This window comes from Lontra canadensis, unplaced genomic scaffold, assembly GCF_010015895.1.
Source record: "Lontra canadensis isolate GAN:19392208 unplaced genomic scaffold, GSC_riverotter_1.0 scaffold1, whole genome shotgun sequence".
Taxonomy (NCBI): Eukaryota; Metazoa; Chordata; class Mammalia; order Carnivora; family Mustelidae; genus Lontra; species Lontra canadensis.
This window is the reverse complement of record NW_022630995.1, coordinates 76,744,540-76,816,628: the sequence shown is the minus strand read 5'-3', so window position 1 is coordinate 76,816,628 and position 72,089 is coordinate 76,744,540. Positions and strand designations below refer to the sequence as shown.

General features: G+C 34.0%; 1 pseudogene; it reads right to left on the bottom strand.

Moving 5' to 3' along the window:
• Positions 1 to 42,192: 42,192 nt before the first annotated feature.
• On the bottom strand, positions 42,193 to 49,479 carry LOC116866160 (annotated as a pseudogene).
• Between the last annotated feature and the right edge of the window lie 22,610 nt (positions 49,480 to 72,089).

Below are 72,089 nucleotides of genomic sequence, written 5' to 3'. Positions count from 1 at the left end.
AGGCATTCAAGTCCAAGAGGTACTGAGAATTCCACTCAAAATCAACAAAAACAGATCAATACCAAGATATATCATAGTGAAATTCGCAAAATAAAAAGATAAAGAGAAAATTCTGAAAGCAGCTAAGGACAAAAGGTTGTTAATGTACAAGGGCAGACACATAAGTTTGGCAGTGGACCTGTCCATAGGAACTTGGTAGGCCAGAAGAAAGTGGCAGGGTATATTCAATGTGCTGAATGAGAAAAAATATGCAGCCAAGAATACTTTATCCAGCAAAGCTACCATTCAGTATAAAAGGAGAGATTAAAGAGTTTCCAAGACAAAAACTGAAGGAGTTGGTGAACACTAAACCAGCTCTACAAGAAATATTAAAGGGGACCTTTGAGCAGAAAGAGAAACCAAATGTAACAAAGACTAGGAAGGAACAGACACAAAATACAGGAACAGCTACTTTACGGATAATAAAATGGCACTAAATTTATACTTATAAAGAATTACCATGAAAGTCAATGTACTAAATGCTCCAATCAAAAGACAAAGAGTATCAGAATGGATAAACAAAACAAAATAAAACAAAATCCAATGATATGGTGCTTACAAGAGACTCATTTTAGACACAAAGACATTTCCAGATTGAAAGTTAGGGGATGGAGAATTATTTATCATGCTAATGGACATCAAAAAAAGCTGGAGTTGCCATACTTATATCAGAAAAACTAGATTTTAAACAAGATTACAAACATCTGTAACAAGAGATGAAGAAGGGCACCATATCATAATAAAGGGGTCTAGCCAACAAAAAGATCTAACAATTGTAAATATATTTGTCTCTAAATTAGGAGCAGCCAAATATATAAATCAATTAATAACAAATTTAAACTCATTGATAATAATACAATGAAAGTAGAAGACGTTAACAACCCACTCACAGATCAGAAAATGCTTTTCAAGGGCACATGGAATATTCTCCAGAATAGATCACATACAGGGTCACAAATCAGGCCTTGACCAGTACAAAAAGATTGAGATATACAATTTTTATTTTCAGACCACAGAATTAGGAAACTTGAAGTCAACCACAAGAAAAAAATTTGGAAAGACCCCAAACACATGGGGTTAAAGAAACTTTTACTGAAGAATGAATAGGTCAACAAGGAAATTAAAGAAGAAATTTAAAAGAATACATGGAACTGGGACACCTCGGTGGGTCAGTTGGTTAAGTGTCTGCCTTTGACTCAGGGCAAGATCACCGGGTCCTGGGATTGAGCCCCATGTTGAGCTCCCTACTCAGCAGGAAGTCTGCTTCTCCCTCTGCCTCTTCCCCTCACCCTGCTCATTCTCCCTCTTCCTCTCTCTCAAATAAATAAATAACATGGAAGCAAATGACAATGAAACAAGACAGTCCAAAACCTTTGAGATACAGCATAGGCAGTCCTAAGTACATAGCAATACAGGCCTTCCTCAAGAAGCAAGAAAAGATTAATATAAAAAACCTAACCTTACACTTAAAGGAGTTAGGCAAAAGAACTGCAAATAAAGTTTAAAACCAGCAGAAGAAAGGAAATAAGTAAGATTAGAGCAGAAATAAATGATACAGAAATTAAAACAAAACAAAACAAAACAAAACACAAAATCAAAAATAAAAAACAGTAGAACAGATGAATGAAACTAGGAGCTGGTTCTTTGGAAGAATTAGCAAAATCGATAAACCCCTAGCCAGACTTATCAAAAAAGAAAAGAGAAATGACCCAAATAAATAATATCATGAATGAAAGAGGAGTGATCACAACCAATACCGCAGAAACACAAATAGTTATAGGAGAGTATTATAAGCAATTATATACCAACAAATTGGGTATTGTGGAAGAAATGGATAAATTCCTAGAAACATACAAACTACTAAACTAAAATAGGAAGAAATAGAAAATTTGAACAGATGCATAGCCAGCAAAGAAACTGAATCAGTAATCAAAAATCTCACAACAAACAAAAGTCCAGAGCCAGAATGCTTCCCAGGGGAATTCTACCGAAGAGTTAATACCTTTTCTTCTGAAACCGTTCCAAAACCAAACAAACAACAAACAAACAAACAAAAAACCAGAAATGGAAGGCAAACTTCCAAAATCATTCTATAAAGCTAGCATTGATTCGAAAACCAGAGACCACACTAAAAAGGAGAATTACATGCCAAATTCTCTGATGAACATGGATGCAAAAATACTCAACAAAATACTAGCAAATCAAATCCAACAGTACATTAAAAGAATTATTCACCATGATCAATTGGGATTTATTCCTGGGATGTAGAGGTGGTACAATGTCCACAACTCAATCAACATGATATGCCATATTAATTAAAAGAAAGGATAAGAACCATATGAGCCATTCAATGGATGACATAAAATCTTTTGACAAAATACAGCATTCTTTCTTGATAATAACCCTCAAGAAAGTAGGGTTGGAAAGAACATACCTCAACATCAGAAAGGCCATATATGGAAGACCTATAGCTAATATCATCCCCAAAGGGGAAAAATTCAGAGCTTTTCCCCTAAAGTCAAGAATATGACAGGGTTGTCCACTCTGACTGCTGTGGTTCAATGTAGTATGGAAGTACTCGAATCAGCAATCAGACATCAAAAATAAATTAAAAAAAAATAAAAAATAAAAAAAATAAATAAAAATAGTCAAGGGAAAAGTCAAACTTCCACTCTGCAGAGGACATAATACTCTATGTAGAAAACTCTTAAGACACCAACCAAAAATTGCTATAACTGATACAGAAATTCAGCTAAGTCGAAGGATATAAAATCAATGTACAGAAAGCTGTTGGCTTTCTATACACCAATAATGAAGCAGCAGAAAGAGAAATCAAAGAATTTATCCCATTTACAACTGCACCAAAATCCATAAGATACCTAGGAATAAGCCTAACCACAGCAGCAGAAAATCTGTACTCTGAAAACTGTAGAACAGTTGAAGAAATTGAGTAAAACACAAAGAAATGGAAAAACATTCCATGCTCATGGATCAGAAGGATAAATACTATTAAAATATACTTCCCAAAGCACTCTACACATTTAATGAAATCCCCATCAAAATATCACCAGCATTTTTCACAGAGCTAGAACAAACAATTCTAAAATTTATTTATAACCAGAAAGACCCTGAATAGCCAAAGTGATACTGAAAAAGCAAAGCAAAGTGGGAGACATCATAATCCCCAACTTCATGGTGCATTATAAAGCTGTAATCATCAAGACAGTATGGTATTGGCACAAACACAGACACACAGATCAAGGGAGCAGGATAGAGAACTTAGAAATAGACCCACAACTGTATGGTCAACTAATCTTCAACAGAGTAGGAAAGAATATCAGTGGAGAAAAGACAAGTCTCTTCAACAAATGGTGTTGGGAAAACTGGACAGCAACATGCAAAATAATGAATCTGAACCACTTTCTTATATCATACACAAAAATAATTTCAAAATGGATAAAAGACCTAAATGTGAGACAAGAAACCATCAAAATCCTAGAAAACTTCCAAAATCTGAAAACTCAGGCAGTAACCTCTTTGACATTAGCCACAGCATCTTCTTATTAGACACATCGCTGGAGGAAGGAAAACAAAAGCAAAAATGAACTACTGGGACTTCATCAAGATAAAAAGCTTTTGCACAGTAAAGGAAACTTTAGTATCTTTATCCCATTCATCTACTGATGAATGGAATATATATATATATATAGTCAAATATTACTTGACTGTTAAAAAGAACTAAATCTTGCGATTTGCAATGACACAGATGGAGAGTACACTTGTGATGAGTACAGGGTGTTAATATCACAACTGTGTGTGAACTAACTGGAATTTAAATAAAGCATTTAAAAAAAGGAAAAAATGTAGAAGTAGTTTGTAAATAAAATGCTACATAAGTTTTAAAAAATTAACTAAAATAAATAAAACAAATTTGACAAATCTATGACAATATCAATAGAGATCTTAAACACAAAAATATGTTAATAAAATAACTATAGTACACATGCTGTAAATATTTTTTTAAAAACATAAAAACCTTTGAAGAAATTTTAAGCAGAAAAAATATTCATTATAACTTTCCAAAAGTGACTCAAGAAAAAATAAAAACTTGAATAGCACTAAACAATAAAATATGGAATCAATAACTTTAATTCTTTTCACATACTAAGAAAATGGCCTAAAAAGTTTTTAAAGTGAGTAAATTCAGAGAATCTATCATTTTAATCTGATAATAACATTTAAAAGTAAACCTGACTGAAACTGCAACTTGAGGTTTTGAAACTTAGTGGTTGGGCCTGTTGCTTACTCCCCTCTGAGACACACTCAGGACCAAGTTCTTGAGTAGACGAGGTGGTCAATGGCATCTCTGCATTTATGAAGTATGAAACCACTGAATGGCGGTCCTGCCTGAAGGCATTAAAAGAACACAGTCTGAAAAGCACGATTTGGTCTAACCATTTCAATCTGTATTAAAGGGCATTGAGAACAAAATAAGTGTTTGTCTTTTTTTTTTTTTTTTCCGGGGGAAAGAGGGCAGAACTGGTTCTTCAATATCGATAATGTCAACTTATTCTGAGTCCAGTGCCTTTTCAAAATTCTGCACTTAGAGTCTTCTGAATTAAGATACCTCAACCCTATGTAATCTGATTTTCTTTCTGCTAAAAGAAAACTGAAATAGCATCTTTATCCCAATAGAGAAAGAAATATGTGATTGACAAATTATAACTCCAGACTCATCCTCAACATCCAACACTGAGAGAGTCATCTCCATTTTTCAGCAAATAAATTGGGAAATTGGATGCTCTGATACCACCTACAAACTTCAGACATCAAAAAAAATACATTATTAGAAAAAAAAACAACTATAAACGTTTACTACTAGAAAAATGGTGTAAAATGATTTTAAAACTAAGTAAATAAGTATTTGTGGGGTATCTTACTCTTATATATTTTTTAATTTAAATTCAATTAACGAACATAGAGTACATCACCAGTTTCAGTTGTACTGATGAATTACTGAACACTACATCTTACTCTTTTAAAATAGTTGATAAGGAGGAACTTTTAGTTAACTCGCATAGCAGAACCCAAGTGGCCTGGAGGATTATGTGACTAAAATGACAGATAATAAAATACATGAAATTATACCTGTTCATAGCTAAATTTGGAACATATCTAAAAAATAATTTTAAGAAGAATTCCTTAACATTTTTTCAGTGCAATTAGTATACCTATAGCTTAGAGTCAATGATACATTTCTAACTTATATTAAAAACACTTCAATTATGCTCTTTATGCTATAAATAATCCAAATGCAGATCACCCATGTGCTCTTTTCAGCACTGCTTAAATGTAAAAGAAGGATTTTCATTTATTCCTACTTAAATATTCATTTCTATCTCCTGTAGAACAAGTAGATGTTAAAACAAACTACAAATATTATTAAAATTTTATTGTGCATTGTTATTGATGGCTCATATTGTGGAAAACATTTTTATATAAACGTAAACCACTGAAGCATTTAATAAAGAGAAATCACCTTATTTAAAATAGTTGGCATGTTGAAGATGTTTAACATATTTTTACAGGAACCCAATGAGTAAGATTTCTCATTCAGATAATTAAAACACATGATACTTACCTTCCAATTGTAATTTGATAGCTATATTTTAACTTGAAACTATTCTTTCTAAACAGATAAAAATGGTTTTTTTTAAATATTTTATTTATTTGTCAGAGAGAGAGAGAGAGAGCGAGAGCGAGCACAGGCAGGCAGAGGCAGAAGCAGGCTCCCTGTCGAGAGAGGAGCCCTATGTGGGACTCGATCCCAGGACACTAGGATCATGACCTGAGCTGAAGGCAGCCACTTAACCGACTGAGCCACCCAGGCATCCCAATAAAAATGTTTTTAAATAGTTAATATAATGACTTAAAAAGCTAATTATTATATAATGCATTTGTTATGATCTGCTACTTAAATGGCAAACACACACACACACGCATGCACGCACACACACTGCTACAAAAGAATAGCCAAAGTTTTAGATTTCCATTCATTTCAAAGTTTGGTATTCTATTATAACAATAATCAGTATCACAACAAAAACAGCAGCATTTAATGGCACTATTAACTCGAAAACCTAAAACAGCAACTACATTAATTATATTCATTATACTTAATTGAACATAATCATCTAACCTAACAATTCTTTTTACACTAATTAATAAAACAGCATGTCTCCTAGATCAGAAACATATAAAAATAGTCTTTCTTTTTGAGTAGATCATTTTTGGTAAAATGTGTTGAGCCACAATTTAGTATATACAAAAGATACTAAAAAATATTTATTTTTAATATAATTTCATATTTTTGCTGAAAATGACAGAAGAATATAGTGCCAGATTTTTTTTAACATAAGCAAATGTTTTCCAATAATCCTGGGATTTTTACTGCTCTTGTCAGTAAGTAATTTTGGAGAAGTAATCTTGATCGTTTAATTCCAACTGTCATCTTTCATCAAATGCCCTACCCAAATCTTTTCACCCTCATTCCACTTAACATGATTTTGTGTCTTACCTAAGAAATATTGATTGCAACTTCATTTCCACAAATAAGAAACTATAATGTTCATATTATAATATTTTTACACCCCTCTGAATGGAAAAGGTGTTCTTCTCCAAGATTTCTGTCCACAGTGATACAACCCTTGACCAGGTTAATAATCACTGCCATTATTATTTTATCTCACTGAGACTTTTCTATTCCTTTTGTATCTTCTCTGCAGTCACAAACTGCAGTTTCCCTCTCAAACTCCCTCTCCCTCTTTCTCCTCCCTCCAACTTCCCAACTTCTCCTTTATGAAATCTCTTTCATATTCAGCATCAACTTCACCCACCACCATTTACTTACCCCCTTGATATCTGTCTTCCTTCCCATATCATTTTTCTCTTAGTTTTTATATTATATTTCATCCAAATTCATAAAAAAGCTGTATTCCCAAATCTTCCAAATGTTACCTATAATTTTTCTCTCACTATACAAGCCACATATGCTAATGAAAATGATAAAGTAGTTTCCACATGCCAACTAACACTAAAACACTATGTAATCCATAATTTTCAAATCCACACAATATTTTGTATTAATAATTCTCTTTCATGGAAAAGAATGTTGAGGATCAGAGAATTTAAGTTGTTTAAGCCTTCACAGCTTATAAACAGCAAAGCCATGATGAAAATCTTACTTTGATTACATATACATGTTTTTTCTACCAAGACATGTTGTTTCTCCACAGCCAAATGTCAGGTGTTCAATATATGACTCACACCCAATTACAAAAATTATTCCATCATCTCTATTCCTGTACCTCCATGCTTCCTCTCTCAAGTGAATGGTACTGCATTTCAAATCAATCATTCAAGCCAAAAATCAGTGAATTATATAAACTTCTTAAAGTATAATCTGTACAGAATTCCTATGGATTCTATTTGTTTAATATTTTTATGAAACCTAATTGTTCTGTTGAAAAGACAACCACTGATACTGCTTCATATTAAGCTCTTAACCTTTTTGGCCAGAAGCAGCCCAAAGACTAGTGTCTTTCTTCCTTAGAATTCACCTTCTACTAAGAGTGAAAGCAATTTTTTTAAAGATTTTATTTATTTATTTGAGAGAGAGTGAGCAGGGGGATGAGCAGAGGGAGAAAGACAAGCAAACTCCATACTGATCTCACAATCCTGAGATCATCATCTGAGCCAAAACCAAAAGTCAGAGGCTTAACAGATAGAGCCTTCATGCTCCCCTGAAAGCTTTTTGTTTGTTGTTTTGTTTAGTTTTGTTTTGTTTTGTTTTTAAAATCCTAAACCAAATCTGGTTACCTAAATGCTTGAAACAATCCATTGTAGTTGGAAACAAAATGAAATTTTTTAAGATAGTCTACAAAGGGCTAAATGAAGTGGTCCTTAAACACTGCTCATCTTGAACTCTCTCCCTAGCTTATGCACTCCTGGCTGCTTATTGCTTTCTTTCTAATTCTCTAGTACAACCAGCAGCTTCAAGGCTTTCTACTTGATTGAAGGTATCCACTTCTTTAGCTTCTCTTTGGTCATTTAGCTCACAAATTACATATTTGCCCCCTCTAAACTAGGTTCTTCCTCTAGTCAGTTTCTATTAAAATGCCCTAATTTTCCTCTAAGCATTTTTTTTTAAATAGTGGTTACATATTTGTTTACTTGTTTATTATCTCCTCCCAGTAGAAGGTGAATGAAGTTTATGAGAGCTGGAATCTTATTGATCAATACTTTGATTTCCTTAAACAGTACTGGTAGCAATTAAAATATGTATTGAGCATATGAAAATACTTCATTGCCACTCTAAATCTGAATTTAAAAAAGAATACCCATTTATGATTAAATAATTTAAGGAATTAATTATTTCTAATTTCCACATGACATTTTATTGAAATATGCCTTTGACTTTAAAGATACTAGTCCCGGGGCACCTGAGTGGCTCAGTGGGTTAAAGCCTTCGGCTCAGGTCATGATCCCAGGGTTCAGGGATCAAGCCCCACATGGGTTCTCTGCTCAGCAGGGAGCCTGCTTTCCCCACCCTCTCTGCCTACTTGTGATCTCTGTCTGTCAAATAAATAAATAAAATCTTTAAAAAATAAAAAAATAAAGATACTAGTCCCTCTGCAATTTTCTACTCATTTGCCTATATGATTCATGGTCTTCATTCTAGGCATATATGTCCGGACAGATTACCTGACATAGCTTTTAACCTAATATGGCACAGATATTTTATACTATAAAATGGGGGGAGGGCGCCTGGGTGGTGCAGTCAGGTCGTGATCCTGGGGTCCTGAGATCCCGCCCCACACAGGGCTCCCTGCTCACCAGGAGGTATGCTTCTTCCTCTCCCATTCCCCCTGGTTGTGTTCCTTCTCTCTCCTTCTCTCTCTCTCTCTGTTAAATAAATAAATAAAATCTTAAAAAAAATAATAATAAAATGGGGGGAGGGTAATGTAGAGCCCTCAAAGCACTTGTTACTTTTGGAATTTAAAAAAAAAAAAAAAACTAAGACATACACAGAGCTTTCCATTTCCAGGAATATGACCAGATGGTTGTTCTGTTTATTACATTCAAGAGAACAGAATCGGTATTAGGGTCACCTCTTCCATTGAAAGATTAATTGAGGAGATGATGAAATAAGATTTTCTGCCCCAAGTACAGGAGAAAGCAAAACCCAAAGAATTAAATTACTCTTGAAGTTACTTTTGCCATGGGAGCATTTCTTAACCCCAGGAACTTGAACATCAGATTTTTTGCTTAGGCAGCACAACACTGGCTACCAAATGCAGGATATGTTCCACATGGGCTGTGGAGTGGAGATATATTCACCACAAATGTGGGATCCCAAAGTCTACTCCTCAGTATGACAATAAACCCCATTAAGCTGCTCCACCATGCATTGCCAGAAGCTTGCCAGGAATTGCTTTACATTCAGCAGATCTGTTGCTGGGAGGAGGAAGTTCCATAGGAGCTATAACCAATAGATCTAAACAGCTTATAATTCATTACCTTAGCATATTCTACTGCATATTAACTTATCTTTGTAACAAACTAGTAGCTCAGGTTCATCAAGCAATTGTGGTTATCCCTCATTTTATAGATGGAAAATAGATAGCAAGACAGGATAAAGTACTTTACTCAGTGTCACCGAGTTACCAAAGACCACAGTTAAAACTACCCAAGGCAGAAATCTTCCTAAGCTATTAAAGTGCCTCCCTGTTTCATGTTGCTACATGATATTTCAAATATCACTTGAAATTTTGACTGCAAATTCATAACTCAAAACTATGTGTTCCTACACTCAACTAAAATTTTTGATGGCCAAATTCATAACTCAAAAGGTTGTATTCCTATACTAACTTCAGATTTTATGGAATTAAAATGTCATGATGTGTATGGTGTATGAGCTGTGTGTGAGCACTGACTTCCTTTCAGACTCCTGTGGTGATTTTCTGCTGTTAAATTAAAATGTTTAGGCGTGCCTGGGTGGCTCAGTGGGTTAAAGCCTCTGCCTTCGGCTCAGGTCATGATCCCAGGGTCCTGGGATCAAGGCCCGCATCGGGCTCTCTGCTCCGTGGGGAGCCTGCTTCCTCCTCTCTCTCTGCCTGCCTCTCTGCCTACTTGTGATCTCTGTCAAATAAATAAATAAAATCTTTAAAAAAAAATTAAAATGTTTATACATTTCATAGGCAATATTTACAAGATAAATGTTTCAATTAACATAGTTGAATAAATAACAAGTTAAAAGAGGACACAATAAATTCCTTATAGATCTTCTATTTTATAGATGGTATACAATAACATTTGTCATAGATGTATACGTGTGTGTGTGTGTGTGTGTATAATTTGCTGAGTTTCCTTAAAATAGTAATTTCAACTATCTCATTCTCTTTGTCCATTTATTTTTAAGATAAAAATCTTGGGGCGCCTGGGTGGCTCTATCAGTTAAGCATCTGCCTTCAGCTCAGGTCATGATCCCAGAGTCCTGGGATCAAGTCCCACATCACGCTCCCCACTCATCAAGGAATCTGCTTCTACCTCTTCCCCATCCCTCTCCCTGACCCCTGCTTGTGCTCTCTCTCTTGCTTTCTCTCTTCTCAAATAGTCTCTAAAAAATTAATAAAATTAAATAAAAATATTAAATATATTTTAAAAGAATCTAGACTATCATGAGAACATTACAGTATGAATACATTCTTAAAAAAGGAGACAAGATGTTCTCTTACATACAAATGCTAAATAATGATACCACTCTTACTAACTAAAGGTATGTCCAAAACGGAAGTTAAGTAAAGATAATTTGGAGTATAATGAAATTAGCAGTAAGAAATAAAATGAGTTAAGAGAGCTTGCTGTTGATAAATTAATAATAACAATTCTGGTCCATAGTAATGGATTAGTTTAGACCCAATATGAAGTAAAACATAGGGGTAATGGAAGAGGGGAAATCCCTAACTCCTCTGATTGTAACCCAACAGCATAACCTTACCTGTCTACAAAACCCAAATCAAATCTCCCCCCTTACAACATGTTTTATTTGATCTGTTAGTAGTCCTTTGATCATCAGAAGTTAAGGAAGGGTCTCATGTTCCAAAACTTTCCTCCTTCTGTAACAGACATTTAGGAGCAGGGTAGGTAGAACCATAATGTCTGAGAATATGTCAACTCGGTTGCTGAGTATCTCTCTCCTACAATGACCCCTTTCTACATGGTGATTGTCCCTGTAATATCTCTTAAAAAAAAAAAAAAAACCCATGTAGTAGAAGGCTAGTGATTCTGAAAACACCTCTAACTTCTTACATATATAAATGTTTTCCTATAAGACCACGTGTATTCCTTTGTCATGGGTTTGCCTTTTAGGAAAAATTCACATACACATGACTTGTTTTTCCTCATGGCTGCAAACCACTCTCCATGTTCACAAACTATCTGATAATATATTTTTGAATAATAAATACAGCCAGATATCAAAAATGACTTTGTAAAATTAAGTTCAACGATTTACTTTATTTGTAAATGCATACTGCTCATTTACTATGTCCCAAGCACTGTGTTTGTCACCTTAGAAACAACTGTAAAAAGGAGAGACAAGTTTGCTTGGGTAATTCATAGTCAAGTAGGGAAGACAGACATTAAAACTGTGGGAGGTGCTTTGATGGGGGAAGTACATGAGACTAAATAAAAGAAGTTCCTTACCAGTCTAAGACTCCAAAAATGATTCCTAAAAGGCAATGTGTAAGTTAAAATCTGAAGAATGAGTTCTGAAGAAGGACTGCTGAAAAGAACAGTGTATGGAAAATCTCTAATATCAACATACTTGTTACAGAAAATACAAGAAAAGTTTAGTATGTGTGGAGCACAGATTAAAAGGGAAAGAAGTCAAACAGACAGATGGTCTTAGGCTAGATGATACAGGACTTTGCAGACCATATTATCATTCTGAAGTTTTATATTAAACATAATGAAAAGTCTTTGAATCATTTTGACTCAAGAATATGATCAGTTTCCATTTTCAAAGATCACCTTAATATACTAAGTCAACTGTCAATAGGTATATTACAGACACATGACTAGTTATGAAATTACCATAATGGTTAAGATATGGATTCATAAAACTGGAATGTCTTCAGAGCTATTCTAGAGCAAGCATAAATCTGATTTGGTGGCCAGTTGGAGGTACAATTGAGAAGGACGGGATGAAACCAACTCAGACTAAATATCATGGGATTAGCTTTGAAGAAAAATTATTCCTCTTCTAAATAAAAGGTGATAAAAGTGTTGCAGATGTATATTTAAGTCTGTTTGCAGTCAGTTTAATGAATTTATTAGACAATTTTTTTTCAGCAAAGTAGGGGAAGGGCAATGTGACAGTGTGAATATATAAAGAGACAATAATGAAGAAAGTTAATTATTTATTATAGAAAACCAAGAAATGTGTTGTTGACACAAATAATATTGGAATCTCAAGTAGTGTTAAAGACAAACTATGAGGTTATAGTGGTGCTAGTCTAAGCAACTGAAAGATTTGTGTTTTTGTTTCTGTTTTTGTTTTTCCCAGTGGATTAGGTTGTGGTTTTACCAGGCTGGTAGAACAGGAGCAAGGGGCTGTAGTTACAGAGCAATATGACCATCTGCCCTGGTTTTGCTGGGATTGTCTTAGTGTTGGCAATGAAAGTCCTGTGTCCACAAAAACCTCTCAGTCCAAAGTAAGCTGTGATGCTTGGTCACCCTCAGTGTTAAAAAAAAAAAATCTATCATAGCAAGGTTGAGACTGCTGGATAAAATTAGAGACAAGAGGTACTTGAGGAACCAATGTGGAAGAGGAAAAAAAAAAAAATAGAGGATCAAAATAAGAGAGGAAGTTGCTAAAAAAAAGTTTTGTTTAAAGAGAAATGTTTGAATTTGTTAATACACCAGTCCTACATTTGCAGGTGCTAAATTCTAGAGTTAGGGAAAGGAATTATGGATGATAAGCTGTTATTGGTGAAAAAGTCAAGAAACTGAGAAGTCATACTGTTAGATGGGTTGACAAGATCAATATTTTAATGCTGCAACTACGGGGCAACATATTCAGTAAAATAGTAGATACTATTGGTACATTAGGGTAAAGGTATTTTATTCCCATGGCAGGGGCCTTGAGTGGGCAAGGGTTTTTTGTTTTGTTTTGTTTTGTTTTTCAGTTATATCAAATTAAAACAGCATGAAGATGCTGAGGAACCGAAGAGAACATTGACCAGATCTTCTGGACAGTTCCTAGTACAAAAGAACAAACAAACTCTACCTGGAAGAGAGGCAAAGAAGTAATTTCCTAAGGAGAGTGTTAGGTTTTTGTTAAATCAGAAATATGAGAAATGTTGGTTGAAGGGAATGAGCAGATAAGAGGCTTCAATAATCCTGAAAAGTGTCTTCTAGAGGCCAATAATAATGTTATCCAACTTGGTAAGCAGACCATGAATTTTTCCTTAACATTTTACCACAATTACCAATGAGCACTAAATTTTATCAGGAGGTATATAACCTTCAGACCTCATTTTCAATTTTTCAGTTTTTCAGTGGCTATCCCAGTGAAAATTTTGACCAAGTAAATAGAATGATCTGCAGGTGTTATATAAACCATTTAATTATACCCTTGTAAATACAACCTACACTTAGGGTATACACATTTTTTGTTCTGTTCCATCTTTAGTAAATTAAATTAAATTTAAAATTAATAAATAATTTAATAAATTAATTTATTTAATTAATTTAGTCATTATTTTATTACCCTCTTAAAATTTCTCTTCTAATATTCTAATAGGCTTCTACTGATGAGGGTGTTTTTCCATCTGCTTTTTTTAAGATTTTATTTATTTATTTGACAGACGGAGATCACAAATAGGCAGAGAAGCAAGCAGAGAGAGAGGAAAAAGCAGGCTGCTGCTGAGCAGAGAGCCCGATGTGGGGCTCAATCCCAGGACTCTGGGATCATGACCTGAGGCGAAGGCAGAAGCTTTAACCCACTGAGCCACCCAGATGCCCTGTGTTTTTCCATCTTAAACTGCAATAATATGAAAACACAGCTGCTAATATCTACCTAATACCACTATAATTACTACTGTGATTAAACACACACACAAACACACACACACACACCCCACAACTGATTTCACCTAAGAAAGAAAAAAAGTACATGATTACTATAAAAGCTTTTGTGCTTTTTTAAAAAAAAATGTAGTGAATGAGGTGATTATATACATCCATCTTTAGCTGTTGATATTTTACACATAGAAAACCTACCCAGAACAAACTTTTTTCTGAAGGTGTCACATGAGATGAGTGTTAACAGTGAAGACAGCTTAAGGTAACAATCATGGGATGGTGATACTAACTTCATTTAACTTGTTTTTATGCAGCACCTACTGATTACCTCCTATCCCCAAGCAAATCCCTTTTCCTTCCCCATTTCTCTTATTTGGGCTTATTTTTCTTATTGAACACTTTTTTAATAACAAAAGAACTGTACATGTTGTTTAGCTTTTCAAATAAAAATTAAATTCCATGTCAAACTGTATATGAAATAATATGTGAGAAAGTCTGTCTCTATGATAAAGTACCACAAATTATAAAATGTAGGACTGTCACAAGTCAGAGGATGGGATAAATGACAAAACAATGCTAAGGGATACTGAAGTATCCCTTAGGGATACTAATGTTAAGGTAAAGCAGAAAATTTAGCTTGATGAGCCACAAACATAGCAGCCTTCTGCCCAGAGATGCAAGCTTCCCTGGCTTTCAAACCTTCACAAATTCTGTCAACTGCGATAATCCCAGCTCTCATGATGTAACTTCAGCACATTCCTGCGTGTTTACTATAAGGTTGAATGCCTCAGAGATGATTTTTCCCTATGCCACCCATGTTTTAGTCCTGCCTGAGGTATCATATTGCTGAAATTAAAAAATATAGTATTTATTAATAAAGAATGAGGATATATTGACCTAATGAACTTTAGTGAAATAGGGCTAGATATACAATATGCTTTAGATCCTATTCTTAAACAACAAGAAATGCTAAAAAGCTTTGACCTTTTTTGAGGTTTTTATTTAGTCACTGAGTGTAAGAATAAAACATGGTAAATTTTGGTGGTGACATTCCAATTTTAAATGCGTTTTCAAGTTTCTACCAATTTCACAATTTTTAAATTTGCTATATAAAATGTTGAACTTGATAAAAATCTAACTTTTAAATAATGTGTTCCTTTAAAAAAGAAATCTTTAGGCATTTCACATTTTTTTAATCAGCAAACAAATATTCTGACCAAAAAAAAAAAAAAAGTGAATGTTAAGTTTAAGTTTAATGATGCCATGTATCTAGTTTATAGCTTTATTATAAATTACAGATTATAAAATTCACTTACAACACTTGTCCAATATACTCTTATAAGTTTTCAATATTTTTATAAGTATTAGAATTAGCATTACAAAGAAGTTTTAGAAACAATATCCTGTCATGGTCACATTTGCTAAAGCAATTCTTATTCAAAAACTTTTCATGATCTATGTGTAAAACTCCATGAAAGATAGAGGACAAACCAAGAAGCAAAATCAGATTAATTCTAGTTTCTGAATATTTGAAGTTTATATTCCAGCAAAAGGAAATATACATAAATAAACAATAAAATCATAATTAAGGACTGTAATAAAAGTATATATGAGTTAATAGCTAAGAGTAGGGATGCATGCAGAAATGCAGACATTAGAGAACTGAACATATGTCATAAATAGGAATTAAGTGCTGAAAAGCACAACCAGTAAAGCGAGAGCAAAGGAATAGAATAAAGAAAAGAGAATATAATTTAAAAATTTGAAATAATAAAATGCATTAGCTTCCTAGAGTTGCCATACAAAGTACCACAAACAGGTTGTCTTAAAACAGCTCTGGAGTCTGAAAGTCTAAAATCAAGGTCCTGACACTGCTGGTTCTTTCTGAGCACTCAGAGAAAAACTATTCCATGGTCCTGGTAACAGCTGGCAGCCTTTGGCATTCCTCAGGTTGTAGATGCATCACTCCAATCTCTGTCTCAATCTTTACATGACATTAACTCTGTATCACTGTATCTTTACATGGCCATCTTCTTAGAAGGGCATCCACCCTACTTCAGTATATCCTCGTCTTAAGTCATTACATCTGCAACAACTCTATTTCCAAATAAGGTCAAATTCCGGGGTGTTGAGTAAGGGTTAGGACTTCAACACACCTTTTTGGGAGACACAATTGAAGCTACATTCTAAGAACTAGTACATATTAAGCAGTAAGAAAACATTTTATATACTTTAAGCATTTTACTCTCACAATATTACTTTGTAATAGTTAATATTCTAATTTTGATTTTACCAAAGTAATTTCACCAAAGTCAGAGAAAGTTAAATGACAGAGTAAGCCCTCAAACACCAAAGCTAATTTAAGCCATTATTTAACAGCTATGTTATCCTGCCTCCCAAAGAGTCTGATTTAATTGGATCTATGTATGGCATATAACTAAAAAAGAGATGGGAAAGTAAAAAAAATGACATACCTGAAATGGGCAGAATTCATACTTCACTTGGAGACAATTACAAATAGTGTTTATTTATTAAAGAGGCATTCATGGTCAGATCCCTGTTTTGCCACAAAGATGATGAAAATGAATCATAGCAATTCAGGGAGATGTTGGAAGAAAGAAATAGTTTAGAGGCTAATGTAATAACATATGAATGCCTGCCTGGACTTTGGGGCTGGAAGTATTAGCTTAAAAATGAAGAGAAAAAAATTCAAGAAAAATGGAATTTGAAGATAATTACATATGAGGCTAACAAAGATGAATGGTTCGAAGATGACACTATCATCTCTCACTTGTGTAATTCAAACAATCTACTATACCACTAACTAAGACCAAGGGGGAGAAGATAATCACTTTACTCATTTAATCTAATAAATAGAGATTATATTTTGAGTTAATTTTCCTCATTGTTCTCTGTTGTTTGCTTTGTGTCTATTATTTCAGTTTGATAGGAGACTATGTCACATTTTAGACAAAAGCTAGGCTCTAGGGTCTCAAAGCTGTGGATCTCAGGAAATCTGCCTCTCATCAGTGAACCTCACAGCAAAAACACACAGCAGGAAAGGCAAAACACAGATGATATTAGATATGTTAACATATCAGATTGGAATATATATCATAGCCTAATTTGGAAATGGCCTTTAAATTTCTGTATTATTTTATTAGAGGTCTTATTCTTAGCATATGCCAATGGAATTAAGATTCTTAGTCCTCTTTGTAGGGTTTACAGGTTTCCACATTCCATCTTTCTTCTTTTTAATTAGTTATCTCTTATCTACTCTTTTCTTTATATATGCCATGTTTGTTTGTTACTGGTTTTGCAAAAGTCTGCTCAGTAGACAAGTTTCTAAAATGAGGGACACAGCAGACATTTGGCCAGTGATTCAGACTCTTGTAGGTGGATTTTTATCTTCTGTCAGTACATATTGACAACCAATACACGGTTAGGAGATGAAGTCTATTTTCTTTATCATTGCTGGTTGGTAATAAATTTTGTTTTAGGGTTTTGCTGTCATCCCTTGAGAAGGATAGTTTTTGTGATTGCTCATGTAATGAAATAATTGGGATATTTTTTCAATAATGCTGCAATTGTATGGGAAGACAGCACATCGTTATCTTTTCATATTTTGAAAGATGAGCCTTCAAGATACATGGTAGCAATTTGATATTTTTATACATTGCAAAATTATCCCCATGATAAGTCTAGTTACCATCTGTCACCATACAAATATCAAATCACTATGATGTACATCTGAAAGTTACAGAGCATTGTACGTCAATTATGCTTCAATCAAATAAAATATGCTAAAAGAAAAAAAAGACACACGGTAGCTTGAAATAATAAAGATTTGCATTTTGAAAATACCTATCTTTCATGGAATTCTTGGTTTCACCATGTAGTTGGTATGCATCTCCAACTGACCATTAGACGTTGATTAAGAATAGATTTACCAAGTGGCTTATAATAAAGAAAATATTGATAATATTTTGCTGACGACACAACCTCAACTATCTCTATTAGATTATTTTAAGAAAGAAGAGGGTATTCTAGTCTATTAGTTGTCAACCCAGATGCATATAAGAATCATTTAGGGGTATTTTTGAAAAATAATGAAGTGAGAGATCTACCTGCAAAGATTCTCATTTAATTAAATGTTGATGGACTGGGGACTTGGATTTTAAAACTTATTTTCATATACAACCATTATTGCAAACTGCTGGGTTGAATCGAATCTCTGTGTACTAAGTATGTCCTTTTAGATTGATTCCTTTTGCCCTGAGTTAAAAATTAAAGGATCCCCTGCTTCCAGCGGCATGTTTTAGTTTGGGTAAACAACAGTAATGATGCACAACATTGAAATAGCTTATTAACATATCACTGCTGAACTTTTTTTTTTCTCTTGATGAACATAACTGAGTTTCTGAAGCTGAAAAAAGCCTGCAATTAACCCCATTATTTACAGCCACTGTGATTTGCCTGCAGAGTCTAACACTTGCTGGGTCAAATGGCGTCTGAAGAAATTATCTGTCATTTATTTTCTCTGCTTGATCTCTTTATGTTGAACAAAAGTGCCCAATAGAAATAAAATATGATGTGTCATGATTGATGAATCATGTTACTATGCATTCCATGTGGCTCATCTATTTGATAAAGTGGTAAAATATTTTTCTCGATTTTAGAGCTTTAGAAATTAAAGCTCAAAAGATTTTCTCTGAACATTAATGTATAAAAGCAGTTAACATATATACCTATAGTCCTGGAAATTATGTATTTGTTTTTAAATAAAGCATGCTGTTTACTTCAATTTATTTCTAATTTAAGTTTAATTCCTGGAGTTGTATAAGTGCTATATCAAGGATATTTACCAGAGAATCTTCAATTCCCTGATAGTAATCATGTAAATCAACTGTGACATATCTGACTCAATGACTATTTTCTTTAGGATGAGTTGATGCTAGTTAAAGCTATACTCATTAGGCAATTGTATACCATTCTAAACTGTAGTTTAAGAAATTAGTAGAAGTAAAGCTACTTCCAATGACTTCAGTTTTATTTCAAAAAAAGTTAAAAGTATCAGAATTATGAAAACTGTGACTTGTTTTTGAATATTTATTTGAAAATTTATACTTTGAAATTAAAATGCTGTGCAACTTAATTGTGTCATCCATAGAGTGATTATGAAATTTATAAGTTTATGTTATAATATACTAAAGACCTAAATTTAAATTAGAATAATCAGTATCTTCTTTTCAGTACTTTTAATGGTTGGCTACTAAAACTTGTTTAGAGATAACATTAAAACTTGAAGTCCTAGAAAAATATTAAATGTAAAACATGTAACTCCTTTATAATACAACTTCAAACCCAGAATATATTTTGCATATAAACCTCAGAATTTTAAATTTCAGTGATCAGATATGATCAGACCAGTTGTTCACATTACAGTAAATGAAGTGGTTGTATGCCGGGCTTCTCTGGGCTGTATACTGTCAATTGTAATATTTTTCAGTTCCTCTAGAAATGTCAAACAAGATAATTCAATCAAGTCCTATCTTTTACAATTGTAAAAAAAAATGCTAAAAAAGTTAAAGATGTACAAATGTGATCAGTACCTACAGCCACATGTTTCACTTTAAGTTCAAAGTTTTTCCACCTTGCCAACTACCCCATTTGCAAAGGTCTTCTCACTTGAACTGTACATCTAGTCCATTGTTTTGTAATGCCTGTTTCATTTATCTAATATATTTTAATATATACACCCTTTATATTCTGATCTAGTTTTAAGTTACTACTACTGAGAGATCTTGTCTTATAATAATTCTATGCTCTGTAGGGTACAGTAATAAAAAAACAATTAATAACATATTTTGGATTTTTAATTTCATATCCCCCAATTGACCTTTTCTTTCTACTCAGTAATATAAATAAGTAACAAATACATATAAATATGTTCCATTTTATATATGTATATATAAAAATACAAATAATATGAAATGATTTTGGTAAAATTGTCTAGAATGTGAGGTTGATAAAAAATCAATTATCCCTATTTTAGATATTGTGTTGAAGCTCAGATTAAAATTTAGACATGGCCTGGGGATTGCTTTTACTGTTGAAACTACCTACAAACATTTTTATATCATTGAGCAACAATAGTTTTTAGACTGTATTATCATGCTGTAGCCCTGTTCAGCCATTTAAAATGTGAGCAGTCTGACTTGAGATATGCTTTAAGTTTAAAATGCACAGTGGTTTTAGAAGACCTAGTTTGAAAAAAGAACATAAATGTCTCATTAATTTTTATCTGGATTTTGTTCTGAAATTGTAATATATGTGATATACTGGTTTAAATAGGATACATTCTTTAAATTATTTTCAAGTGTTTCTATATTCTTAACATGGCTGATAAAAAATTACATTTGTTGTTCACACTACATTCTGCTGGACAGCACTACTGTAGAGCAGCAGTCAAAGTACCTGATAAGCATAATAACATTAATAGATATCTTTTTTTTTAACGTTAATAGATATCTTATAAAGGAAATCCTTATAGAATTTTATGTATTTGTGTTCAACTTTTGGTTCAGTAATAATTACATATATTCTGTAATCTGGCTGGGTTTTAGGTGTTAAGTGTAGTCAGTAACTCCTACTTAATTTAGTATGTGCATAAAATTTATCAGAGAAGATGTCAGTCTTAATTTTCTGCCACTGTGGAATGGTAAGGAGGTTAGATTCAATTCAATGATAACACAGGATTGTTAGGGTCTTTATTAATTCTATAGGATATAATTAGTACATCATATTTAAGATCTCACTTAAAAATTTTAAAGCCGTAAGTACCTAATCTTTAGAATTTAGTTTGTTTCTGTATTTGGTTTGCTCTGTTAATTCAACTAAAAATGAAAGCAAGTCCATTTATTGAGATTCTATTGTTTCAGGCATTACATATTAGAGAAATGTTACTTCATTTAAACTTTGAAAGAATCCTATGATACCAATATGATTATATGTTGAGTGTTCTCTCACAAATGGTTTTCACTATTAATTCAGCAGTTTCCAGTCTATCCTAGAAAGAGTTAAAATTTGGGTCCCTCTAGTAAAAAAACACTATGGGAATATGGCTTATATTTTGGTTGCTGAATACTGTAATTGCTACTTCAAATAGAAAATAAAGATTTTGTTATACTTCCAAAGTAAGACGTAGATTTAAAAAAAAAAAAAAAGATCACTGTGTGGAGGGAGAAAGGACTGCACCAGAAAACTGATGAATTTTGTTTTCATGCAGTGATTCCCAACATTGGTTTTGACATATCCCCAAATAATATTGCTTCATTGCAGTTTTTTTTTTCATTTTTGTTTTTGTTGGTTTTGGTTTTTTAACAGTTCAAAACAATTCTCTTCTATGGAACTCTTTGTTGATAAACTATGATGTGAATTTGATAGTATGTTTTGTGAATTATTACATCAAAACTTTCATATTAGCAAACACATATGTATGGACCATGTTCACAGTATTCTAGAGACTTGACATATTAATTCAACTCTTATAGAAACTAAAAGAAATATAGTATCTCAGTTTTAAAACGACATAGAATGTTAACTAATTTATTCAAAATCACATAGCTAATAGTCAGGATTCAAAGTCAGGCATTTCAAATCATGAATATGGCAGAGCAAGTATACAAATACTTTGTACCTCTACATCCCTTTTCTATTTGCTGTTGTTGTTTCTGTGAAAGTCAAATTCAATGAAAAAACAGTAAAGACAAACTTCTTTCTGACATTGTTAAGGACCACTTCCACATTCAGAGGATATAGTCAAGAGATTTGGAAATGCAGAGAAAGAAATCACTGTCAATTTCCTTGCCTACTTGCCTCTTCCGATTCTAAAACCTGATAGTTAGATATGTTAGATAATTAGATCTCTAATTTTCAAAAGGGGTTTCACAGAATTCTAAAATAACAGTAATTTGAATTTTAAATACTTAAAATAATTATGTGTCATATAGCTTTGGGGACAGAAAGGGGTTTCACACTATTAACTGTAAAGTTGGAGGTTTCAGCCATACAAAATGCCAGAAATAATTATTACAGAATTTCAAGCTGAAATTAACCAGGAACAGCGCATCTTCTTTTAGGTTTGATGGAACACTTTGAGAGAGCCAAATATAGTTTTTTTCTTAATTCAGTGTATGAATCTCTTTTTTAAAAAATTAGCACAAGAAGTATTTATAACTGAATCGAAGTCCCCCCCCCGATACTTAAATAGAGTACACTGTTCAAGTCAGTGTTCATTCACAGTGATAGAATCTTTAATTGATACATACTTTGCCAATCACTTTGAAATGGCAAATATCAAAACGGAGAATTTTCCATGCATGACACTATTCAACCAAAGAACATTTATTGCTTTCTTCTAATAGCAACATATCTTGAAAGGATAGAAACAAACTTCACTCAAATGTCTTCATTATAAAATGCAGGATTAATATAGTGTTAACTCTTTTATGGTTATACTATAGTGTGTAGACTCAAATATTTAAATGTATGATTATCTCTTCTAGCTTTATTTCTTTCTTCAATCATAAATGTCTGTAAAATATAGAGGAAAACATAACTTGTACACTGAAATAAGCAAAGTAAGCTAAAGGCTGAAATAATCATACCATAGAATTTCTGGCTTCTTTGCTGACAATTAATCAGCTTGGATATTGTCATTCCTCCCTTCATAACAACAACAACATGAAGAAACTAAAACCAATGGCTATTCTTAGATCCATCATAATCAATGATGGAAAATAAAAATACCGCCCCCCCAAGATCTCGAGGAGGCAAGGATATCCTCTCTCATCACTTCCACTCAGTATCAAATTCTAAAATGTAGCTTTCCAATATGTAAGCAATGAACATGTGGGAAAAGTAAATAAATAAATAAATAATAACAAAACAATGCATTGACAACAGCACCAACAATTGAAATATTTAGGTAGAAACCTAAGAGAATATGCATAGCATTTATATGCAAAATACTAGAAAACCCTGATGAAAAAGTCAAAGATCTAAATAAATAATGTTTTTGGCCAGGAAGACTATTGTTAAGATGTCAGATTATCCCAACTTAATTTATAAATAAAAGGGGAAGAAGAGACAAATCTTCTGTGCAGAAGAATTGCAAATAATTTATGTAGATACTCCATCCTCAAGGAAGGGGGAGCATAACTCTATATACTCTTTATGGATGAACTAGGCATAGCAACTTCCTTCCAAAGAGTACAGTATGGAACGGTTGCAGGGATCTTACAGTGGAGAAACACTATAAACCCTACCTCAGCCAGGGAATCAGGCCAGCATACATGTTCTTAAATCATGTTGATAGTATGTACCTTTGATATGATGTGATGAAAATGGGACTTTGCCTCTATGGTCATCCTTCCCAAAACCCGTAACTTCAGCCTCATTATGAGAAAAACATCAAATTCTGATATCTAGGCATTCTAGAAAATACCTGACCAGTTTTCCTCAAAACTAATAAGGTCGTCAAAAACAAAACAAAATGAAACAAAACGCAAGATCAAAAAATAAACCAAAAAAAAAAAAGTGTAAGAAAATGTCATTGCTAAGAGAAACCTAAGGAGAAATGATAACTAAATGTAATGTGGTGTCTAGACTAGATCCTCCAAAAGAAACATGACATCAGGTAAAGATCAAGAAAACATGAGTAAGGTATGGATTTCAGTTAATAACTGAAAACCTTATAATTAATGTAGCATACTAATATGTTAATAATAGCAGGAACTAGATGTGGGATACAGGAGAAGCCTACTATCTTCATAATTTTTCTATAAATCTAGACTTATTTAAAAATAAGTGATATTTTTAAAACTCTTATAGTAATTTATGCTTGGAACAATTTAATTTTAAATACAACTATTTTGTATATACTCTGGAATATTTTAAGCCTAAGTCCTGCTAGAATCTCATATAGTTTGTTTCATTTCCTTACAGGTATACTATATTTACACTATGTTATCAAAATCTTCAAAACATTTTAAGGATAATTTGATAAGAGGAAATAAATTAGCAATGGAAAACTATTAATAAAAATTAAATTAAAATATCATAAAAAGACCAAGCAAAAGTGGTTATCATTTCCCCTATACATCCATAATAATTTAGTTTTATACATTGTTTGCTTTCAAGTAATGTCATTTTACCTGAATAATCCTATAAATTTATTATTGTTTACTAACAATTATAATTGTGTGATAATCTATGTATGTTTAATCCTGAAATTAAATAAATAAATGAATAAAAGTTGAGCAAAAAATCAGACTAGAAACAAATACATTTTTTGGGGGGGGGAAGAGGAGAAATAAAAGGATAAAGAGATTTTTCTCATAAAGTAAAATGCGTTTATATATTTAAATGAAATATTATTTAAGCATATAACTGTTCCCCAAATGTTAACAAATAGCTCACTTAAGATATTTAGTTTCTGTCCATAAAGCCCACCTTATCATAAACAAAAGAAAATGTATAATCGTTTGATTTATACATTGCAGAGCCTACAAAAATGAAAATTTAAAATCCAAATAAACATATCAACTTATCTATAACTTATAACAAATGATAAAACATGACTATTATCATTTAAGCTTATAAAACTTCTAGAGGTGCCAAAAAGCCTACACCATATCATAAAATTTCAAGCCTGAAAAAAAAAGGAACTGTTTTTGAATAGTATGGTTCAACATTTTAAATGTGGGGTAAATATATTTTTTTTAATAAAACCAACATTTTTTAAATGGTCATTTTAGAAATTACAGCATTCCTTAAATATTGGCATATAATTAATATATTGCCATTAAGTAAAAGCAGTGAGATTATTTTCTGCTTGTTTCTAGGAAAAGGATTGCCTACAACAGAGGAATCAAAACAAGGTATTTAACTTGATGTCATAATAGAGAGATAAACTCATTGATGGATCAAAATTTCCTCAAAACCATTAAAAAAATAAGATGTTCTGAAATAAGGAATATACATGTATCTCAGGTACAATTAGTGGTCTAGGAATACATTAACATTATGGCAAAAAAAGATAACTTTAAATATTAAATGCTGACAAATTTACATTACGTCAATAAGGACAAATACATTGAATTAAATGGCAGTAATGGAAACAAAACAATCAAGGACAGATTTATAGCCAAGAACAGGAAACGTTTGAAGTAAATGAGACTGCAAAAGATATAGAAAATATTTTATATTACACAGAATGATAGGACTTAATTCTTAGAATTAAAGTTAGAGAATCTGATGAAATCAGTTAGTATTTTAAAGGTACGGATGAGTGATCATATGGGAGAACAGAACATTAATGATAATTTCAGAAGAAGTCCCATTTGTTTCTGGTGGTAGCAAAATAAGGTAAGATAACTCATACTTTATAGCAATCTCAAAAAGTATGAGTTTCTTCAAAAACACTGACATTGAGAAATCAAGAATAATTGGTTTAGATAATAATGAAATAATATTTTGTAGAAGATAGAAAATCAGACAGAGGTAACAAAGATTATACTGATAGTAACATTCTAAAAGTATAAGCTTGAAAATTGGTAAAGAAGGTAACAGAAAAAAAAATTTTTAAGTGCAAATGTGAAAAAAGTCTAACCTCACTCTAATCCAAAGATTAGTAATTTTTAAATGTTTACAAACAGATGATTGAACAAAGTTTCAATTGATACATAAGCTAAAAAACTGACTACTAATCATTTTTAAACCATAAGATTATTTACTCATTAAATTGGTTCACTCATTATAATCCTTATCTTCACACTTCAAATATTTTACCACTAAAATATTAAAATATTTGAATTCCTATTACATATAGAACACTAAAAACTATGTGATAATTTTTCTTCCATTATTATTTTAACTTTAAGGTAAAATAATCCTAGAATTCACTTTAACCAAATCTGGCAATCAAAATTGTAATTGTTATCATTGCCAACATACACACTTCACCTCAGCAGACATTATAACTCCAGAATTTCTGAATAAAACATTTATGTTTAAGATTGTCTACATTTGCATATTATTTTCTTCCTGAAAATGCCCTTCCTCTCCTTAACTATCATTTTCACCCTGTTTAATCTATTTCTTCTCCCTGATCCCTTATTACCCAAATTTCCTTCCTAAATTCACTATAAAATAATGCACTTAATCTTCTTCATGGAAATAATATTTGTTTGTACATATAATTTTTGTTTATAACAGCTATATTTTATCCTCCCCTAGAGTAGACAGAATTCCTAGAAAATAATGATATTTTGTTCATTTCATAAACCAAATCAAGAATGATTCATATACTGTTGGTAGTCAATATAACTTTGTAGAATCTGAAAATAATAAATGAATACAGGTTCCAATACAAATTTATCTTACATTATCAGGAAGCAACAGAGAGTAATGAGAACCTACAAGTGTCTATACACACAATAAAAAAGCAATTATCCCTCAGTTATTTTTGCTTGATTCCAGTGGTCTAATTTTCAAAAGAAGTTTTTTTGTACAGGATATATGTAAAGAATTTCCAGAAGAGAAACATACAACTAGTAATAATAAAAAAGGAATACTATTTTATTTTTCTTTCTTCATAAAAACGGTAATTCATAATTAGCAATCCACAATTAACAACCGACATTTCCTCCATAACCTTATACATATATATGTGTATGTGTATATATGTGTGTATGTGTATGTGTACAATAAAAATGTAGAATAAGAATGTGGCAGACCAGTGGCTGCTTGATAATTATCTCCAGATGATTCCATATCTCATTACATATAATTTTATGAAGACAACTTACTTAACTTCAATTTTGAACATAAATGGAATAAAATGAGACAAATATTTGAAGAATGACTATGTAGAAAGCATCCTACTAGATGTTTACATATTTACTCAATTTTATCTCCAAAACAAACCTACAATGCTTGTCCTACTTTCCACTATTTGAAGAAAAGAAAACTAAGATTTAAAGTAAATCATTTAGGGATGCCTGGGTGGTACAGTCGGTTAAGCATTTGCCTTCAGCTCAGGTCATGATCTTGGGGTCCTGGAATCAAGTCCCACATAGGGCTCCTTGCTCAGCAGGGAGCCTGCTGTTCCCCGTTTGTGTTCTCTCTCTCTTTCTCTCTAACAAATAAATACAATCTTTAAGTAAATAAATTAAGTAATTAATTAAGTAAGTCATTTAACTTGTCCAAGATAACACATCCAGGATTATAAATTTTAGGGCACTTGATTTTTGAAAAAGTTGTAACAGCAATTCAAAGGAAAATATTAATATTTTCACATTTTACTTGAAAAGCTTCAAATCACACTGAAAATAATATACAAAATTGAATTAAAATGGATCTTATACCTAAATATAAGGCCTAAAATTCTAAAATTTCCAGAAGAAAACATTGGAAAAAATATTTATGAACTGGGGTTAGGTCAACATTTATTTAACATGACATCAAAAGTATGATCCACCAAAAAAAATAAATAAATAAATAAAATCCTAATTCACACTTTACCAAAATGAAAAATGTCTACTCTTCCTAAGATACTGCTAAGGGAAGGAAAAGGCAAGTTCTCATATGGGAAAACCTATTTGCACTTACATATCTAATAAAGGACATGTGTCTAAAATACATAAAGAACTCACACTAAGAAAGCAAACAATTCAAAAACCAAATGGGTAAAGTACTTGAATGGGCACATTGCCAAAGACAATATAAGGATTTCAAATAAGCTGGGCGCCTGTGTGGCTCAGTGGGTTAAGCCGCTGCCTTCGGCTCAGGTCATGATCTCAGGGTCCTGGGATCGAGTCCCGCATCGGGCTCTCTGCTCAGCAGGGAGCCTGCTTCCCTCTCTCTCTCTCTGCCTGCCTCTCTGTCTACTTGTGATCTCTGTCTGTCAAATAAATAAATTAAAAAAATCTTTAAAAAAAAAAAGGATTTCAAATAAGCATAATAAAAGATATTTAACATAATAGGAAAATAAAAATTTGAACTACAATGAGATATCACTGTGCCTTTATTAGGAAGGCTCTCCGTTCCAAGTATTGATAAGGATGTAGAGCACCTAAACCTCCCAGACACTGGTAATGAGAATGGAAAATGGTACAGCCACTTAGGAAAGTTTGGCAGTTTCTTAAGAAATTAAAATATCTATCATATAACCCAGACATTACTACACCCAGTTTCCCTCCCATGACAAATGAAAGCTTGCATCTATACAAAGATTATTACATGGATATTAATAGCATATTTGTAATAGCCCCAAACTGGAAATGGCCCAAATGTACACGAATAAGTGAATGGAAAAATAAATTGTGGTATATCCACATAATGAATGAACTCTTGATATACCCAAAAACAGATTGTTCAGAAAAATTATGTGAAATGAAACAGGCCAAATAAACGAGAGGCCAGATAAGCAATAGAAACATATTGTAGGCTTCCATTTATATAAAATTTTAGAATATGGGGCACCTGGGTGGCTCAGTGGGTTAAAGTCTCTGCCTTCGGCTAAAGTCATGATCCCAGCCAGGGTCCTGGGATCCGGCCCCACACTGGGCTCTCTGCTCAGCGGGAGCTTGTTTCCTCCTCTCTCTCTCTCTGACTGCCTCTCTGCCTACTTGTGATCTCTATCTGTCAAATAAATAAATAAAATCCTTAAAAAATTTTAAAATATGAGAAACCTAATTGACATTAACAGGTAAGCTGTTGTTTTGAAATAGGGTGAAGGGTTAGGGAGGGGCAGAAGGAAGGTATTACAGAAGGGCATAAGGAAATGTGAAGGCTAACGGTTGTTATTTATTGAGTATGATGATTTCACAAAAGGATACATATTTCAAAATTTGTCAAACACATTTTAAACATGAGGAGCTTACTGTGAGTCAATTATACCTCCAAAGAGCTTTAAAAATATTTTCAGGGAAACCCCTATTAAAATTCTTCTATAAATTTAATTTTCTTATCCCCTTTGTAAAATTTATGTCTTGAAAAAGTTGGTCTTTTCTCCCTGCATGAACATTTTGTGTTCACCCCACAACCTATACCAATCTGGCTCTTGTCCCAAGCTCCTCTCAAAGTTGTTCCCACTAAAGTAAACAATGGTCTCTAATTACTCAAACCGAGTTACTTTTTCCTTTCCTGTCTCACTTGACTCTTTAACAACATCCAATATTATTAACTACTTCCTTTTTCCTTCAAACAGTGTTTCAGTACTAAAAAAAATCATTGAATCACGTTTTCATCATATTTTAGCCAATCTCATTCTTCAATGTTGACTCAGTTCTTATGAATAGATGTAGCTCCCCATTTTCTTTCTGTTATAAAATCTTCACTCCTCTTTATTTCGAGTAGCATCTCTATACTTTGAGTTACTTCAAAATACTTTTTTTCATAGCTTGTATCTCTTCTCTGAATTATAATGTTTTTATTAATCTCTACTTGGATATATAAAAATACCTCAAATTTTTAATCATCTGTTTTTTATCCCTATTTTTCTCTACAAACGTAGCTGTGAATCATTTTAAAAGCACAAATTTCATGCGTCATCCACTCTGAAAAAACATCAATGATCTTGGGTTAAAATTTAAATATTTATCATGATTTAAAATATAATCTTGCCCTTACCTACTTGTGGATCATCTTATATACCCTGTTTCTAATTTTTCTTTTAATTTTTTAATTCCAGATATATGGACATTGTTTGAATTACTTGTCTCTTTCAGAGAGAGCTCTATATGTTTTTCTCACTGGCTGGCACTCATCCCAAGCTCTCCGGGATTTTCATCTTTTTAAACTGTCTTTCTCAGATCTCAGTTCAAATGAATTTTCATTAGGAAAGTCTTTCAATTTCCTGTTATCTGATCTATTTTTTCTCTCTTGGCACTGTAACACTTTTTCTTTTTTTATAAACTGATGTATTTGCTTAGTGGCCATATACTGCACGCCTAAAAGCCCATAAGTCCACAATCATATCTGTTTTGCTCATTACTGTTTCCTCATTGCCATGAACAGTATGTGACTCAAAGAAGACAAATAAACTAATATTGTATGTGCTGTAGAAAGAATAATCACAGTTAGCTCTTTTAATAACTTATAAAGGACATAATATTATAGTCTACAAACACAGGCGTGGAGACAGAAAGACCATTGAATTCAGCCTCTTGGCTCCTTAGATATATGACATTAGATAATTTATTCAACTTTCTAAGCCTAAATTTCCTCATCTCTATAATGGACATAATTAATAAACAGTTTTCCTTTAAGGTTTTAAGTATATAAAAATCAATGATCAATACAAATTCCCAATAGAGAGCCTCTAAAACTATATTCCCAATACTTCTTAATATTATACACATATATTTATTATTACTATATATACATATATATATTTAAAGGAATATATACATATATATTTTTTTAAGATTTTATTCATTTATTTGACAAACAGAGATCACAAGAAGGCAGAGAGGCAGGCAGAGAGAGAGGAAGGGAAGCTGGCTCCCTGCTGAGCAGAGAGCCCAATGCAGGGATAGATCCCAGGACCCTGAGACCATGACCCAAGCTGAAGGCATAGGCTTTAACCCACTGAGCCACCCAGGTGCCCCTATACATACAGATTTTAAAGTAAAGTTGTAGGCAATCAGTTCTTACATAAATTCAGGAAAGAATTAAATAAAACTAGGTTATGTCTCAATATGATAGGCTTACAAATATTTAGCTTAAGAATTTGAATGCAGTAAGCCCAGTTTAGAAAATGACCAGTCCGTGTTATGGCAGCATACTTGCATAACACCCAGATCAAGGGTGTGATAGTATATGTAACAGTAATAACTATGAAAACAATCTATTTAAATCGTATATCACATTATCCACCATCTTATAATTTTATCAGCTCCCAACTTTATTGATATATTATGAAATAATAAAGTCATAAATAATCTCTAATATTTAGATATTTAAAGTCATAAAGAAATGTGGAATAAAATCCTATCATTAATTTTGCAGCTATTAAATAATCATTTTCAGTCATTATTCTTGGTGTTTTGATGGAATTTCATCAGGCAAATGGATGAAACAAAATGTGGTCAATTTTTTTTTTCCTCTTTCATGGAAGAGTAACAGGACTGTATTTCCTTCACCATGGAGAGAAAACTGTGAAATGTCAATTGTCAAAAGCCTCCAAAAATATAACAGAAAAATCACCAGTAAGGAAAAAAAAAAAAAACTACAAATAAGTGATTTAATAAAGGTAATAGATCAGAAAAACATACTAAAATTTATAAAATTGATGACAAAAAATATTTACTATCTCTATTTTTTCCAACAACAAAGTTTTCTTTCCTTAGGCTAATAAAGCATTAAATATAGAGTCACAGAAAGATTAGTTAATACAATGGTGTTATACACCTTTAGTGTTTGTGATTCAAATAGTCTAAGAAAAAACAGAAGTTAATAATTTAAAATATATCTCTAAAGAAATTTTAACTTCATTAAAGTATAAAACTAATGCTTTATTGAAATTAACATGATGTACAGTATAATAAATTAGTAACATTGTAGATTAAAATGGCTACATATTTTTGGCCACATCTCCCAAAAAGAGAGGCACATCTATTTCTCATCCCCTTGGTTCTGGGCTAGATCTACAACTTCCCTTGACCACTAGAACATAATAAAATAACTATAACTTATGAGGTTGAACCTTAAGAGACCTGCAGTTCTTACTTTCATATGTTTATAAAGTTTCCTCTTAAGAACTACCCCCCTACCCCCCAACCCACAGAGAATTCAAAGTAGGTGGGAGGTTACAGTTAAGGTGGTATTCTTACTTTCATATGTTTAGGAAGTTTCCTCTTAAGAACTCACCCCCCACACACAGAGAATTCCAAGGTAAGTGGGAGATCACAGCTAAGGTGCTCTCATTGACAGTTCCAGCTAAATGTTCAGCCAACAGCCAACACCCATAACTACATACTTCCAGAAAAACCCACCTCTCTTAGTATCACTACATAGGGTTTTAGGATTCAATATATGAATTTCGGGAGATACAAATATCCTGTTGATCCTTAATATTAAGAGAAATAATATGCCATATTGTTCTTTAGAACTGCCTAGTTTAGGGATGGTTTGCTACGCTTAAGTAGAAATGAAATAGAGGGTAAAAGTTCAACTGTGCTTTAAAATAAACAGTGACTCCCAAATCCCTGGACTGGCAGTCATTGTATTACCTTGAACAATTCACACTTCTCTGAGTCTTGGTTTCAACAGAAATCATTTGGTGGGATTGTTGTGAGAAGCGAAAAAAAGAGTTCCTGTAAAGCATTTACACAGTGACCGGAACATACTAAAAAGTTTACTAAATGCTGTCTGTATTGATGCTATTGAGGTTGCTGTTAAACTGGTCTATATAAAAATTCTGTGAAGTTTCACTCTGCTGAGGCTTTGGGTTGAGCAGGGAATGGAGAAATAAAAAGCATAAAATCATAGATTTTATGATCAATATATATATTTCTAAAACTCTATATTTTAATAAGCTGTTAGTTTAAATAACAGCAATACAGTCATACAGAAAGATAACTCTAACATTAGATTGATAATCTATAATTTATTTTTCCTAATTTACTGTTTTAGACAAAATTTTTACCCTTCTCTTTTTTTTCCAAAAATATTCAAATGACGCATTTATTATGATGTTATTATGAAGATTAAAGTTAGCTGACTACAGTTTGGCATGATGATAGAATTGGTGTTTTTGTTTATGCAACAAAAATAACTGATTTTGGAGCACCTGGGTGGCTCAGTCGGTGTTGTGTCCCACTCTTGATTTTGGCTCAGGTCATGATCCCAAGGTCCTAAGATGGAGCCTCGCATGGGCTCTGTGCTCAGGGGAAAATCTGCCTCTCTCCCCCTCCCCCTGTCCCTTCCCTCACTCACACATGCACACGTGCTCTTTCTCTTTCTCTCTCTAAAATAAATAAGTAAATCTTTTTAAAAAATGATTTGGCTATATAACATAAAACAAGTCATCTCATCCGAGAAATATGTCATATACATGTCTCAATATTTCATTAAATGATGCATTATCATTATGTGCTTCTTTTCTCTGATTACATTTTAGTTTCCGGCAAGAACTCTCATTTATACCGAGCACTAAGAAAATCCTTTTTATTTATATTTTCAAAATTTCTATTCTCTAATTAGCTTAAATTTTCATTTCACATTTAAAATGGTTTTTCTTTGTTCTTAAGAGAAAATTAACACTGGATTGATACTAATAACTAGTATCTATTTGTGTTACCCAAACAACAAGTATTTTTATCTTTATGTTTGACCAATTGCACATTGTAAACCACTAATTTCACTTGCAAAGAGTCAAACTCTTAATTTCCTCTTCATTTCCCTTTCCAGCTCAGCAGGACATGTCTCTTCTCTCAAACCTCCATAATAGACTTAATTTACCCAATAGAGAGGAACGATCATTCTGATACATGGTTATGAAAAATTCTGCTATTGCTCTCTACTGATCTGTCCACCAAATCTCTTGGACATCTCCCTTAAACTCGTCCTTTAAATCAGCAATCCTTTATGCCTGAGTTATTTGTATAGATTCATGATATTAACATAAACCTAGAATATTTCCAAAAGACTTTGGAAAAATATAAAAGAAAAGTAAATTAAGAGAACATTATATATCTGAAAATACACTTTTATTTATAAAACTGATAAATGGAATATATATGAAAATCATCCAGTAGTTCCTAAAGTCTCCATGTTATTTAGCATAGATGTAAGGTAGCTACTTAAATTAGTCAGAGCACTTTGTTCAGCTAGTTCTCTTACTCAAACTTGTCTCACCCAGAAGTTTCTTGATCAATATGAAAGCTGCATTCAAATTCCTACTTTCTCTAGTTACCTGAGTCAATAGAAAAAAGAAAAAAAGTAACAATAAAAATCATAGAATTTGCCCAATATATTTTAATGACTAAATAGGAAATCCTGGTGGAGCCAGAAGTATGATGAGAATAGTCACTTTAATAATAAGGTATAGGGACAAGTTCACTGGTCAATGTCAATTACCAAATTAATAACTAATGACTAAAACAAAATTAATGTTTTTAGATTCTCTATCACAAGACTTCTGCTTAAGCCTTTTAATAGTATTATTTTTTGAGGAATCTTAAATGGATTATGGATTATATTATTGCTTAACTATGAGGAACCTAGAACAGGAGAAGATTGTTCAGTTGTTCAGGCTGTTACAAAGGCAGAACTCACTTAATCCTTGTTATCTGGTGGTAATTCCACAGTAGATAGCTGTCCCAAAATATAATGCTGTACATGGAAAGAAGCATCATAATAATAATGCAACTTAGATGTCAGAGCAAAACCATATCTCCATGAAAAAGAAACATTTTTTTAAAGAGTTTATTTATTTATTTGATGGAGATACCAAAAGAGGAGTAACACAAGCGGGCGGTAGGGGGAGAAGTAGGCTTCCTGCTGAGCAGGGAGCTCAATGTGGGACTCAATTCCATCACCCTGAGATCATGACCTGAACCAAAGGCAGTCACTTAATGACAGAGCCTCCCAGGCGCCCCCAAAATAAAAAGTTTTAGTAGTCAATTATTGCCTTCCTTGTGCAATAGAGACTCAGTTAAGGACTATGTGAGCTAAGCTGTCAATCATCAATGAAGTATCGTTAGATCACCTACCATACAGATAGGCATGAGCATGATCAGCAACATTCCAACACCAAGGAGTAGTATATATGAAACAGAATTCAAGCAGGTTCTATAGGCACAGCTAAATTGCATGAGTTGCTGGCTCGCACTCTCAATTCCATCTATTTTTGCTGCATTGCCATCTCTCCTTCAAATCACAACTATGGCCCCACAAGTCCCCAAATTCAAATATAGATGGAAACACAAGTTGGTACTACTGAGATATAAACTGTCACAGCAGTACCACCACATTTAAGGGGCTCTACAGGGCAGTGAAGAAGGAAAATCTGTGGGTAGAATTTCAAGTAATGCATTTGATTGGCCATTTCACCTGAATGACAGATGGCCAGAGATACAGATTTAAGGTGGGCAGAGATATTTCTTCTCCCCTGTACTTGTCAGGTAGAGAATCAGGTGTTCGCCTATTCATATTCTCCTAACTGACACTCTGAAATTTGAAGTCTGAGGACTTTATACAAAGACACAGAGTCAAATTAGAGATTGTGTCAACTGTGTGGAGTTAAGCGTCCAGGGACAAGGTAGCGACAGTAACAGTTAATTAAAACTACGATTAGTGGTGATGTTCTATCAGGTAACTTCTTTGGGTTGTCTGGCTGACACTGACCCTTGTCCAAACCTAGTTCTACAATACTCCCTGAAACTCCATAATCTAGCAGACATTTTTCTCAAAGTAACCAGAATTCATTTGGTTTTTGAAGTTAATAAATCTGAAAAATACAGTATCATCTGCCTCTTCATATAAAGATAAATTAGTTTATTTTTATTCACCAAGAAATATTTTTATGAGTTTATGCAAGGTCTGTTTGAACAAGAAAAATACCTTTACTTCAAACACATGAACATTTATTTATAGCAATTATATTTAGGAAGGAGAACGGAGGGAGAAGGAGAGAGAGAATCTTAAGCAGGCTCCATGCCTAGCATACAGCAGAATGCAGGATTTGACCTCAAGATCCTGAGGTCATGTCTGAGTCAAAATCAAGAGTCAGAAGCTTAATTGACTGAGCCAGCCAGGAGTCCCGACCTATAGAAATTTATGTTTCAGAGCTAGATTGACATTCTAGGATTATGTTTTAGAGATAATATAGCCATAGCTAATAACAAATCTCCATAAATTGCAATGCACTAAAATATTTGAATGGTTTTCCCATCAATATAACATGAAAAAATAGATATGCAATTAGAAAATGTCCTAAAGTCCTAGAAGCATTATGTACTAACTAGTATTTGGTAACTAAGATTAATGTTATATTTTAAAGGTAAATATGAAGATTTTTTCAGATTATTGCAGTTGAAGTAGAATGGAAATTACAATTTAATTCATACATTTTAATTAGTTTAATATGAGAACTAGACTCAAGTCTACTAATGTGGCAGGACTGTGAAATAATCAGCAAGCAATAAAATAAATTTTAAAAATGCATAATTAGAAAGCAATAATAAATAATGTTTACTTTGTTTTGAATAATCTATGAACTATAATTGCTGCTTCTGTTTATTCGAGTCTGGCTCAAAACATAAATCATCTTAAGGCCAAATAAGCTGCTGTTTTCATCTTTTGATCTTTTGTTTCTTTCAAAAATATTTGCAGGGGGGCAAGATTTCTACTTTACTCTGAAGTTGGAAGAAGCTCCTGCTGAACTCATGAATAGAAAACTTAATTTAAAAGTTAATGGCATCATTTACCATATGAATTATTATAATTAAGCATGTTAAATGGGCGAGGGCTCCCATGTCTGTGTTCAGAATACTTAAAAATGAATACTGAAGATATTGTTCCTCATTGAGCCAATAAAGTATCATCAAAGGAAGCAAGTGACTGAAAGGAACTGTGGTCACTACAAATGTCAATGAAGCCAGAAATAGTTCTCTAAAAATCAGCTATGCTGCCAGTGAACGCAGAAAGGTCAAAGTTTATGTGCCATTGACATAATCAAAGAAATAGTTGAATAGGCTACTAATCAATTAATTATACAAACTAAAGTATTCCAGGATGTTAATTCATTTGGATATATTCAATTTAAAAGACTATATTTCATGTATAAAGAGATATAACATTTTTATTACCAAAAAATGTTTTTCTACAATTTTTTTAAAAGAAAATGAAAGTGATCTAGAGCCATGGTCTGAACCTCATTCCGTACTTAAACATGTAGCTGGGATGCATTAGAAATAATAAAGAACATTCTTCTTTTCCAATCTCCAAAAATGCACTTAATCGGAATAATGTAACTGATGGATGTCCTCCACAAAAACATGTAGAGGTGATGGACCATGCCCAAGTTGTTCATAAGGCACTTAATAAATGAAAGCAAGAGAGAGACAGAATAATCAAGAATTTCAGAAGGAATAAGCTGTAGGTTTTTCCAGGTAGAGAGACATAAAAATGTCAGAATTATTTTAAACTGTTGGATGCATAAATATGTAATAATGTCTTGGTATCTCAAGAGATAATGCAACTTGCAAACACTCTTAGGTCATAATTTATGTACTAATTTTATCTCACTCAGAAGCTAAATTAAAACAAACCTTGACTCTGATTGCATACTGATGCAAATAAGTTTACCATAGTTACGATAAAAATATACGCTTTGATAAAGTTGTGTGTCAGGACCCACAAAATGGAGGCCATACCAGTGGCCAGTCCCATATCACAAAAAAAACCCAAACTGATTTGCATTTATGGGAAACACTTGTCAAGAACAGCCAACAGGGGCACCTGGGTGCTCAGTGGGTTAAGCCTCTGCCTTTAGCTCAGGTCATGATCCCAGGTTCCTGGGATCAAGCCCCACGTCGGGCTCTCTGCTCACCGGGGAGCCTGCTTCCCCCTTTCTCTCTCTACCTGCCTCTCTGCCTACTTGTGATATCTGTGTCGAATAAATAAATAAAATATTAAAAAAAAAAAAAGAACAGCCAACATACACCAATCACAATCCTCCAATTCTGCTTTAGCTAGCTTACCTTACCCTAGAACCTAGGGCCTGCCTGGTTTTATAAGGAAATCCCCAACCTCCTAGCCAATCATTCTCTATTTCTGTTCACCTGTTTTAATATTCTGTAAGACTCACTTTTGCCCAAAATCATTCAGGCAGGGTGCTCCAGTTCTTGTATGGCACTCTATTTCCCCAATCCATGGATCTTTTTCTCTTAAATAAAAGACATCAAATTCATTTCTAATTGTTCTAGTTTTGTCACTTGACTGTTTATACCAATCCATAGGCACATGTTGATGCTACCTAACATGCCATCTATTATATAAATGAATATTATGTAAAGTCTTCAATTCACAATTTAAATTATAACAAGGAATGTTTTTAATGATTTCTCCAAATACCCACTAAAATATCTACAAGAAAGGAAAGAAATATTTATTCTTTATTGAATATTTATTCTTTATTGAATAAGACTACTGTCACTATATGAATAGTTTCCCTTAATTATATTGTTTAAGAATTTCATTAAGAAAAAATTCAGTCAAGGGAAATAAAAACAAAAATAAACCCTTGGAACTACAACAAAATAAAAAGCCTCTGAGCAATGAAGGAAACAATGGAAATCAAGGTGTTGACAGGACTATGTTACTTCAGGGAGGCTCTAGGGGGAGAATCTACTTCTTGTCTTTTAAAACTTGTAGAGATTGCCTACTTTCCTTGGTTCATGGACTTCTTCTATCTTTAAAGTCAGCATTTGTGGCTTGAACACTTGCCTTACACCATTTTAACCTGGCTTCCTTCACATCTTTTCTAACTCTTCTGCCTCCTTCTTAAACATGTAAACAACCCTTGTGATCCCATAGGGTTCATCAGTATAATCAGATAATAATATTTTAAAATCAACTGATCAGCAGACTTAATTCCATCAGCAGTCTTTTTTTTAATTTTATTTATTTATTTGAGAGAGAGAGAGATTGAGAGAGAGAGCGAGAGAGAGCACAAACAGGGTGAAGGGCAGAGGGAGAAGCAGACTCCCCTCCCTGGGACTCTGGGATCCTGACCTGAGCCAAAGGCAGATGCTTAACCAACTGAGCCACACAGGCACCCTCCATCAGCAGTCTTAATTCCCCTTTCCCATCTCTATAACCTGACATATTCAGGGATTCTAGGGATTTGGACATGGACAGCTGTGGAGGGTGGGGCATTATTCTCTCTACTCTAAACAGTATAACATTCCGTCCTGGAAACTATTATAAAATTATGTAATGGACTTAAACTAAAATACTGGAGTTCTTTCTGCAGATTATGTTTCACACGTACTCTAACAGTATGTTGTACAAGTAGTACAATCAGGATACAAGTAATCTATATCAGGCCAGCAAACCCACATGATACATGTCAAATAAATACTGAATTGAAGCTATAAATAATACTTCCATCAATATGGTACATAAGCTAATTTGAAAAGCTCTTCCAATCCAATTACAAACAAATAGGTATTCTGGTTAAAATTTAATATAAAAAAAACTTAAAATACATAGCTGAATTTGGAAAGGGAAAAAGCCAAAGAAGAAGAAGGAGGAGGAGGAAGAGAAGGAGGGGGAGAAGAGGAAACAAAACAAAACAAAAAACAGCAAAGAAAACAAACAAGCAAACAAACAAAAAAACATAGCAAGGACCAAAAATAGGAAGAAACTCAAAGCCTCTATAGTGAGAAGGAAATGACACCATGGTAGTTAATGAAGATTTGACTTCACCTATAAGACTGGGGAGATACTGAATTGTGTTTTGATGAGGGGAGGTACTACCTTGAACAAGCATTAGATTGAAAAGAGAATCTGAGAGATTTACAGGAAGTCCAAAAGTAATGTTCTTGTTAAAAAAAGAAGAGGAAGAAAAGAAAAGAGAGAGAAGGAAAGCTAGAAGGAGGGAAGGGGGTAAGGAGGGAGGGAGAGAGGAAAGAGCGCAGTAGGGGAAAAAATATTTGAATGTCCTCTCTTGAATTTTACTAGGCAAATAAGGGTTTAAAAAAATATGTGAGAGAAAATGACACTAGTTTTCAAGTGTGAAATCTGAATTTTAAATACGTTTTTAAACGTGAAACATCAACCAGTGAAATTAATATAAAATGGGCTGGAAAAGGTAAGAGGCCAAGGAGTTTTGGCAAAAAATAAATACAATTATTTTTACTAAAGTTCTTATCATAGAATGAACAAAATACTACCAGAAATAAAACATCCAAATGAAAAGTATACAGACAAAACATCCATATTTACTTAAAAAAATAAAGCATTATGAGAGAGTGTCATTAGATATGGTATTTCCTAATAACTCAATGGTTGTAAACTATAAATAATAGAAAAAGTACTTTGACTTTATAATAAGTATGTATTAAGTGACTAGAGGTTAAGGAATGGATACCTTATTTAAAACAGGACATTATGAATCAGGGTCATGTTAAAAGAACACATACAATTTCTAAATAAAAAAAATGGATTTGGTATTTAAAGAAAAACTGGATGGATAAGCAAAATATTCCATTGAATGTTTTGGAAGAAAAACTTAAAGACCTGGAAATTCCAAATGATATAATCACACAGGATGGATTATAGATTATATAGCGAGGAGATGAAGATTTAACTTTAGGGTCCACCAAAAGAAAGTCCCAAGGAACATTACAGACTTGTTGACATGCTTGGCTAGCTCCACCCAAAGAGAATGGGTGAAAAAAGAACAAGAAACCCTTACGAAAACTCCAACTTTACCTCTTTTGCTTTTATTTACTGTTTCCTTTGCTGTGCTAAAGCTTTTTGTCTTGATGAAGTGCCAACAGTGGGACTTCATCCCACTACTGGGACTTTATCAAGATGAACTACCCAAGGCAGTACTTCTTAGTGTAGCCTACATAGGCAGCCTATCTTTTCATAATACTACCAAGGTTCTATTTTATCCTTTTCATTTTGTCAGCATTTGTATCAAAAGCAATGATAATAAGAAGTGTTGGTTTAATAAACATAAAAGTAGAATCAATGAAGTAGAAAATAAATAAATGTACAATAGAGAAAAATCAACCAAGCTAAAAGATGTTTTATTTAAGAATATAAATTTTTAATAATTCCCTTAGAACTAATCCAGAAAATGGAAAAAAAATTACCAATATCATGAATTAAAAATGAGACCACACCATAGATCTTGCTAACATTAAAAAGATGAGAATATTGTGAACAATTTTACACTAAAATTTGAAAACATAAATGAAATAGACATACACCTTGCAAAATCCAACTTAGAAAAAAATTAAATACTTTTACATGGCTAAAAAAGGGAATCCTTTTCTAAGAACTATTCACAAATCAAACTTCACTTGTGAAAGTTTCCACTGGTAAACTAATTTAAGTATTTAAGAAAGAAGCAGAATCTATTTTATCTTCCAGAAAATTATATGAGAAGAAATTATTTCCAAGGAATCTAAAATCTTACACAAAAATCTGAGAAGAGCATTATAAGAATGAAACATTACAGATAATCTTTTTTTACATTTAAAAGGTATTTTTCATTTACTTTACATTAGTACTCAAAATACATATTTCTATTTCAAGATAACATTTAAAAATTATTCTAATGCAACAGGAACATAAATACAATTCTGCAGTTACAAAAAAGCTAAGGATCCATAGCTAAGTGATTCCCATGTTCACAAGTCTGCTTCTGAAGTAAATACTACTCCTATGCAGCTGTTAGCTTCTCAGGTTAGATTTAAACACACACATACATTTTCAGTTGTGTGGAAGCTTATAATGTTATATTCCATGCACTGTTCTGAAGGGTTCATTAACAGCCACAAGGCCCTAAAAACTGAAACACTCTATCAGTCTGCAAGACAGGTTGAATAAAGTTAAATTAATTAGGGCAAACCGGATTCCCACCTTAACATCAAATCATATAATATTCTGTAGCAACTGGGAGTACCTCAGGACTGGCAAATTATCCTCTTTAGAACTAATCTCATCAGAAGAGTTTAAGAAGGTTCATAATTTACCTCTATCAAGGACATTTAAAAGTGACAAGTTTCTTTTGTGCTAATTTGACTCCCCTGAATGACCTAGGTAGTTAACTAGTCACTCGTAATTTCAAATTACCATGTTATTGTCTGACCCATTCAAACAATTTATTTTCAATGTAAACATATAAATTCAACATGAGATGTCTAACTAAAGCAAGCACTATCAATAAAATCAAGACAGACAGCTTCTCTTCTGCTAAGGTTTAGGCTTTGCCCAGAATTCTGTATACATGGAATAGCCATTCCAAGAGTCATTATTCCCACAGCAAAGTCTTAGGCTACCACACACATTTGGACCAGGTGAACAGATACTTTAGTATTTCCCCTATTCTTCAATTTATACAGTCCAAATGCAATGACACATTCCAACAGGAATAAAAGGTACCCCTCTAGGCACCTGGGTGGCTCAGTGGGTTAGTCTCTGCCTTTGGCTCAGGTCATGATCCCACGGTCCTGGGATCGAGCCTTGAATCGTGCTCTCTGCTCAGCAGGGAGCCTGTTTCCCCCTCTCTCTCTGCCTACCTGTGATCTCTCTCTCTCTCTCTGTCAAATAAATAAAAATTATTAAAAAAAAAAAAAAAGGTGCCCCTCTAGCTTTTTGGATAAGTTTAGATCCCTGCTTTTCATCATATGAAGGAGAGACACCTAGCCAGCTAACATAGTGACTAAAGGATCCTCCTAGAAGGACAGGGCTTCTCAAGCTCCAACAGATAGTTAATCCTTTCTTATTAACGGATACAAATACCCTTAACAAGATATTTGCATACTGAATTTAGCAATGTAAAAGAAGAACAGCATGTCACAAACAAGTGGATTCTATTCTAGGCATGCTCAATTTGTTTACCATTTGAAAATTAACACCATTTGTTGTAGTAAACTAAATATTATCTCAATACATTTTTTAAGATATGATAATATTCAAAATCATTCAACATTTGAAAAAAAAAAAAAACACTGATGGAACCAGGAAAATCAGGTACTTCCAAAATATACCAAAAATGTATCCATGAAGACACAAAAACAAATCTCATACTTAACGATGAAAATTACAAGATTTATTCCTAAAGTCAGAAGTAATACAAAGAAAACCTATTATGTAAATTCTATTCAGTACTATATAAGAAGTGGTAGGCAATTGTATTCAGGCAAGAAAAGCCTTATAAAATGGCAGTAAAGAGAATAAGAAATTTAAAAAATATATATGTATGAAGGTTTCATTATTAACAGTGACTTGACTGTGCTGATAGAATATCAAAAAGTATCTCTACACTACTTAAATTAATAAGGAATTTAGTTAGATTTCTGGTGTAAAATAGAATTAAGATGTTAGAAGTCATAAAGCATCTCTATGCACCACAAACAATATAAAAATTAAAATGTTAAATATTGGGGCATCTGGGTGACTCAGGTTAAGTGTCTGACTCTTGATTTCGGCTCAGGTCATGATCAAAGGTCCTGGGATTGAGCCCCTCATCAGGCTCTGCACACAATGGCAAGTTGGCTTGAAGATTTCTCTCCTTCTTCCTCTATCCCTTCTCCCACTTGAAAACATACTCTCTCTCTCTCTCTCCTTCTCTCCCTCCCTCAAATAAATAAATAAATCTTTCTTTAAAAATGTTAAATGTGGGGCACCTGGGTGACCCAGTGGTGAAGCATCTGCCTTCACCTCAGGTCGTGATTCCAGGGTTCCGGTATCGAGCCCCATATCCAGCTCCTTGCTCTGCAGGAAGCCTGGTTCTCCCTCTCCCACTCACCTTGCTTGTGTTCCCTCTCTGTCTGTCTCTGTCTCTGTCTCTGTCAAATAAATAAAATCTTTTAAAGAAAAAAGGTTAAATGTTACTGAATTTTCAACAGATTAAAAAAACAAGTTTCTAAGAATAAATCTAATGCAAGATTTGCAACCTCTTACATGAAAACTTCATGACATTAACAAAGAATTTTTGTGGAAACCTCAAATAGAAGAATACAGCATATTCATGAATTGGAATGTTGACTATTTGAGTAATATAAGTTTATCCAGCTCATTTATAGATCTAATACAATCCAGTTTAGAATTCAAGCTGGGGTGTATGTGTGTGTGTGTGTGTGTGTATAAAGAAATTGAGAAGCTATTTCTACTATGTATATGGAAATATAAAGAAGGAAGAATGGTAAAGACAATATGAAGGAAGAAACCTAGAGGATCTATATTACCAGATATCAAGATTGCATTAACTATTATAATTAAGAAATGGTTAATAGGGTCTAGAAACAGATATATCTAAGTTTATATTACAGTGCAGCACACTGGGAACCAATGTTTATTCTATAATATTGCTTGTATCTACAAATATGTAAAAATACATCTGCCAAAAGATAAGCACCATTTATTCATAGCAGTAATATGTAATATAAATTAGGAAAACAACCCAAAGATCCATCAGCATGACAATAAATAAAGTGATATATTCATACAATCCCTTACTATACAGCAAGGAGGAAAAAAAAAGAGAATTACATCTTTGTGCTACAACATGGATACATCACACAAACATAATGTTGAAAAAAGAACCAAGATACAAAAGAGAGAGGCTATATATATTTGATATATATGAATACATATATGCGTTATATATATATTAAAAATGTTTTTAAAAAGGCAGCAGCAATAATACTAATATGTGGGAGTAAAGTCAAGATAAACATTGCCCTTCAGAGTTGATAGTGATTGCAAAAGATAAGCATAATGTGAAACACTTTCTGGAATCCAGGTGAAGTTCTGTTTCTATATCAGATAGTAGTTACAACAGTAATATTTAATTTTATCAAGTATCTTTAAAATCTGTGCACTCTTTTTCTATGTATGTTACAGTTCAATAACATTTATACAAAAGATACAAATTATAAATAATAAATTTCCAAATTTAAAATCTACACTTTAATATAACTTTATTCAGAAATTTCAATATAATTTTTAACAAAAAATGCTATTTATAATTTTAATGTTCACTGACCATTTGTCAAAAAAAGCTAGTATGTTTCATTCACATTCTGTGTAGACCACATAGGTAAAACTTCAAGATAATTTGAATTGTATAGAGTCGCAAAATATTTCCTTCCTGCTTTGTACAGTATTTTTGAGTGCCACATTAATGAATGTGTAATTCCAGGATCATGAATTGGAATACCAAGTGAAGAAGGTTCGCAATACTGAACTCAATACTTCATCACACAAAATCTATTGCTCTGGTCCTTTCTAAAAGAAGGATTTGGCAAGTAATAAGCTTTCCTTAGCACTTCTGTTCAAATCCTCCTTGTGCACTAAAGTCCATCTCCGACACTGGCAGCAGCCCAAAGTATCTATAAATTTCCTATCAATGAATTCAGTCATGTTTTTGCCTTAAAACACAGGGCAAAGATGTAGGGAGTGTTTTTCTGGAGGCTGAACCACGTGGGAAGGTTTATGTTTAATATTATGGGATGCAATATGTGAGCAACTGGAGCTGAATTTACATGTGGATGTGCTAGTGGTATACTGGAGTCTGTGCGTGCAGGCTCATAACAACTTATATCTTCAGGAAATTTACAAGCCAATTTTTAAACCCAGACATTATTAAGAATTAAATTTTGTAAATGTACATTTAATCAAATTATATTAAGAGTTAAGGAAATTAATATTCAAAATGAGTCATTATTTTAACACATTTTACTATGTTCTATACTGAAGAGGATTCTATATCTATTTTATCTGCATGGCAGAGCCAGTATACAATGGTGTGCTACTGTGCATCTCTTCCACATGCAGAAGAAATCTGCCCTGATGGGAGTATTTATATAACAAAACAAACAAACAAACAAACAAACAAAGGCAAATTCCACAATCAGGCATTTATTATTTTGTTGACTGTCTAAACTTAAGAAAGTGAAAAAGAAAATGTTTATCATAGACGTTAAACCAGAAGTATGTCTTATGTGTAGCCATTACATTGAAAGTAGAATAACATTGAAAATACTATTCTGTTCTTCTAAATCTACTATCCAATTCAGTAAAGAAGTTGCTTGCATCACTGACGAACAAATGAAGTTCTAATACATGTCTTCATTATTTCACTTTGTATTATTAATATAAATGAAAGTGATCAGCCAACATTCATGTCAAGACCATATTTGTTGGTCCAACATTCAAAAGTTGGGTATATATACAGGAGTGAAGCAAAAATAATAATAATAATAATAATAATAATCAGTGTAAACATTTTGTGAAAAGCAATTGGCTATATATAATTTACAATACATGGTATTGAACATTATTTATAAGTAGTATGATACATAGCCTTTGTAGCAATAAAATTTGTAAGTATATACACATGTATGCATATGCATAAAAACATGTTTGAGAGCCTCTTGTCAAATATTTACCAGCAAAACAATAAAAGACCATCAAATATTATTTAATAAGTTCATTTTTTGTATGTGTAATTGTGATACATAGGACCTCCCAAAGGGCAGGGCCCAGAGGAAGTTTCCTTCTCACCAACATCTAATATTGTTACCGTTAGGGAAGTTAACCAACTCTCCCAAGGTCCACAGTTTACAAATGACACAGAAAGCTTTGCAACCAGAAAGTGTAATGTGGAAGTCATGCTTTTTTGACTTTGCAATCTCTTCTGAGACACTGGATTCATCTGAAGAAAGCACAAGTTTTTGTAGCAGAAAATAGAAGCTGAAAAGATATTTTTAAAAAATTAAGAACCCGGGGTGCCTGGGTGGCTCAGTGGGTTAAAGCCTCTGCTCAGCAGGGAGCCTGCTTCCTCCTCTCTCTCTCTGCCTGATTCTCTGCCTACTTGTGATCTCTGTCTGTCAAATAAATAAATAAAATCTTAAAAAAAAAATTAAGAACCCATTTATAGTTTGTTTGTTTTCTTAAGGATTTTATCTATTTATTTGACAGAGAGAGACACAGTGAGAGAGGGAACACAAGCAGGGGGAGTGGGACAGGGAGACACAGGCTTCCAGCCAAGCGGGAAGCCTGATGCGGGGCTTGATCCCAGGACCCTGGGACCATGACCAGAGCTAAAGGCAGACGCTTAATGACTGAGTCACCCAGGTGCCCTTCATTTATAGTTTTAAAAATGAGGGAAATAGAAGTGAAATAACTTTATAATGTTAACTCTTAAAACAGTAAACATCTTGCTAAATATTTGGAACTATTCTATTTTAAATCAAAAGCAGTATGCTATCACCCTCCATAATGAACGTTTTCCTGGAAGTCTTAGCTAAGGTAATATGTAAATGAGCAAACATGAGTAGTTTAAGGACTGGAATGTAACTAACAATTTTACTGCAGTTATGCACATAAAGTATTGTTATTTAGTTAGAAAATCCAAGGTAATAAACCAACGGTAGAGTCACCAAGAAGGTGATCAACTTCTTAGGGAGGCATTATCAGATATTGGTGAAGATTCTAAACTCTGGAGACAAACTGCATGGATTCAAATACCAGCTCATCCTCTTATATAACTTAACACATGTTATTAAGTTCCCTGTACCTCAGTTTCATCATCAGTGTAATGTAGATAGTAATATTTCCACCCATAGAAATCTGTGATTTGATATATGGACAGTACATTGAAAACATTTATCACATTAAGTTCCCTGTACCTCAGTTTCATCATCAGTGTAATGTAGACAGTAATATTTCCACCCATAGAAATCTGTGATTTGATATATGTACAGTACATTGAAAACATTTATCACATAGTAACCACCATTCAACTGGTTGTTGCTATTGTTACTACTACTACTCCTACACCTATTACTACTAAAAGTGCATACTAATATTAAAAAAAAAAAAGAAATGAATAATGTATCCGTAGTTGGCGAGACTAAATATTATGAAGAACACCAATTTTCTACAAATTATTCTATAAATTAGATGTGATTCTGATCCAAATCCCAAAAATGATTTTCACAGCTAACAAGTTTGCTACAAATCCATGTGGAATAATAAAGGGCAATGCATTGCCAGGACAAATTTAAAACTGAAGCATTAGGAGGAGCACTTCAACCTGTCAAATATTAAGACACTTAGTAATACCAAGTGTGTGATGTTGGGACAGAGATGGACAATGAACAGATTAAGGAGCCATGATTCAGATCTTCACATAAGAATATCTGTATCTGGTAGCCGTGCTTTTACAAATCACTAGGAAAACACTTCAGTATCTAATTCAGCAGATGATGCTGGAATATAATTGATTATATACAGGAAAAACATTATACCATATACAAAGTCAATTCCATTTATCATACAACTTCTGACAATACTAGGAGATGAACAGTGTATCAGATCAAATCAGTCCCAATTAGTGCCTGAAAGAGGTCTACAAAAGAAAAATAAAATCATGCCACTGAAATATTTTCATTTCATTTTGAAGGAGGATGAACAGAGAGCTGAGGAGATGAATAGGTTATCACCTTATGATTCCATATAGACATGAGCATCTATAACTACAGATGAAATTTAGATAGGTCCTCATAGTAGAAATCGGCGTTTTGGGTCTGTGTGTGTGTGTGTGTGTGTGTGTGTGTGTTAATTACTTTTCCCTTTTATCTGATAGATGAGCCTCTATTTCCTCAATGGGATTCATTCTATGCAGTTCTGATGTGTCCATACCACAAGGTTAGGCATGTGGCATCAAAATTATATTATAGCAAATTATTGCTTTAGAAATGGCCCTATAATTCAAAGTAAATCAATTACAGTCTTCCCAAAAAGAGAAATTGGAGAAGCAGCACACTGCTCAACAGAATACCTACATTTAAAGGCATTCTAAGTGGGTGCCAGTATTGTTCAGCTAGTCAAGTGTCTGCCTTCAGCTCAGGTCATCATCCCAGGGGCCTGGAAACCAGCTTCTTCCTCTCCCTATAACCCAGAACTGTGGGAAATAAATTATGTTTATAAGCCAACCTATCTATGATACTTTGTCATACTTGCCCTAAGACATACTATGAATGTATTAGGTTATTTTTTGCTCAAAAGAGTAAACAGGTCAGTAGGGCAATCCTCCTCCAAATGGCCAACAGACATTCTGTCATCTTCACCTTATGCCAATCCAAGTCCTGCCTGGCAATGCTCTTCCTTCCAAATAGAAAGCAAACAGAGCTCACAGGAGCAAACATGGGAGTTTTTAATGGGCCAAGACTGGAAAGGTCAACTCTGCTCACACTTCATTGGCTAGAACTCAGGAAATGTCCACACAAAAGAGCAAGAGAGGTAAGAAATCTTTATCTCTGAGATCAAGAGGTGGAGAACAAGAACATTGTTGAGCAGCCAGTAATTTCTGCACAAACCATCTTTCCCTTTATACATATTTATGTGTGCCCTCTTTTCACAGCTGATATCTACTCACTTGTTCTCCAAAGGAGACAATCCAAAATTTTATTCACTTACCACAGATAGCTGAAATTTCAGAATCTCTGGATATTGAGAAATCTTCTCCATTGTTGCTGGATCTAGTTGTTGTGGTCCTGCAAAATATGATATAAAGGACAAAATATCAGTCCTGTGTATGCTATCACTGGTAGAATAACAATAACAGTAGAAAACTTACATTTTGGAAAGGGAAGCACACAGCTGCTAACAACATAAAATGCTGCAGCAAGATGGCAGAGGAGTAGGAAACCTAAATATCATCAGGTCCCAGGAGTTTAGCTAGGTAGTTATCAAACCGTTCTGAACACCTACAAACTCAACAGGAGATAGAAGAGAAGAAGAGCAGCAATGCTAGGAACAGAAAAGCGATCACTTTCTGGAATGCAGGATGTATGGAGAAGTGAATCCAAGGCAACATAAGGGAAGAGAGACCATGGGGGGAGGGGTCAGCTCCCAGAAAGCGGTAGAGCAGTGGAGTACAAAATCAGAACTTTTAGAAGTCTGCTCCACTGAGGGACATCACTCCAGAAGCTAAGCAGGGCATGGAGCTCTTCTGGGGACAGTGTGGTCTCAGGACATGTGGGGTCACAAAAAGATCAGGGGTGTCAGAATGTGGTAAAGCTTCCAGGTATCGGATCGGGGAAGCCAGCTGTAAAGACGGAGCCAAAGAGGGGGCTCTCCACTCAGGATTACCTTAAACTGTGATCCAAGGCACAGTCAGGCCACCTCTCTTCGAGTAAGGACCCCACAAGTGGCAGATCTGGAAAGATCCCCTCCTTCCTCCGCAGGGAGGAGCAGCACAGGATGGTGCTGCAGGAATCTGCTGGGTTTGGAGACTCCAAATGAAGCCATGCACCAGAGATAGAAACGCTCCATCACAGGGTGGGTGAGCTCAGAGTATGGCCAGAGACTAGGGAGACAGGAGGGATTGACGGCTTTCTCTGAGGGTGCATTGAGGAGTGGGGCCCTGAGCTCTTGGCCTCAAAGGGGACAGAGATTTGGAGGTTGCCATTTTCGTTCCTTTCCTCCAAAGCTATACAGAAAGTAGTCAGGGAACAAAAGATCCCGAGATCAAAACCAAGCAGTTTACTGAGCATGGACCCTGGCAAGGGTAGTGCAATTCTTTCTCAGGCAAAGACATCTGACAATCACTGCAACAGGCCCTTGCACAGAAGATCAGCAAGAACATCCATCCAAGACCAAGTTCATACCTCAGTGACAACTGCAGAACTCCCGAGCTAGGGGAAAGCAACATATAGAATTCATGGCTATTTTCCATGATCCTTCAGTTCTTAAAAGTTAAATTTTTTCAATTTTATTTTTCTTATTCTATTTTTTTTTTATTTAACCTCTTTCCCATTTTAACATTTTTAAAAATTTTATTTTATCAATATATTTTAAAAATATTTTTTAAATTTTCAATGGTATAATCGTATTCTATCCTATTATATTTAACCTTATTTTTTATATACATAAAGAATTTTTCTTTAAAATTTTGGGATACAATTTCTTCGAATAGATCAAAATATACCCTAAATCTAGTGCATGGTTTTGATCTGCTTCCCAGCCTAATCACATATTTTCCTCTTTTTTTTTTTTTCTTTTTTCAACCAACTTCTTATCTTATCAATTCCTTTTTTGGAATCTTTTTTTTTTTTAATTTTCATCTTTACAGTCATATTCCATCCCTTCATCATGTTTACCCTTATTTTTGTATTATATGTTAGTCCTTCTTTAAAATATAGGGAGGTAGTTTCTTCTAACAGACCAAAATACACCCAAAATCAAGTATGTGGTTGTGTTCTATTCACCAGTCATATATATATATATTTTTTTTTTTTTTTCATTTTCGTTACTTCCCCCTCACTTCTCCCCCTGGTTTGGGGGCTCTTCTGACTTGGCTAGTGTATATTTTTTTCTGGATTCATTGCTACCTTTTAGTATTTTGGTCTCTCACTCATCTGTTCTTATCTGGATAAAATGACAAGGCAGAAAAACTCACCACAAAAAAAAAAAAAAAAAAGGGACCAAGAGGCAGTACCGATGGCTAGAGAACTACTCAATATGGACATCAGTAATGTGTCAGAAGTAGAGTTCAGAATCATGATTATCAAGGCACTAGTTGGGCTCAAAAAAACCATGGAAGATATTAGAGAATCCATTTCAGGAGAAATAAAATCCCTTTCTGGAGAAAGAGAAGAACTAAAATCTAAAAAAAGTTGAAATCAGAAAAGATATTAATGAGGTGAAATAAAAAATGGAGGCTCTTACTGCTAGGATAAATGAGGCATAAGAGAGAATTAATGATATAGAAGACTGAGTGATGGAGAACAAAGAAGCTGAGCAAAAGAGAGACAAACAATACTGGATCACGAGGGGAGAATACAAAAGATAAGTGATACCATAAGATGAAACAATATTAGAATAATTGGGATCCCGAAAGAAAAAGAAAGAGAGAGGGGGGCCGAAGGGATATTGGAGCAAATTACAGCAGAGAATATCACTAATTTCCAAAGGGAACAAGCATCAAACTCCAGGAGGCACAGAGAAGCAACCTCAAAATCAATAAATATATGTCAACACCCCATCATCTAATAGTAAAACTTACAGGTCTCAGTGACAAAGAGAAAATGCTGAAAGCAGCTCGGGACAAGAGACCTGGCAGGCAGAAAGGACTTGCATGATCTATTCAGAGCACTAACTGAGAAAAATATGCAGCCAAGAATACTACATCCAGCTAGACTGTCATTTAAAATAGGAGAGATAAAAAGCTTCCAGGACAAACAAAAACTAAAAGAATTTGCAAACACCGAACCAGTCCTACAGGAAATATTGAAAGGGGTCTTCTAAGCAAAGAGAGAGCCTAAAAGTAACAAACCAGAAAGGAACACAGACAATATACAGTAACAGTCACCTTACAGGAAATACAATGGCACTAAATTCATATATTTCAATAGTTATCCTGAATGTAAATGGGCGAAATACCCCAATCAAAAGATACAGGGTATCAAAATGATAAAAAAAAAAAGAAAACAAGACCCATCAATATGCTGTCTGCAAGAGACTCATTTTAGAACCAAAGACACCTACAGATTTAAAGGGAGAGGTTATAAAACCATTTATCATGCTAATGAACATCAAAAGAAAGCTGGAGTGGCAATCCTTATATCAGATAAATTAGATTTTAAGCCAAAGACTATAATAAGAAATGAGGAAGAACAATATATCATACTTAAAGGTTCTGTCCAACAAGAAGATCTAACAATTTTAAATATCAATTCACCTAACCAGGGAAGTGTCAATTATATAAACCAATTAATAACAAAATCAAACAAACACATCACCAATAATATAATAATAGTTGGGGACTTTAACACCCCTCTCACTGAAATGGAAGATCATCTAAGCAAAAGATAAACAAGAAAATAAAGGCTTTAAATGACACACTGGACCAGATGGACATCACAGATATATTCAGAACATTCCATCCCAAAGCAACAGAATAAACATTCTTCTCCAGTGCATAAAACATTCTCCAGAATAGATCACATCCTGGGTCACAAATCAGGTCTCAACCGGTACCAAAAAGATTGGGATCATTCCCTGCATATTTTCAGACCACAGTGCTTTAAAACTAGAACTCAATCACAAGAGGAAAGTTGGAAAGAATTCAAATACATGGAGTCGAAAGAGTATCCTACTAAAGAATGAATCAGTCAACCAGGAAATTAAAGAAGAATTTTAAAAAATCATAGAAACGAATGAAAATGAAAACACAACTGTTCAAAGTCTTTGGGATAAAGTAAAGACCACCTGAGAGGAAAGTATATAGTGATACAAGCCTTTCTCAAGAAGAAGAAAGGTCTCAAGTATACAAACTAACCCTACACCTAAGGAACTGGAGAAAGAAGAGCAAAGAAAGCCTAAACCCAGCATGAGAAGAGAAATCATAAAGATAAGAACAGAAATCAATGAAATAGAAACCAAAAGAACAGTAGAACAGATCAATAAAAGTAGGAGCTGGTACTTTGAAAGAATTAATAAGATTGATAAACCCCTGGCCAGACTAATCAAAAAGAAAACAGAAAGGACCAAAATTAATAAAACCATGAATGATAAGGAAGAGATCACAACCAACACCAAAGAAATGTAAACAATTATAAGAACATATTATGGGCAATTATATGCCAGCAAATTTGACAATCTGGAAGAAATGGATGCATTCCTAGAGACATATAAACTACCAAAACTAAACCAGGAAGAAATAGAAAACCTAACAGACCCGTAACCAGGAAGGAGACTGAAGCAGTCATCAAAAATTTCCCAACAAACATGAGCCCAGGGCCAGATGCCTTCCCAGGGGAATTCTACCAAACATTTAAAGAAGAATTAATTCCTATTTTCCTGAAACTGTTCCAAAAAATAGAAACGGAAGGAAAACTTCCAAACTCATTTTATGAGGCCAGCATCACCTTGATCCCAAAACCAGACAAAGACCCGATCAAAAAGAATTACAGATCAGTATCCTTGAGGAAGATGGATGCAAAAATTCTCACCAAAATACTAGCCAATAGGAACCAGCAGTACATGAAAAGGATTATTCACCACGATCAAGTGGGATTTATTCCTGGGCTGCAATGTTGTTTCAACATCCTCAAATCAATCAGTGTGATACAATACATTAATAAAAGAAAGAACAAGAACCATATGATTCTCTCAATAGATGTTGAAAAGCATTTTACAAAGTACAGCATCCTTTCTTTTTTTTTTTAAGATTTTATTTATTTATTTGACAAACAGAGATCACAAGTAGGCAGAGAAGCAGGCAGAGAGAGAGGAGGAAGCAGGCTCCCTGCTGAGCAGAGAGCCCGATGCGGGGCTCAATCCCAGGCCTCTGGGATCATGACCTGAGCTGAAGGCAGAGGTTTTAACCCACTGAGCCACCCAGGCGCCCCTACAGCATCCTTTCTTGATCAAAACTCCTCACAGTGTAGGGATAGAGGGTACATACCCCAATATCATCAAAGCCATCTGTGAAAAACCCACAGCAAATATCATTCTCAATGGTGAAAAACAGATTTTTTTCCCCTAAGGTCAGGAACATGGCAGGGATGTCCACTATCACCACTGCTATTCAATATAGTACCAGAATTCTTGGCCTCAGCAATCAGACAACAAAAAGAAATTAAAGGCATCCAAATAGGCAAAGACGAAGTCAAACTCTTGGTCTTTGCAGAAGATATGATGCTTTATGTGGAAAACCCAAAAGACTCCACTCCAAAACTGCTAGAACTCACACAGGAATTCAGTAAAGTGTCAGGATATAAAAGCAATGCATAGAAATCAGTTGCATTTCTATAAAGCAACAGCAAGACAGAAGAAAGGGAAATTAAGGAGTTGATCTCATTTACAATTGCACCCAAAACCATAAGATACCTAGGAATAAACCTAACCAAAGAGACAAAGAATCTGTATCCAGAACAGTATAAGGTACTCATAAAAGAAATTGACGAAGACCCAAAGGAATGGGAAAATGTTCCATGCATGGATTGGAAGAACAAATATTGTAAAAATGTCTGTGCTATCTAAAGCAATCTACACATTTAATGCAATCCCTATCAAAATACCATCATTTTTTTTTCAAAGAAATGGAACAAATAACCCTAATTTTTTTAATGATTTTATTTATTTACTTGATAGAGAGAGATCACAAGTAGGCAGAGAGGCAGGCAGAGAGAGAGGGGGAAGCAGGCTCCCTGCTGAGCAGAGAGCCAGATGAGGGGCTCAATCCCAGGAACCTAAAATCATGACCTGAGCTGAAGACAAAGGCTTACTTAGCCCACTGAGCCACCCAGGCACCTCAATTAACCTAAAATTTATATGGAACCAGAAAAGACCCTGAATAGCCAGAGGACTGTTGAAAAAGAAAACCAAAGTTGGTGGCATCACAATTCCAGACTTTAAGCTTTATTACAAAGCTCAGTATGGTATTACAACGACAGTATGGCATTGGCACAAAAACAGACACATAGATGAATGGAACAGAATAGAGAGCCCAGAAACAGATCCTCAACTCTGTGGTCAACTAATCTTTGACAAAGCAGGAAAGAATGTCCAATGGAAAAAAGTCTCTTCAACAAATGGTGTTGGAAAAATTGGACAGCCGCATGCAGAAGAATGAAACGGGACCATTTCCTTACACCACACACAAAAATAGACTCAAAATGGAAGATAGACCTCAATGTGAGACAGAACACCATCAAAATCCTTGAGGAGAACACAGGCAGCAACCTCTTCGACCTCAACCACAGCAACTTCTTCCAAGAAACATTGCCAAAGGCAAAGGAAGAAAGAGCAAAAATGAACTTGGGACTTCATCCAGATCAAAAGCTTTTGCATAGAAAAGGAAACAGTCAACAAAACCAAAAGACAAATGACAGAATGGGAGAAGATATTTGCAAATGATGTATCAGATAGAGGGCTAGTATCCAAAATCTATAAAGAGCTTATCAAACTCAAAACCCAAAGAACAAATAATCCAATCAAGAAATGGGTAGAAGACGTGAACAGACATTTCTGCAAAGAACACATCCAAATGGCCAACAGACACATGAAAAAGTGCTAAAGATTACTCGGCATCAAGTAAATACAAATCAAAAGCACAGTGAGATACTTCCTCACACCAGTCAGAATGGCTAAAATTTGCAAGTTAGGTAACAACAGGTGTTGGTGAGGATGCGGAGAAAGGGGAACCCTCCTACACTTTGGTGGGAATGCAAGCTGATGCAGCAACTCTGGAAAACAGTATGGAGGTTCCTCAAAAAGTTGAAAATAGACCTACCCTATGACCCAGCAATCACACTACTGGGTATTTACCCTAAAGACAGAAATGTAGTTAACCAAAGGGGCACATGCAACCAAATGTTTATAGCAGCAATGTCCACAATAGCCAAACTATGGAAAGAATCTAGATGTCCATCAACAGATGAATGGATTAAGATGTGGTATATATACAATGGAATACTATTCGACCATCCAAAATAAAAATGAAATCTTGCCATTTGCAACAACATGGATGGAACTAGAGGGTATTATGCTAAGCGAAAGAACTCAATCAGAGAAAGACAATTATCCTATGATCTCTCTGATATGAGGAATTTGAGAGGCAGGGCAGGGGTCTATGGGAGCTACGGAGGGGAAAAAATGAAACAAGATAGGACTTGGAGGGAGACAAACCATTAGAGACTTTTAATCTCACAAAACAAACTGAGGGTTGCTGGGGGGAGAGAGGTAGGGAGAAGGTGGTTGGGTTATGCCCTCTGGGAGACACTTGTTCATTACTTAAGGAAACTATACAGCTTACACAGGCTATTTCCTTCTTATGGGAGTCTAAGAATTGTTTTGAGTCTTTTTTTTTTTTTTTAAGTCCTAGGGCCTCTTAGGAAAAAAACAGTATATTAGGGACAAGGTCTTGGTCTTTAAGTAATCAAGGATTTTCATAAACCTATAATTGTTAAGAGAGTGTGCCATCAATGAATGATGTTCAATGAAACAAAAACATGTATCATTGATAAATGCCAAAAAATGGTATTTTATTTGTTCACTTAAAGATTTTATTCATTTATTTGTCAGAGAGAGAAAGAGAGAACAAGTAGGGGAGAATGGCAGACAGAGGGAGAGAAGCAGGCTTGCCACTGAGCAAGGAGCCCAATGTAGGACTCAATCCCTGGACCCTGGGATCATGACGTGAGCTGAAGACAGATACTTAACGGACTGAGCCACACAGGAATCCCCAAAAAATGACATTTTAAGTCAATGGGAACCTAAGTTCTATTTAAAAAATAAGGTTATAATGCTAAAAAATTATCCATATGATATGAGGGGTGGTTGCACAGCTTTTAAAATCAGACACACACATATTCATAAATACATATATAGATGTGAACATAATTTTGTATATTATAGTAATATATGAAAACTTAAAAAGAAAAAGAAAAGAAAACACCAACTATTTTATTATCATAAAATTCATATTAAAAACTGACACATGCAGTCCAAGAGAGTCCCAGTTTCTAGTTCCTTATGTAGGAAGCTTGGAAGTCATTAGTCCATCCTAAAAACAAGTAAAATGCTGAACAGATCGAAAAACACACAACTCTTCCTGGTCCCATAAGAAAGGGGAGGGCACAGGGATAACTGCTGACCCACAAATCAGAGAGACAAACAAGCAAATACAGAAGTCTTAGCTTACAAGAGCAGAGATTTACATGCAGGAACTTCCACAAGAACCCAGTGCCAGGTAAGAAAAACTGAACTGCTGGTGAATTATTGGAGGCTCAGTGCAGACAACTCTGAAACTTAAAAACTCCAGGGGGACACAGTCATAATGGTGCTCTACAATATTGTGAGATTTACCTCCAATAGCCTGGCCAAATTCCAAAGGTAAATGTTGGAAAAATATCTCCCAGGGCTTCCAGTAGGTGGAAGAAAAAAGGCATTTTGTTTTTATTTTCGTTTTTTTTTTTTAATTGTTCTTGTTTAGTTATTTGTTTTTAATATAATCACTTTTTATTGTGGTAAAATATTTATCTACCCCAAAATCTGTTATTTCCATTAACCATTTTCAAGTGTACAATTTGTCAGCACTAATTACATTAATTGCTGTGCAACCACCACACTGTTTCCAAACTTTTTCTTCTAGGGATATAGCCATTTTTAAAATTGTTTTTAATTTTCCATACTTTTCCTTGCATATTTTTGTTTCAAATTTATTTAAATTCTAGTTAGTTAACATTTAGTGTAACAGTGATTTCAGGAGTAGAATTTGGTGATTCATCACATAAAAATAACAATGCTCAATACAAGTGCTCCCCTAATCCCCATAATCCATTTAGCCCATCCACCACCCACCACCCTACCATCAACACTCAGTTTGTTCTCTATAGCTAAGAGTCTCTTATGGTTTGCTTCCCTCTCTTTTTTCTTTTTTTCCCTTCCCAAATGTTCATCTGTTTGCTTCTTCAATTGCACACTGAGTGAAATCATATGGTTTTTGTCTTTCTCTGACTTACCATGCTTAGCATCATACTCTCTAGCTCCATCCACATTTGCAAATGGCAAGATTCCATTCCTTTTGATGACTAAATAATATTCCACTATATATCTGTACCATAACTTCTTTATCCATTCACCAGTTGATGGACACTTGGGCTCTCTCCACTATTTGGCTATTGTTGATAATGCTATTATAAACATTAGGATGCATGTGCCCCTTTGAATCAGGTTTTTTTCTATCCTTTCTGTAAATAACTAGTAGTGCAATTGCTGGGTCATTGGGTAATTCTATTTTTAACTTTTTGAGGAAATTCCAAACTATCTTCCATAGTGGCTGCACCAGTTTGCATTCCCACCAATGGTATAAGAGGGTTTCCTTTTCTCCACATCCCCACCAACATCTGTTGTCTCCTAAGTTGTTAATTTTAGCCATTCTGACAGGATGAGGGGGTATCTCATAGTGGTTTTGGTTTCCATTTCCCTGATCAAGGGTGATATTGAGCATCTTTCAATTTTATTTCCTTGATAATGAGTGTCTTTGTCCATCTAATGTCTTCTTTGGAAAAAATGTCTATTTGTGTTTTCTGCCCATTTATTGACTGGACGATTTACTTTTTGGGTGTTGAGTTTGATAAGCTCTATATAAATTTTAGATATTAACGCTTCATCAGATGTCATTTGCAAATATCTTCTCCCATTCCAAAGGCTGCCTTTAAGTTTTATTTCCTTTGCTGTGCAGAAGCTTCTTATCATGCTGAGGTTCCAATAGTTCATTTTTGCTTTTGTTTCCCTTGCCCCTGGAGATGTGTCTAGTAAGAAGTTGATATGGCCAAGGTAAAAGAGGTGGCTGTCAAATTGATTGAACCCCTAACCAGACGTACCAAAAAGAAAAGAAAAAGGACCTAAATATATGAAATAATGAATTAAAGGGGAGAGATCACAACTAATACCAAAGAAATACAAAAAATTATTTTAAGGTATTATGAAAAATTATATGCCAACAAATTAGGCAAGCTGGAAGGAATGGATAAATTCCTAGAAACATAAACTACCAAAACTGAAACAGGAAGAAATAGAAAATTGGAACAGACTGATAACCAGCAAAGAAATTAAATCACTAATTAAAAATCCCCCAATCAACAAAAGTCCAGGGCCAGATGGCTTATACCAAGGGAATTCTACCAGACATTTAAAGAAGAGTTAACACCTATTCTCAAACTATTCCAAAAAACAGAAATGGAGGGAAAACTTCCAAACCCATATTACAAGGCTGGCATTACCCTGATTCCCAAACCAGACAAAACCCCACTAAAAAGAATGATAGCCCAATATCCCTGATGAACATGGATGCAAAAACTCTCAAGGTAAGAGCAAATCATATCCAAGAGTACATTAAAAGAATTATTCACCACAATCAAGTGAGATTCATGCCTGTGCTGTAGGGGTGGTTCAATATCCATGAATCAGCCAACATAATACACCACACTAATAAAAGAAAGAAGAACTGTGTCATCATCATCTCAATAAATACAGAAAAGGCATTTAAAGAAATGTAGCATCCATTCTTGATTAAAAACCCTCAACAGGGTAGGATGGAGAAGAAAACACACCTCAAAATCATAAAGGCCACATACAAAAAACCCACGGCTAATATTCAGCAATGGGGAAAAACTGAGAGCTTTTCGTCTACGGTCAGGAATAAGATAGGGATGTCTACTCTCACCACTGTTGTTCAACATAGTACTAGAAGTCCTAGCTTCTGCAATCAGACAACAAAAAGAAATAAAAGGCATCCAAATGGGCAAGGTAGAAGTTAAACTTTCACTATTTGCAGACAGAATGATACTCTTTGTGGAAACCTGAAAAGCTCCACCCAAAACCTGCTAGAACTGATACATGAATTCAGTAAAGTTGCAGGATACAATCAACATAAAGAAATCTGTTGCATTTCTATACACCAATAATGAAGCAGCAGAAAGAGCAATCAAGGAATCAATCCCATTTACAACTGGACCAAAAATCGTAAGATACCTAGACATAAATCTAACCAAGATGTGAAAGATTTGTCCTCTGAGAATTATAAAATACTTATGAAAGAAAGTGAAGATGCCACAAAGAAATGGAAAAGCATTCCACGCTCATGGAAAGGAAGAACAGTATTGTTAAAATGTCTATACTACCTAAAGCAATGAACACATTCAGTGCAATCCCTACCAAAATACCACCAGCATTTTTCCCAGAAGTAGAATAAATAATCCTAAAATTTGTATGGAATCAAAAAAGACCCAAATCTTAAAAGAGAAAAGCAAAGCTGGAGGCAGCACAATTCTGGGTCTCGAGCTATATTACAAAGCTGTAACCATCAAGACAGTATGGTACTGGCACAAAAACAGATATATAGATCAACAGAATGGAATAGAAAAGCCAGAAATGGAGCCACAACTATATGGTCAACTAATTTTCAACAAATTGAAATCAACAAAGAATATCCAGTGGGGAAAAAAAAACAGTCTCTTCAACAGTCAGTGTTGGAAAAGTAGACAGCAACATGCAGGAGAATGAAACTGGACTTTTCTTACATCATACACAGAAATAAGTTCAAACTGGATGAAAGACCTAATGTGAGAAAGGAAATCATCAAAATCCTAAAGAAGCCATTTTTAAATACTCCAGAGCATGCTGTTCTTCTTAACAAGGCCTGCCCTCATGTGAAACTACTTAACCAGAGCTAACCCCACTAGGGTATTATCAGAGCGTAACTGGCCTAGAGAAGGGAAATACCCAATACAAACTCACTGTAACCAATCTGTATCAATGAAGGAGGGAGAAAAGAAATAAAAAACACTTGTGAAGTTACAGTCCAGAGACACAAATCACTAAAAGATTGAGACCTTCCTGTAGGACTAGAGAATACTTTCCCGCTCCTGAAAACTCACCATGCATTACTAAAGGCCTATTTATAGTAGTTCCTTTTATTCAATGTATCATGTCTGACTATCAAGAAAAAATTTTAATAAAATTATACTATAATAATAAGACAAAATTATATTGTACATTTATTCATTTTTTATTTCATTAATTCTGCTCTTATGTTAATTCCTCCTTTCTATTTTATTTTGTAAGATTTATTGCTCTTTTCTAACATCTTGAGATGGAAACATAGCTCACTTATTCTCAACTTTCATTCTTTTATAATGTATGTGCTTTACTCTAAGTATTCAGTTAAGTGCTACATTAGCTGCATTTCATAAAATTTGAAGTGACAGAGCAAGCATCAGAACCAGACATGGCAGAGATGTTGGGATGTCAGATCAGGAATTTAAAACAACTACAATTTACATGTTGAGAGTTTCAATGGATAAAGCATATGATAAGTAAGAAAAAATACACAAGGAACCAGAGAGATGGAAATCCTAACAAATAGTGAAAAAGAGGTGCTACAGATGAAAAAAATATATATAACAGAAATGAAGCATGCCTTTGATGGATTTACTAGTAGATTGGACAGAGTTGAGGGAAGACTCTCTAGTCTAGAACAGGTATCAATAGAATGCTCAAAAACAGAAAAACAAAAATTAAAAAGACTGAAAAAGCAGAACAGAAAACCTAAGGACTGTAGAACTACTACAAAAAGTGCAAGATACATAAAATGGGAATACCAGTGGGAAAGAAAAGAAGGGAACAGAAGAAATATTTGAAACACTAATGACTAATAATTTCCCCAAATTGATGTCAGACACCAAACCCTATATCCAGAAAGCTCAGAGAACACCAAACATGATAAATGGCAAAAAACTACACCTGGAAATATCATTGTCAAATTACAGAAAATCAAAGATTTAAAAAAAAAAAAAAATCCCAGAAAAAAAAAGGAAAAAAATATTACCTATAGAGAAATAAAAAAGAATTACATAATTATATTCAACTTCTCCTCAGAAACCATGCAAGCAAGAATAGAGTGATATGGAAATATTTAAAGTTTTGAGAGAAAAAAGTTACAGGCCTAGAATTCTATACCTTGTGAAATTATCTTTGAAAAATAAAAGAGAAATAAAGATATTCTCAAACAAAAATTGAGGGAATCTGTTGCAAGTATAAGTGTTAAAATAAGTTTTTCAGAGAGAAAAAAAAAATATAGGTCAGAAACTTGGATTTATATGACAAAGTAAGAGCACCAAAGAAGGAACAAGTGAAAGTAAAATAAAACTTATTTTTTTACTCTTAATGGATCTAATAGAAATAGTTTGTTCAAAATAATAATAGCAACAATGTATTCAATTATATATGCATATATATGCGTGTGTGTATGTTTATGTATGATTATATGTAAGTGAAATGAATGACAGCAATGATACGAGACAGAAGGAAAAAATAAGGATTTTTTAAATATAAGATATACTATCATAAAGTGACACAGTATTATTTGAAAATTGACTTGAAGTATAAACATATATTACAAACTTTAGGACAGCCACAAAAAAAGTTTAAAAAAAGAAAGAAAAGAATAAATGACATGCTAAGAAAGAAAAGAGAGTTAAATCATGAAATGTTTAAAATTAAAAAATAAATGCTTAATTAAAACCACAGAGGAGGGGTGCCTGGGTGGCTCAGTGGGTTAAGCCTCTGCCATGTTCTCAGGGTCCTGGGATTGAGCCCTGCATTGGGCTCTCTGCTCAGCAGGGAGTCTGCTTCCCCCCTTTCTCTGCCTGCCTCTCTGCCTACTTGTGATCGCTCTCTCTATCAAATAAATAAATAAAATCTTTAAAAATAAAGTAAAATAAAATAAAATAAAACCACAAAGGCAAAACTACAAAGGCAGAAAAATGAAAGAAATATATAGAAGCAAAGAACAAGAGCAACAAATAGTAAACACTAATTCAACTATATCAATAATCACTTTAAATGTACAGTATAAATAGTATAAATGTATAGTATATAGTACAAATATACCAATTAAAAGAGATTGTCAGAGTGGATGAAAAATATGACCCAACCATATGTTGTCTACAAAAAAATCCACTTTAAATATAAAGACTCATATGAATTAAAAATAAATAAACAGAGAAATAGACACTCCATGCTAACTGTAATCAAAAGAAGCAGGAGTAGCAATATTAATTTCAGACAAGGAAGACTAAAAGGTAAGGAAAATTAACAAAGAAGGATATTACATAATGATGAAGGAGGCAATTCTCCAAAACACATAAATCTGAATGTACCTAACAACAGAGCATCAAACTACACAAGGCAAAAGCTTTAGAACTACCAGGAGAAACTGATAAATCCACTATCATAGTTGAAGACTTTAATACCCCTCTGTCAAAAACAGAATAGACAGAAAATCAGTAAAAACACAGCTGATCTCAACAATACCATCTACCAACTGGATAGAAATAACAGCTGTTGGCTATTTTATACAGCAACAGTGCAAAAATCCGCAATAAATAACTAGCAAATTGAACCAAACAATGTGTAAAAGAAGTATACACCATGACCAAGTGGGTTTATCCCAGTTATGTAAAGATGGTTCAACATTCAAAAAGTAATTAATCCATCACATCAACAGAGAAGGAAAGAAAGAAAGATCACATGATCCTATCAATAGATGTGGAAAAGATATTTGGAAAATCCAGCACACATTTGTGTTAAAAACTCTCAGTAATTTAAGAATAGAGTGGAATTCTCAACTTGACAAAGACTATCTATAAAAACCTACAGCTAACATCAGACCTAATGGTGAGAAACTTTGAAGCTTTTTCACTGTGATCAGGTATAAGGCAAGGATGTCTCCTCTCATCACTCCTTTTCAACATCATACTCAAAGTCCTTGCTCATGTTATAAGTCAGAAAAAGAAATGAAACATAAATAGATCGAGAAGACATAAAACTGTCTTTGTAGAAGACATGATCATCTATGTAGAAAACCTAAAAGAACAAATTTAAAAAAAAAAACCCTCTTGGAATTAATAAGTGATTATAACAAGTTTTCAGGATACAAGATCAATGACACAAAAGTCAATTGCTTCCCTATAAACCTATGATAACCAAAAATGGAATTTGAAATTAAAAACATAATAATGTTTACATTAGCAACCAAAACCTGAAATACTTTGGTATAAATATAACAAAGTATGTATAGGATCTATATGAGAAAAACTATAAAACTGTGATGAAAGAAATCAAAAAGCTAAATAAATGGATAGTCTTTGCTCATGAATAGGAACACCCCATATAGTTAGGATATCAGTTCTTCCCAATTTGATCTATAGATTCAAGGCAATCCCATTCAAAATCCTAGCAAGTTATTCTATGGATATCAACAAGCATTAAATCTAATGTTTATATGGAGAAGCAAAAGTCCTGGAATAGCCAATAAAATATTAAAAGAGAAGAACAGACTTGGAGGTGTGATACTACCTGATTTCAAGATATATGCAGCTATAGTAATTAAAATGCTGTGGAAATGACTGAAGAATAGAAAAATAGATCAATGGAGCAGAATAGAGAATCCAAAAATAGACTCCCATAAGGCAATCAACTGATCTTTGGCAAAGAAGAAAATGTAATACAATGGAACAAGACACCCTCTTCAACAAATGGCACTGGAACAAGTGGAACAACCACATACAAAATCATCATCATAATCATCATCATCATCATCATCATCATCATCATCTAGATATTGACCTTATACCCTTCACAAAAACTCAAAATGGATCTAAAGTATAAAACTTCTAGAAAATAATATATGAGAAAACCTAGATGACCTTGGGTATAGCAATGCCTTTTTCAATACAAAGGAACAACCCAAGAAAGAAAGAATTGATAACCTCGACTTTTTATAATTAAGAAATTTTGCTCTGTGAAAGACATTTTCAAAACAATTAGAAAAGAAGACACAGGTGGGGAGACTGGCAAAAGACACAGCTGATAAAGAATTTTATCCAAAATATACAAAGATTCTTAAAAACTCAACAATATAAAAATTTAAAAATGGGCCAAAGTCTTCAAAGAAAATATACAGATACCATAAGCATAGGAAAAGATGCTCCACATCATCTGTCATCAGAGAAAATCAAATTAAAACAAGATACCACTACACACGTATTGGAATGGCCAAAATCTGGAACACTGACAACAAATGCTGACAAGGATGTAGAGCAACAGGAACTTTCACTCATTGATGGTGAGAATGTAAAATGGTATAACCAATTGGAAGACATTTTGGCAGTTTCTTACAAAACTAAACAAACTCTTAACCATATGATCCAGCAATTGCACTCCTGTGTATTTATCCAAGGGAGTTGAAAATCTATGTCCAACAAATACCTGCACATTGATGTTTATGGCAGCTTTATTCATAATTGTGAAATAATGGAAGCAATCAAAATGCTCTTCATTAGATAAATGTATAAACTATGGTGTATCCAGACAATGAAATACTATTTAGCCCTAACAAGAAATGAGCTATCAAGCCATGAGAGATGTGGAGTAACCTTAAATACATATTACTAAGTGAAAGAAGTCAATCTGAAATGGCTATATTCTTTATGATTACAACTATACAACATTCTGGAAAAAGGCAAAAAACTATACAGAGAGTAAAAGATCAGTATTTTCCAGAGTTGTGAAGGAGGAGAGGATAAATAAGTGGAGCACAGAGGATTTTTAGGGTAACGAAAATACTCTGTAAGACATTATAAGGTAGCTTGCAAGAAAAATAAATAACGTCTAAGAATTTGGGGGGAAACCTAGACTCTTACTCACAAATGACAAGATAAGCTATATCAAAAATGCAAATAAGGGGCGCCTGAGTGGCTCAGTGGGTTAAGCCTCTGCTTTTGGCTCAGGTCATGATCTCAGGGTCCTGGGATCGAGTCCCGCATCAGGCTCTCTGCTCAGCAGGGAGCCTGCTTCCCCCTCTCTCTCTGCCTGCCTCTTTGCCTACTTGTGATCTCTGTCAAATAAATAAATAAAAAATTTTAAAAAGAAAAAAAATAAATAAAAAATTTTAAAATGCAAATAAATTATAGAAAAAATTATACAGTAAGCACAAGATTGACAAAGGTTGCTAAGCACATATCAATATATAATCAAGAACACCGGGGCGCCTGGGTGGCTCAGTGGATTAAAGCCTCTGCCTTCGGCTCAGGTCATGATCCCAGAGTCCTAGGATCGAGCCCCGCATCGGGCTCTCTGCTCAGCAGGGAGCCTGCTTCTCTTCCTCTCTCTGCCTGCCTCTCTGTCCCCTTGTAATCTCTGTCTGTCAAATAAATAAATAAATAATCTTAAAAAAAAAACCCACACCCCAAAACAAAACAACCTCCTACCAATAAACAGTTTTTAAAATTCAATGGGAAAATGAACAGTGTATGAACAAGTTCTTCTAAAGTAATATAAAGGGGCAGTATTTATATATACACACCTCTATATATTTTATGTGTATACACATATATATTAAATATATATAATATAAAATGTTCAATGTACCAATCATCGAAGGAATGCAAATAAATCAATAGGATTTTTTTTCACATATGGACTGACAATACTATTTAAAGCCATGTATTAGGATGAATTTGTGGAAATGAATATTCTCATACATATTTGATGAAAATGTCCATCAGTAATATCCATTTGAGGGACAAACAGATAGTACTTCATAAAATTAAAATGTCTATAAATTTATACAAAGCAATTGAAATTTCTGGAAATCTATCCCACATTAACATTCACATAGAAGCACAGAGATATAATCATTCATTCAGTCAGTCAGTCAGTCAGTAATGACTTACTAAGCACCTCTGTATAGTAGGACCTATTCAGGCACGACAGAACTCTCAGAGAATAAGATAGACAAGAATTACTCTATCATTACAGAAATCTCACATACTAGAAAGATGGTGTGTTAACAAACCAACCAATAAAGAACACAATTATTAATGAGCATGAAAGAAATAAAAGAGGGGCACCTCAGTTGGCACAGTTTGGTTAGGCCTCTGCCTCTTGGCTTTGGGTCAGGTCATGATCTCATGGTCAAGAGATAAAGTCCCAAGTTGAGCTCCATGCTCAGTGAGAAGCCTGCTTGAGATTCTCTCTCCCTCTCCCTCCGTCCTCCATATCTCCAGTCCCAGCTCGTGTTCTCTCTCCCTCTCTCTCTCCAAAACAATAGTAGTAGTAGTAATAATAATAGTAGTAGTAGTAATAATAATAATCAGTCATAAAAAAAGAGAAAAGAAATAATAACAGGAAGTTTTCCTTTTCTGAGACATTAATAAATGTATTAATGAGGGAGGCAACATCATCTGTGAAGAGCTTTATGGCAATTGTCCTGTGAGGCTGGAAGGTAATTGGGTTCACAGTTTTAGATGAGAAAAATGGAATCCCAGTATAATAAAAGCCAGATTAAGAATGCATATGAATTAATACAAAACCACAGAGAAAAAGTGTTAATGAGAGAATATTGACTTGCAGGGAACTGAAGCAGTGGATATTTTATTATGCCATCCCTAGAATACAATAAATGAGCAACCTTTATGCACTTGACATTAACAAAGAAAATAAAGTAAGTCCTGCAAATATAAAATTAACAGAGCTGATTAGTAAATTTATGGCCTTGGGTCAATTCATAGACCATGAGTCCTTTGATTAATGAATGGAGAGGCTTTGTGGAAGATCCCTGAAATGGTGCACCTAGCTATGTTAAATGAACAGGTGTCCGAGCCTTCTCCAGAGAGATATGCAGATATTTATTTGGGTGCTTTGTAACTGGACTCAGATAAATGCCCAAACCTCCAAAGGTTTGTTAATTATAGGCCCTGAATTAACACTAAACTTGAGAAAGAAAATACATCTCAGGCCCAACTTCTAGAATGGGAAGTCAAATGACAGTATCTTCATATATGTCTCCCAGTGGATCCTGCGGACCCACAACAAATCCTGTGGTTATTTTTTCAGTTCCTGAATGCAAAGTTAGAATCCTTACATTGAGTCCCCAGTATCAGGGTCATAAAAGCTAAAAGGAAACTCTTGGAACTGTCCTGTATATACAAATAAAGGATAAAAAAACAATACCACATCTGTAAGAAAACTAAAGATTTTTACTATGGTTTGAAGATTTGAAAGTTGCAAGACTACTAGTCCTTCCTATCTTATCCATTTCTATCTTGTTTGTTTGACAGTGGAAGAGCCTGTTACATGTTTGAAAATAACCACAGATTACTACTGAAGTGATTAGGTTGTACAGTTCCAACAATATTGAGAAGTATACATGGGTAATGACAATGGTACATGGAGTATCTGTTAAGTCTCAATAGGAGAATCACATTAAAGACTCATTAAGTTTTGGAATAAAGCTATGTCCTCTCTGCCAAAAATCATTCTACTTTTGAGAAGCAACTCCTGGCAATTTACTGGGCTCTGGTAAAGACTTCTAATTAAAGAACATCAAGGAAATATGCAGCATGAATTGCCCATCATGAACTGGTCTGTATTTACTCCATCATTAAATGGAAATGGTATGAATGAGACTGAGTCCAACATCAAGAACAGACAATTAAATTGCATGAGCTGCTGGCTCAGAATCTCATGATGGTTAATCATGCTGCTCACGAACTTTTCCTAAACCCAGAGCTAAGGCCTGGGGGCCGAGGTGCATGGCATTTCCAATGACCAGCTAGGAGGAGATGAGAAATGCAGACCTGATTTTTGGAACTTGGAAGGATACAGGATTACTGTACTACTGAGGAATATCAGTAAGGAAAATCGTACAGAGGGTATAATTTCAGATGGTGTATCTGGCTGTCCACTCTTCCTACAAGAAAAGAGGTATCGACATTTGCACTCATGGGCAAGAGCCAAGGTTGGCTACTAGCCTTTCAATTGTAATGGGAATGTTTGAAAAAGTGGGAATAAACAGGTCTGAAGGAGATGTATGCATGAAACTTTCAAAATGGCCACAGAGTATGAAGATAATTGTGAATGGCCATGCAAAGTTCAGGAATCCTCAAGATCACCCTCACTTCTGACATGGATTTTAAGTCTGGAGGGGTCCCAAGAACATCCAGGTTCAATAATTCACCAGAAGACCTAACAGAACTCATAAAAAACATTATACTCACAGACACAGTTTATTACAACAAAATTGCACATATTAGTATCAAAAAGGTCCAGGAATCACCACGCATAAGCTTCCATTCATCCTCTCCCAGAGAAGTCATTCATACAGTGTCTTTTTTTTCCCCCTACAATGTATGACGCAATATATATGACTCAATATGCACTGAGTAGTGCCAATCAGGGAAGCTGACCTGAACCTTTGTGTTTACTGTGCATGCTAGGTACAATTCTGAGTGTTTTAAAAATAAAAAGTAAATACAAATTCACTTGTCCCACATAACCACCTGATGAGGTAGTATCATTTTTATCCCCAACCTGATCAAGGTCCCAGGTAGTAGAGACCGAATTATAAATCTTTCATTTAGCTGAAGAAAGCACAACACTGCAGTTAAATTTAAGTATATACAAAAAAAGCCCCAATTCCTCTAAATAATAGGAATTTTAATAATTATTTTTTACTAAGTTTTCTGAATATAACATTTATGTCTTAAAAAATTCCCACTAGCCAGTGAAATATTCTTCATTCACAGTAGTTGAGTGATCTGTCTTTTGAATAATAGTAAATATGGCTCACATTTATTTTAAAATGTTAGAAAACAGTCCAGTTGACAATATTAATAGAGTAGAAAATCCGTGATCACAGAAGCTTTCCTGTCAAACATGACAACCTTCTAAATTACTTGTCAAAGTTGACCTGCACACAAGCTTAGATGAACTAAATAAGTTAGGCAAGTTAACAGTGAGTGTAAAAGTGGGATAAGTCTCAGAATATCAATGATACTTATCACTGTACTTATCTTGAAGTAGGGAAAATAAAGGAAACGCTTACCTACTTCCTATAACCATCTAAGAATGGAAAGTATATTTATACCAAGTTCAGAGAACGGAGACTTTTTTTTTAATTTTTTTATTTTTGAAAGGAGACTTTTAGCATATATTTAATGCCATCATTCAAACAATACAACAGAGATTTATTTTACTGTCAATGAAAGAAACTTAACAACGTCAAATAAATGCTGTTTATGATAAAAATCAAGCTATAAAGATGGCATTTACAATTAGGAATATTAACTCCTTTCCTAAATTCAAACTTTAATTCCTGAAACCTAGGACTAGATAATAAATAAAGAATAGTTCCATGAGATAATCTATTGCCCAAATGCATTATAATTGTTTAGCATAGTTTAAATGCAAGAAGAAAATAATTCTTTTTTTTTTTAAGATTTTATTTATTTACTTGACAGAGAGAGAAATCACAAGCAGGCACAGAGGTAGGCAGAAAGAGAAAAGGGGGAAGCAGACTCTCCACTGAGCAGAGAGCCCAACGTAAGGCTCAATCCCAAAACCCTGGGATCATGACCTGCGCTGAAGGCAGAGGCTTAACCCACTGAGCCACTGAGGTCCCCCAAGAAAATAATTCTTAAAACTTAAATAATATCTCATGAACTATATTAAGGATAAATTCTGAGGGTAGAAATTGGATGTTAGTTTATTACCATACTTAATATTTAATGATGACTTACAATGTGCTGGACACTCTTGTCAACTTATATGAATTATTTACTTACTAATCACAATAAACCTATGACAAGGTCCTATTTCTCATTCCACTTGTTTAGATGTGAAAACGGGGGGTCAGAAAATGTAAGAATTTGCTCATGGTGGCAAATGTAGAACGGAGATTAAAACACAGATGTTACACCCTGCATTTTTAAGCACCAACATGAGAAAGACTTTGATGTTGAAGATTTTACATTATTGTTTTTTTTGTTTTGACAAAATTATCCAAACATAGTCCCAGTCTGCAAATACATCAAGTTTCTATAGTTTTACAACAGGAATGTCTAGATGGCTCAGTCAGCTAAGTGTCTGTCTTCTGCTCAGGTCATGATCCCTGGGTCCTGAGATTGAGCCCTACATCAGGCTTCCTGCTCTGCAGTGAGCTTGCTTCTCCCTCTCCCTCTGCCTGCCGCTCCCCCTGCTTGTGTGCTCGAGCTCTCTCTCGCACTCTCTCACTCTGTCAAATAGATACATATAATCTTTAAAAAAAAGTTTTGTAATAAATTCTGAATTTGCCTTTAATCATTCTCCCTCAAATACTTATTAAAAAGTTAAGGCAATTCTTTCATTATATGATGAAGACTAATTTTTGTCCTGGAAGAGATCTTATATGTATTAATATACTTCAAGAAACCGAGGATCATGTGTCATTTGAACACATACTTTGAGCTTATCCAGACACAGCAGAAATTGAGCATGCAAGAAACCACAGAAAAAGAAGTCAGAAAAAAACTTAAACGTACTGGCAAATTCAGATTTCTTCCCATTGTCTCTTGTGAAGTACATTTTTAAGACACTGCAGGATCATTTTGGCCCTCCATTTTCTGCTTCTATAACAGTTATTTTATTATGCACATTAACTAAGCAAGAAGTCTAGATTTCCTCTTGGTGCAAAAAGAATTTACTGGCAGCAGAGAAAACTGACATTTCTCAAAGTTGCAAGGTAG